General features: G+C 57.1%; 2 protein-coding genes across 2 annotated transcripts in view; both read right to left on the reverse strand.

Annotated features, from left to right (window-relative positions):
* Positions 1–295: 295 nt before the first annotated feature.
* On the reverse strand, positions 296–14,114 carry IFRD1 (interferon related developmental regulator 1). Its single transcript, XM_028525632.2, has 12 exons — positions 13,626–14,114; positions 9,300–9,404; positions 9,064–9,148; positions 8,138–8,262; positions 7,462–7,619; positions 6,639–6,689; positions 6,371–6,549; positions 6,172–6,280; positions 4,452–4,586; positions 2,311–2,439; positions 1,821–1,916; positions 296–1,035 (listed from the first exon to the last, which is right to left on the reverse strand). Exons 1-12 carry the CDS (start codon positions 13,714–13,716, stop codon positions 946–948), a joined length of 1,353 nt encoding a protein of 450 aa, XP_028381433.1. The 5' UTR covers positions 13,717–14,114; the 3' UTR covers positions 296–945.
* Positions 14,115–52,908: 38,794 nt separating this feature from the next.
* Positions 52,909–66,894, reverse strand: part of ZNF277 (zinc finger protein 277) — a 66,747-nt gene continuing 52,761 nt past the window's right edge. The window contains exons 8-12 of the mRNA XM_028525958.2: positions 58,031–58,098; positions 56,941–57,037; positions 55,611–55,653; positions 54,593–54,767; positions 52,909–53,224 (exon numbers count right to left, since the gene is read on the reverse strand). Of these exons, the coding sequence (XP_028381759.2) occupies positions 52,909–53,224; positions 54,593–54,767; positions 55,611–55,653; positions 56,941–57,037; positions 58,031–58,098 (699 nt within the window). The remainder of the gene's footprint in view (positions 53,225–54,592; positions 54,768–55,610; positions 55,654–56,940; positions 57,038–58,030; positions 58,099–66,894) is intronic.

The raw sequence follows: 66,894 nt of genomic DNA on the forward strand, positions 1-66,894 counted from the left end.
AAGGGTTTTTGGTAAATTAAAATTTCGTGTTGTCCTGCATTCATAGCCACCCCGGTCCATAGGCTGGACGCTCACAGCTGATGTTTCAAAAGCTGAAGAACCACCTCGTGGGGCAACCAAGCAGCAAGTGTCTTAAAAGTCCGCATCCGGAACCCCAAGGACACACTGCTGCACCTTTTCCATCTGTTTCCACCTTCCCAAACACACAGTTTTGCCCCCCCCCCCCCCCTCCCTCCCATTCTGGCCCTGAACTTCAAACCCGTGAATGCGTCTTCTGTTAGAAAAGAAACAGCTGTAGTGTGAAAAGATCTTTATTCCAAATAAAGAGCACAGGTCTTACAACAGACGGGACTCGTGTCACGACCCTCAGAGGTCAGGGCTCGCGACCCCCCTGGCTCGCACGGGACTCGCACGGGACTCCCGCGGGCGGGCGGGCGGGCTGAGTGGCCTGGGGGTGTGGCTGTAAGGTCTTGTGGCAGAATTCCCTTTGTTGATCCGAGTGACGAAACTAAAATCGTTAGGTTCTACGCAGAGTTAAAAACATAGCAGCTTCCCCAGAAGAAATAGCTCCCAAAATCGTATCCACCTCCTTTGTCTAAGACCCTAAGTTAAATACGTTGTAATAGCTGTATCATTAAATCAACATATCTGACAACAATAGTGTATTTCATCTTGGCTAGTAGTTTTCTCACCATGAAATACCGTATTTCTGCTCTTCATAAATAGAAAACATGACACTTTGTTCATGGTTTACTGATGCTTACAGACACCATTAGAGCTCATCATTTGCAATTCTATACATTAAATTATAAGTAACTATACAACCCCTGCTACAAAAGCTATCTGTGTTGACCCGAGATAAAAACCGTCTAGAGTTTAAGTACATTAGAAGTTACAAAAGAAAAGGAATCGCAAGTTAGAAAGTAGTCTTTGAATGCTGGAGATCTAGAAGAACTCTCCAACATCCGCTCTCTTGTCACGGCACTTGCTTCGCGCTTTGGTTCGAGCTTTGAAGGCTGCGGAGTTGTACAGATGCTGCAAGGAGGGGAAGGGAGACACGGCCGTGACTCACGGGGGCTCAAGACGGTCTTACCAAAATTTTTTAAAAGATAAATAAAAACCACAGAGCAGAGAAATGAACTAACTCAACCCCAGAAACACTTTACATGCTTGTAACACACACATACAGAGGGAACAAGGGGGAATTAACACATGTACGTGTTAATGGAAATTAGTGTTTGTTTATATTAAAGAAAATTCCAGTGGGGAAAAAGGTACATCAGCACTGACTTTGATCTAGGAAAAGTCAGATCATAAACTGATGCAAAAAAAAAATCTCTAACTTTGTTGTCAAAAACAAACAAACAAAAAGCCCTTGCTGGTATGGCTCAGTGGATTGAGTGCTGGCCTGAGAACCAAAGGGTCACCGGTTTGATTCTCAGTCGGGGCATAAGCCTGGGTTGCAGGCCAGGTCCCTGGTTGGGGGCAGGCAAGAGGCAACCATACACTGATGTTTCTCTCCCTCTCCTCCCTCTCCTCCCCTCTCTCTATTAAATAAATAAAATTAAAAACAAAAACATGAGGTTCTACGTTAATACCAAGTAAACAAAAGTGAACATAATTCCTGTTAGGATCACAGGACACGAGCAGAAAGCCTGCATCCAACCCCCCGCCCCCAATGCAGTACAGCGCCCGCACTTTCAGTGCGCGGCTCCGGGTCCGAGTCGTGAAGAACTGACGCCCCAGGCACAGCCGACCCCGCTCGGGGTGTGCTCTGCAGCGGGGCCCTTAGGTCTGCTGAAACAAATGGTAAAACCCACCCTTTCGAAACGAGAGATCTTCATCGTTTTAAGCGCTGCCGCATCGAGCATCACCGGCGGTCCGAGTTCAAACACGTTGCGAAGGAATTCGTTTGACTTTGGGGAAAGAAAAAGGCGGTGAGGCTCGGCATTAAACACCAGCGTCCCCCCCCTGCCCCGCCCCCACGCAGAAACCCGATGACAGGAGTTATGAGGGGCGTGTGAGCATGAATTCGGGTCACCGTTTCCCGTGTCTCATCGGGGGACCGCTGCGCGCCAGCGCCCGGAACCCGAGGGAGCTGGCGCCCGTCTCCCCACACGAAGACACATGCGGACCGAGGGGCTGGCTTCAGGTGCACTTCATTTCACCCTCGGAAGTAAACCTGCCGTCCTGCACCCTGCCGACAGCACCCTGTCCACCCCACTGACGTCACAGCCCGTCCCTGAGCTACATCCGCAGCCCCGCCCCCCCCCCCCCCCCCCGCCGCGGCGGCGGGCGGCGGGCACTCACCTGCAGGTGGTACTGCAGCCCCGAGCCCAGGACCTCCTTGAACGTGTCGTAGGTGTGCTTCTTCACCCAGCAGTCGATGTACATGCGCTCGGGGCCGAACTTAACGGTTTCCGTTGGGAAATCCCGCTCCTAGCCAGCAGAAAGACCGAAGTTGTGCGAGGAAAGAAGAGGCTAAGGAGACGAGACATGAGCGCAGTTTCTAGAAGGACGCGCGCACGCACGCCGAGGTAAGTGAACAAGGCGGTCTGCCCGACACCGAGCCGCGGAGAGGCGCAGCCTGCGCGGCGCCCCGTCCAGGTGGAGGGTTCCTCCGGCTGCCGCAGACTCGGGGGCAGAGCCCAGTCGGATGCACATTAAGGGTGAAACCACACTGTCTCGGGTTTTTGAATCTCGACAGCACTCTACAAACTGAAAGTACAAGTCAGGAGTCTGCACGGGCCTAGAATTGGGGGGGCAAGGAGGGAGGAGGTCTCAGGACAGGTCGGAGGGACGCCCCAGCAGCCAGGGGCAGGACTGATGGTCTAGGAAGGGAGGGAAGGTCAGGGGTCAGCAGACAGACCCACTGGAGGGGCTGGGCCGAGCGCAGGCTAACTGAGAAAGGGAGAGGTGATGCCGGCCGGAGCTTCAGGTGCCAGACGCGGACTGGCTGCACCAGGGGACGACGTCTGCAGTGTGACCGCAGGAGGGGCCCAGGGGCCATGGGAAGGGCCACCGGACATGCACACAGCACGGGGTTCCCCGTAAGGACGGGGAAGTCGGCAGAACGGGCCAGACCCTGGGCCGCCCGCTCTTGGAGGAGTCTCGGACATGGAGGGGGAGTCAGGCAGAGCAGAGCCCATTGCCACAGGGACGGCGGCCAAAACAGGTGGTGGCACTCGTGGGGCAGAACCCCCTCCCCCTGCTCCCAGCACACACGGCACACGGTGGAGCAGAAAGGACACGCACTGGAGACTCCATGGATGTGCCTCTCGGGGGGCCAGGCTGTCCCTTGCCCCACAACAAGGGTGGTCTACCCTGCACCTCACCGGTGGTCAGACGGGCCAGGACGGCCTGCGAGGTGCCCTCGGTCCTGGGCCTGCCACGGCGGCGCAGAGACCCACCAACCAACCAGCAGGATGAGCTCATTCCAGGGACACCGAGACACAGGTGAAGAACTAACTCTCCACTCTCGGAACCCATGTGCACCCTCAGCACTCGGCTCCGAAACTAGCCCTGATTCAGGGCTAATCACTGCCCTGTAACTAACCACCGGGGCCCCCAGGCCTCCCTGTGCTTTCCAACGCTCCTTCCTCCGTTGGTGGCTTCTCCCACAGAACTGTCCCTGGCCTCGAAACAAACCAGTCCAGGCACCCACTCTCCCCCTTCAGCCACAGAGCAAGACCCTGCCCCTCCCCCCTTGCCTTGCCCCCACTTGGGCCAGGCTCCTCCCCCCACCCCGTCACTCTGGGCGGGGGCTGAACATCTGGGTTTTCACTCCTGTCCTCAACTCACTAGCACATCAGGTTGGATGACTCTTTAGTGAGGTACTTATTAAAAAGAACCGCCCTTTATATCCAAGAAACACCTTTACCTGAACACACACACACACACACACACACGTCAAAGCCTCCGGTCCCCGGGGTAGCGCTACCTTTATCCCCCAGCGCACGGAAGCCGCGCACTGCAACCCCCGGCGGTTTCCAAATCACAGTGTTTGCCAGGCCGGCCGAAGCAGGCCGGGGGCCCACAGAAGGGGTTCCAGCGTCAGGTAACAAACGTGAGCAATCTTAAAAAGCTGGATGTTGGCATTTCAGTGTTTAGCACCTTGAGGGCACCGGTGCAGGCAACAGTCTACTCCTCACAGAAGGCACCGCACTAGGCACGTGCGTGCTGAGCACTCCTGCCGGAAGGGCGGCCCGGCACCCCGGTGAGGTGCACTTCGACCACTAGGAAGGCTTTTGACTTGTTAACCCTAATAGGAGAGAACCTTTACACATCAGAGTTAACATGTCCTCTGTTGGAAAAATACAAGCCCTCGTTTCTGTTGTTAAAAGGCCGCTCGGTGTTGAAAGGAGAAAATTATTTGGGTCAGAGGTGAAGTTCAGCCAACGAAAGGCCACGCCGTGCAGTCCAGCCCGGCCCGGCCCGGCCGAGAGGCTCACCTCCACCGCCCGCAGCACGTCCCTGAACACAGAGCGCTGCCTCCTCTTGTCCACCTTGGCCCGGTGTTTGTTCCCGTCCGTGGCCAGAGCCCGGAGCATCCGCGTCAGGGAGTCCATGTCGTCATAGAGGACGTCCTGGAGGGGGAAGGCGGCGGGGCTCAGTGTGGTGCCTGGTGCGGGTGTCTCCCCCACCCCCGCCCCGGCCGCTCCTGGCTGTTCCTGGAGCCAACGAGGGCAGCGCGCCTGGGGAGGCCCGGTGGCCGGCAGGGAGCAGCACCAGCCGGCACGTCACGCGGCCAGGTGCCCGGGGTGCAAGGCCACGTTGGCCACAGGCTCTGGGAGACTCCACACTGCGCGCTCGCCGCCATGAGGGCCCCCGTGCGAACCTCCTGTGCGCTCATCAGCCCTGGTTTCGTTTCCGAATGCCCCTCACTCGCTCCTTCCACAAAGCCCACTTCCTTAACCAAAATAGCAAGCGAGACACTCTGTTCTAGTTTAAAAGCCAGTTCATCTTTGTGACGAGGACTTAGGTCCAATGTAACACTCTTGGGGACGCCTGGGGTCTGGGCCTTGAGGGCAGGGAGCCGTTAACCAGCTCAATACCAGGAAGCCAACCGCCACACGGAGTCCAGCTCCTCTCACCAGGAGAACCACTAGTTGCTGGCGGTGCTAATGACCTGCTTTTCTTTCCTACCTGCTGTCCTTCAAAACCAGGTGGGGGGAAAAGACACTTCCCGGATACAAACTTTAACAGCCTAAACATTTTTTAATCCTCACCCAAGGATATGTTTGTTGACTTTTTAGGGAGGGGGAGAGAGAGAAAGCAAGCGATAGGTATCAGCTGCCTCCGGTACACGCCCTGACCAGGGATCAAACCCACCACCTTTTGGTGTGCGGGATGACACTCCAACGGAGACACCCATCCAGGGCAAGCCCAAACATTTTTTAACACAGACCTAGGGCGGAAAGTGAAGGACAAAAGCAACCCAGAATGTGTGCTAAAATCCCAGTTGAAATTATTCACTGTTAAATCATTTCATTGCAGAAATTTCGTTCTGGAAACACAGTCCTTCTCCTTAAATTAAAAAGCATCTAGTAAAGAACCCAAGGTTTCCAACAGAGGCCACCATCGGGTGACGAAATGTCCCGTCGGCCTGAGACTCGGGGTTCCTACAACACAGGACCCTCAGCGCCAGGCCTGGAACATGGCTGCGGGGGCAGCCCGAGAGCCAGGGGGCCCTGCACACTGGGGTGGGGGGCTGTGCAGCCCAGGCCGCCTCCTGGGCCGTGCGCTTCCCGGAGCTGCTCCAACGCAAACCCAGTGACTAAACACCTCGGACCCCAAACCCGAGCTGACTCCAGGCACCGCCCCTCGTCTCACGTGTACCACGGGGCACTCGGACGGGGCACTCGGAGAGGCCCCACGTCCAAAGTCCCCACAGACGAGCCAGAGGCAGGGCCCACCTTATGCAGCAGAGCGCCCTGAACTCTGGTTCTGGGGACACTGACCGCTCCATGAAGCGGACCTCAGTCCTCGCTGCTCTCCCGACCCCGGCCGGCTGGTGACAACAGACGACAGCGGTGCTATCACCCCGCCTGTCCAGAAGCAGGCCACGGACCACCGGGCTCCCAGCTGGCGGGCTCCGGCGATCCCGCCCCGTCCTTCTCGGCGGCGAGGGCGGTGACCCAAGGGCAGCCCCCGGGGTCATCGGACACTTACGCTCTCCACCCCGCGGGCCAGCTCCAACAGCAGCGCGAGCGACTCCCCGGCGGCGATGCGCAGGTTCACGTCCTCCGAGGACAGCAGGCCGGGCAGCTTGTGGAAATGCCTGGGGAGCAGCAGTCAGCTGTTACCGCGCGGCCACACACAGCGACACCGCGAATGCGCTCGTGAAACGGGAAACTCAAAGAATACACACATCTCGAGCTTTTTCTTCACCTCGCTGATGGGGCAGATGGTCAGCAGCAGCGTCCAGGCGAGAAGCGAGCTGACGTGCAGCCCCGCGCCCGGGCCGCTGCGCACCAGGGGGGCGTCCTTCTCCGGGAGGCAGGACTTGCCGAAGACGCTCTCCAAGCACTCCAGGGCGGCGTACAGCTCCTGGTGCGCGAGAGGGGGGTGAGGGGCCCCGCCGACGGAAACGGGAGGGACGCGAGGGCGGCAGCGGCGGTCACGGGCGGGCTACTCACCGTGATGTCGTCCGTGGCGATGAAGCAGCACACGCCGAGGCACGTGGCGCACTACACGGAGAAGAGAGGGAGCGCGCACGTGAGTGCCCGTCCCTCCGCCCCACTCCCCGCCTTCCTGCGGCTGCCGTTCTACTTGAGAACACAGTAGGACTGCGCCTGCGCCGGGGCCGCCCTCGCGAGGTCCTGACGGGAGGGCGAGAGCCCGGATCCGGAGGCAAGCAGCGTGGGGTCTGGGCCCCAGCCCCAGTCCCGGCCCCCAGCCCCGGTCCCGGCCCCCAGGCCAGAGCGGGTCACCCTAGCCCCTGCCCCTGCCCCCGCCTCCTCCGCCAGCCCCGCCCACCCCGCGGGCCGTTTCAAACTCCAGCTCAGAGATGAAGATGGGGTTCAGACGTTCGATGTCAAGAAAAACACTGTTTCTGTTAAAAACCTTTAAAGGTTTGCTATAGGTTTGCTATAGATTTTTAAGCCTTTAAAATCATTTCTTTTAATAGAGTCCATTAAGGAAACCTGTACCAAAAAAAAAAAAGTCAGCTTCCAAAAACAAGCAACCAGGAGCAGAAATAGCTCCTAAAATGTAAATAATCGCCCTCAAACCTCTCACCTACAGCAGCACCCCATCATCCAGCCTTTACCCCGCTCTGACCCGCACGTCCCAGCAGACAGGATTTGGGGTGGGCGGGCTCTCATTGCTCCTCGCGTCCCATCCCCCCCCCCCCCCCCCCCCCCCCCGCCCAGCCTGCCCCCAACTCAGAAACCTCCCGGGGCCCCACCCCAGCCCGCCCCAGAACTCGGAACCCCCGGAACTCGGAACCCGCGGACGCACCGTCTGCCGGGCCTGCGCACTGGCGGTCCCGTCGCAGATTATCTTCTTCAGGACCGGCCCGAGCGTCTTCAGAACCTCCTCACTCTCAATCCCGGGGCCAAGCTGGACACAGAGCGCCGACGCCAGGGCCGCCGCCGCCCGCTGCTCGTCGCTCTTCCCTGGAACAGAGGCGGGCGCAGCCTGAAGCCCCTGCGGTAGACCAGCGCGCGAAGGCCGCGGACCCCCAGTCTGCTCCGCTTCCAAGCAGGTCCCAGCACTTCCGAAACCCGCAATGCGCACGCGGCGCCCGCTCCAGGCTGTGACAGGAGCCACGACCCAGCGCGACCGAAGACCGTGCTCGAATCCCAGACCCACAGCTCCTCGGCCGAGCAACCTCCACCCAGTGACGCCGAAGCAGACCGCCTGCCTCCCCGGCAAAAGCGGAGACGGACACCCGGCTCGGGGCAGGGCCGGACCAGAGCAGAAACTAAGGCGCTCCTGGCCGTGGCCTTCCACATCGTGCTCACACTCACAGACGCGCGTGCACCCCCAACCCCCCGCCCCCAGCATTTCAGGTGCGCACAGCCGAAGGTGGGGCGAACTCCACCTCCAGGGAGCCCCCAGGAGGAGCTGTGCAGAGCAGGCAGCACACGCCCTCTGGGTTCTGCGCCCGGGGCTCGGACACAGGGGAAGTTACCTTTCCGCAGGCAGCGCTCGATGCTGTCCGTGAGAGTCATTCTCCGCTCCAGAATGAACTCGTAAAGCATTTTCGAAGCCAGTGCGTTTTTGAGACCGTCCAGAGCGGCCTGCCTTGTCTTCGCACTGTTGGAAACAAAACGTGAGCGGAAGAAGACCCAGCTGGAGTGTACCATCAATGACTTTGAAAAACTTAGCTTATTTCCAGGAGCCCCGGTGGCCTAACAGATAAGGCGCTGGCCGGCCTCCGGAAAACTGAGCTTATTCCCCCCTCAACTTTTTTATGTGTATAGATTTGTAAATCTAATTGTCATCAAGCTCTGAACATTTTTCGGTAATATAATTTTCATCTACAATTCACCTCATTACACATAAGATTTTAAGCTGCTTCACATCCCAGCATTTTTCTGTTCAGAGTTTAATAACTGCAACTTTGAACTACACAGTATCTTACAGTTTCAACGTGCAAGACGTGCTCTCCTGTATCACACACACGCCTTCTCTCTTTAAAGCAAATGCACACCTGCTTTTAACGCCACAAAAGCCTAGACAGAGCCCTTGTTTTCGTCCTCTGAGCTTCTCAATTCCATTTGTTTTAAGTCAGCACTAGAGCTACTGGGAAGTGAAACAACTTGGTATTTTTTCACAGTCCGTAACACCACCAGTGACGGAGAGGCTTAAAGCGAAGCTCAGCCGTCCTTTCTAGCTGCAGACTGACTTTCACTTCACCAAACCCGCCTCTGCTGTGCAATCAAACCCAGTTCTGTGCTGCTAGGCTGGAAGGATGAGTAACCTGAGCCCACTGATCTACACTCTACGGCACCTTCCTACCCACAAGAAACATTTCCCCGCTCAAAGCAAACAGATCCAGCTTTTAAAACGCCTCGTATCACACAGACGACGCAGAGCGTCTCCAGGGCCGCCCACCTCTTATCCAGGGTCAAGTCGATGAGGCCCTTCAGCTTGTACTCCAAGTCCTCTTGACTTCCTTCCTCCTCCAGGACTTCCGGTCCTGGGCAAGGACAGAAACCCACCCACGGCGGCGGTCAGTTCGTGACACGCGGGGCACGCAGCCAACAGTCCTGTGCTCCTGGGCTACAGGAGTCCCTCCCCCCGCAGCAGCCTCTGACCGGAAGCCGCAGACCGAAACGTGAAAGTCCTACCGTCCTCGGCAAAGCTGGAAGGGTCGCTGTAGCCGCTGCAGTGGCTCATGGTCTCGATGGACGCGTCCTCGTCGCTGAACGGCTGCACGTTCCGGTGCTGGCCACCTGTCGGGGAGGCGGAGGCAGAGGTCAGTGGTGTGGCTGCCACGGACGCGGATGCTTAGCTGGCAGGATTTAGCATCAACTCCAGGGAAGCCCAGCCACAAAGCCCCAAAACCTATTTAAGAAATCAGGTACTAGCCCTGGCTGGCGTAGCTCAGTGGATTGAGCGCCGGCTGTGAACCAAAGTATCGCAGGTTCGATTCCCAGGGCACATGCCTGGGTTGCAGACCATGACCCCCAGCAACTGCACATTGATGATTCTCTCTCTCTCTCTTTCTCTCTCCCTTCCCTCTCTAAAAATAAATAAATAAAATCTTAAAAAAAGGTTTATTTTATTTTAATCATTGTTCAATTACAGTTTTCTTTTTATTCCCAATCCAGCTCCCCCCCCCCCCCCCCCCCACTTCCCTCCCATTACCACCCTCCCTTAGTTTACGACCATGTGTCCTTTAAGTTTGTTCCCGTGAACCCTTCCCACTGTCCCCTAAAATTCCTTCTACTCTCTTCTGTGGGCACTGTCAGCCTGACCTCTATTTCAGTGTCTTTGGTTATATTTTGCTTGTTTCTTTGTTTTGTTGTTTAGGATTCCGTTAAAGGTGAAGAGAAGGTGTTTTTTAAAACAAAAACAAAACAAAAAACAAAAAAAAACCAGAAGTTTTGGTATTTGGCAGCAAAGGAAGGTTCTAATGTATGCAATGATTTAAAAATTATCAGCGCTGTTACTGAAAAATGAGATCTCCGTTTTATAACTAGAATCTGTCAACTTCATTAACTGAACTAATAAATCCATATTCCAAGCCACTCTCATTTCTCATCTCTGTTTTTCTGTAGGGATTTCATCAATAACAGGATTGCCCAGACACAAATTACACATTGAGTAATGAGTTAAATTTCTAAGTCCCAAGGTCCATCCAAAAGTGACCCGGAGTCACCTGGTTTACCTCTGAGCCCAAGTTTCCTTATCAGTAAAATCAAAGATTGACCAATGTGGCTCCGTTAGTTAGAACATCGTCCTGTAACCAAAGTGTTACAGGTTCGATTCCCGGTCAGGGCACATGCTTAGATTGTGGGTTCAATCCCCAGTCTGGGTGCATACAGGAGGCAATTAATAGGTGCTTTTCTCTCACATCGATAGTTCTCGCATTCTAAAAGCAATGAAAAAAAAAACTGTCCCTGGGGGAAGATAAAAAAACAAAAATCGAAGACTGTCAAATATCATCATGCCCCTATACTCAAGAAATGTGTGGCATTTACTGCAGTAAGTTGTTTTTTTTTTTTTTTTTTAATCCTGTAAGTTTAAGTCTATTGCTTTTGGTTATTTTAAAATGGGAGTGGTCCTTTTTAAGAAATCAAAACAGAAAAGCGATATTTATATCAACTCAGGAAGCAAGCAGCCCTCAAGCGTGCTCGTGGTCTACATGGAATGCACTGTGCCGCCGAAGCAGGAAAGCATAAAAACCAAGCCAGGAGGCCGAGATCCCCAAGCCTCTTCATCGGGGTGCTCAGGACAAGAATGAACAAACAAACAAAGATCCACGACATCACACTCTGCTTCCGGGTCTGTCCGTGTTTGTTCCCATGGTTTGAAGTCATGGCAACAGCCGTCATCTGACTGACTTTGACTTTTACCATGCTGACATTCACCCACCAGTCAATTTACAGTTTTTGTTCTTCATATTCAGCCTATTTCTGAGCTGTCAAGAAGAATATTCCTATGCAGGGTTTTTTTTTGGCTCCCTTCTTTACGTTTCAATGATTTCCCAAGACTTAAAGGGAAAAGAGATGAAAAAAAAAAAAAGAAATCCAGAGACAGAACCCTGTCTGAATGCCTAATGTCTCAGTGGCCCTCACCCCCCAAGTGACTCCAAGTGCCACTGATGACACGGCACTCCACCCACAAAGTCCTTATTTCTTAGAGGACTTTCCTACTAACAAGGCTATGCTGTTCCTAAAAACACTGTTTTCAAATTAAGCACTATTACAAGTATGCATACCTGCATACGAGATCAATTTTATTAGCTTCCTAGAGCCCTATACTAACTCAGAAAATAATTTAAATGGAAAAGTCGTTGGAGTAACAGAAGTGGTTATCTTTTTGTTGTTCATGTAAAGATCTCATCTGAATCCTATTTCTTCTAAATGTCATTTTTTTAATAAAATATTTTATTTATTTTTTTGGGGGGGGGGGGAGAGAGAGAGAGAAACATCAATGTGTGGTTGCTGGGGATCATGGCCTACAACCCTGGAATGTACCCTGGCTGGGAATCGAACCTGTGACACTTTGGTTCCCAGCCCGCACTCAATCCACTGAGCTATGCCAGCCAGGGCTAGATGTCATTTTTAAAAGACCAGTAAGGTGAGTGGCTTTTAATATAAGTGTTGGACAATTTACCATCTCTTCGACTCAACTATTTAATTTAATTTATTCATCTAGAGTAAGTAGTAAGTATACTGGCATGGAACCAAATCAGAGTTAGCAAGTTCCAGTGTAAACTTCCAAAGATACTCAAAGCAGTACAGTTTTATAAACTAGTCAATGAATTATTTTCCAATTTCTTATATGTGCTAAAATACAGTGGTTAGATATACCATTTCTGCTGAAAACAATAGACAAGGCAGCAGCTGTCAGACTGGTAGAATCAGGAATAGGGGAAAAATTAAAAGGCGGGCTCCGGGTGCTCCCCGAGGTTATTGGGCTAAGTGTGGCAAGGAAGGGGGACCAACAGGGAGCTTCAGCAGGGAATACAGGCTGTTTGTGATTCAAGAGGGCCATTAGCAACAACGTTATAATATTCAGATCGCTTTAGCTTGCTATTTCTTCATTTCATCAACAAAAAAATTAGCTAAAGGTAAAGAGGGATCCTCAATTCACACAGAGTAACCAGATGCCAAGACAAACTATGTATTTCACATTTTGATAGTCAAGATTGAGCTTCAGGAACATCAAGAGCATCCAACCAACATAAAGAACGAGAGAAAGAAAAGGGAAAAAATGAGTTTATTCCTATTATCAATCACTTAATGCTTAGTGCATGGCCACAAGTTTTCCTGCTGCTAGAAATCCTATAGCAAAGCTTGTAAAATGTCGGTTTCCAATCACCTGCAACAAGAAAACCAGCGTGTGCTTTCTGATGAACGACACGACGGTGCATCGCTCAGAGGATCGGAGTGGCAACTGTGCTGACAAATGCCTAATGACTTTTTCCGATGTGATGAGAGCCTGAGGATATTCCAATACTTAACTTCAAAATCTCAGAACTATTACCAAAGGAAATGAGTTTAGTGTAGTGTCTCGTAGGGCTTTCGGCTTGAAGTCCTTTCGTGTTAACTGTGTCATTAGTAGCAGAGAATGACGAATTCGGTTAAGCACCTACCCATCCTGGAAATGCTTCAACTTCGCAGCGAGGACACAAAACTTCCTAACCTCTGGCTAATTGCAACCTGAGCTCCCCACCACCTCCTATCCTGGGCTCTGAGCAGAGAACCTAGAGCACAAAGGAGAACGTGGTTTCCGCCCAGGGGACGGGGAGGTCGCCTCCACGGGTCGCCGCGGAGCCGGGGTTCGGGATTTCACAGGTGCCAGTTAGGGGTGGGCGCAAAGCTTGGGCTGGAACGGTGGCCCCCACACTCCACCGCCTCCGCCCGGCCAGGGCGCCACGCGGGGCGCGCAGGAGGGGAGCGGAAGCGAATGCCACATGGGCGTCTCTGCGTCACCCCGCCACCGCGCGAGGCCCGGGCCGCGTGACCGAACAGCGCGTCCAAACCCGGCAAACGTCTGGCATTCCCGAGAACTCCGTGTTTGCGGAAGGGGCGGGGGGGGGGGTGCGGTGAGAAGCGACCGGTGACAGCCCGGACGCACTCCGAGTTCGGTCCCGTCCTCGGCCAGGGAGAGCTCCAGAGTGGACCCCGGTCTCCGAGGACAGCTCCCCTCCCGCCCAGGAGCGCGTTACTCCGGCCCCAACCGGCTTTCCGGCCCAAGGACCCATTCGCCCCCTCCCCGCCCCCACCGCCAAAGCCCAAGAGTTCGGTTCGCCAGCCAGATCGAAATCGCGCGAGGTGCGGCTACCAGGGCACGCTGGGAATTGTAGTTCGCTAGCCCGGCCGAGCGACCTCCCGACGCACACGTTGGGAGAGAAAGAACTACAACTCCCACCATGCCCCAGGGGGAAAGACTCGCCGGACCGGCCGGCGACCGGGATACCGGCGCCGGGGATACCTCCTTACCTGCCGTGGCCGCCGTCGCTGCTGCTGCCCCTGAGCCGCCGCCAGCACTGCCGCCGCGGTGGACAGCGTTCCGCTTCTTGTTCTTCGGCATCGTGGGACGCCCGGTGCCGCCCAGACTCGGAGCTTAGCGAGGATCAGCCGATGGAGCTGCACTTTCTACTCGTGCGTCTATGCGGCGGGCGGCTCAGAGGCGAGGCTTCGGATAACAACAGGGGCGAGAAGCGGCGTGGATGAGAGTGGGCGCTGGTGGCTGCAGAAATCCCCGTGAAGAGCTGTGATCGGAAACGATGCATGTTTCTCTCTAGCGCTGGAGCTAAGGCGGGGCGGACGAGGCCACGGCGCCTTAAGTAGCAAGACCGCCGACGGGTGTCACCAGATGTGGGCGGGACTCGAACTCCACCAGCCAATCCCCGCGCCTCTCCCCACTGGAGTCTCCCTCGCGCGGCCCAAGGGCTCGGACTACGGATCCCACGCCGCAGTTCTCCCGGCCGCGCTCCGGGAGCGGGGCTTCGTTGCCGCACTGGACTCTAGGAACTGTAGTCCTCCCGGGAGGAGTCCTCTCCCGGCCCCTCCCGGCCCTCCCGACGGGCTTGTCCGCGCCCTAGCTCCCTGCTCGTGACCCCGCCCCTGCTTCCGGGCCGGCGGGCTCGGAGTGGCCGTGCAGGTTGTTAGGGGCGATGAGCCGTCGGGCGGGTATGCCTGATGACGACAGCCGGCTTCCACGCGGAAGCTGTGTCCTCGGCTGGCCCTTCCTTCTCCAGCAGCTCGCGAGGTCCCCGCCTTTTACCTTTCCCCTACCGCCCGGAGGCCTCTGCCCGGGGTACGGCCGTACCTCGCCTCGGGGACTTTTCCGCGATTGTAGTTCCTGAGCTGGGTTAGCTAACACCAGTATCTGCGATTGAATTGTGGTTCAGGGCTTTGTGCCCTGCACCTCCCCAAAAAGATATGCTGGACCTGCTTAGTCCAGCAGTTCGTGTATTTCTCGTCTTCTAGGCTATGAAGATCTGTCCAGTGTCACAGGTTCTACCTGCCAGTGGGGACGTGGGGATATGGATTAGTTTCTGGGAACTTACCAGCTGCTAAAAGGAACAAGAGCTATAAATACCAGTAATCTCGGTGTTTTGTTTTGTCCCCCCCCCCCGGTGTTCCTAGATCTCTGCCTTCCTCGTTGACTCTGTCATGTACTCAATGTTTAAGACCTGTTGTTACATCCGTGTTACTAAGCTCACGACAAACCAAACTCACTGACTCACCTCCGAGCAGGTGACTCATCCCCCACTCCACCTGTCTCCCTATTTTCAGTTGCCTGCACGTTTGCCCCCCTGGAGCTTCCAGTGCCCCTCAGCCCTCTCCCCATCTTCCCTCTGTGTTCACAGAGCTGTTCTCGCACGTGTCCAAAAGCAAACCTTCCAGTGTATGCGTGGTTCCCCTCTCTGTGAGCACCGCCCCCGTGCCCCAGACAATCAGCCTTATAATGAAACTGCTGCAGTGCAAGTCCTGGTCTCCAACCCCACATGGGCCCGGTCCACGCCCGGGACATTTTAAGGGATCTCCCAGTGATGTCACCGACTTCGTGCAGGATGATGTTGCCAGGTTTATTTCACTGACTCACAGCTTTAATAGTGGCTCAACAACCTGCCGTGGTTCTCTGTAGCAATGTATTGGACGCCCATCCTCAGCGTGGCCTGGACGCCCTCTCCAGCCCGTCTGTCCCTGCCTCCTGGAACACGACCTGTCCTTCAGCCACAAGGCACGTTCTCCATTTCCCTGCACAGCCCTGCCCTCCTCCCCGCATGTTATCACTCCCATTGTCCCAGGTTCCTGCAAGGTCCTTCCTCCCATCTTCACCTTGCAAAACGCTGCCCATCTCTCAGCACCCAGCTCGTACGCCACCTCCTTCACCAAGTCTCCAGCCAGAATTGTTTCTTCCTCCCCACAAGCCCTCAAACCCTTGGTAACACCAAAGGGTGCCTACTCAGTCCACAGAGGCCACCTGAGCTGTTCAAAGACGCTGTTCCAGGGCAACGCTTCTGGTTGCTTTCACGTGGTTTAACCCTGAAGCAGCAAGGAAGCTGCACAGGGCGAGTAAACCAGACAAGGATGCAGGTCTGAGGCAGGGCTCCCACTGGGTCCCTTGACCTCTCCCTTCCGGTGACCACGGACCCGAGTCCCGTGGCCTTGGCTAACACTGAGTGAGTTGACCTGGGGCCGGATCAGTACAGGACTACACCTGTTACCACCCGGGCTCCCCATGCTCCAGGAACAGTTCAGGCACTAATGCCGCGGCTCCGGGACCACAGCACCCAGGCTACCTGTGTGGGGCCAGGCCCCGAAATGTGCGCTTTGCCTGCTCTGGGGCGCAGTCCTTTCGTCCACACCCCTCTCGGCCACCTCTCTGGGGCTGGCCCAGCCAGGGCCTGCCGCGCCACCTACACTCGGGTGTCACACTTATTTGTAAACACATCTGTCATCTAATGAAATTGTCAAGTCCCTACGAACCTAGAGAACCTTGTTGTCATCGTCTCTGTCCCTCCGGGCACATAAAGACGTATTACCTTTGTAATTATAGGTGGTATATGTCAACCGGATGTTTAAGAAATACCTGTTGACGAGATCTTTCTGGGTCATGAAAAGGGGGCAACACGACACACACGGAGTGTTACTACTCTCCGTGCCACGAACTCGGAGAGGTGCTTTTGATCACATCATCTTAGCTGTGCTTTTGTGTCTGCAGCTTCACTCCAGAGCAGCACAAACACAGAAGGATTTAGCCTCTAAGACAAGGGGCCCTTACCGCAACATACTGGTTTTGCGACGGCATACTGGAACGGATCAGGAGACTCCCAACGCCGCGTCGCCAAATAACTAGAGGTACCAGGGGGAAAGGTGAGCAGGCAGCAAGGCTTCCTCCTGGCCAGGCCTGGCCCTTTTAGGCAGGACGGAGCACCTTGCTCGGGCACTCCGCCTGCCTCACGCTGGTCAGACTTGTCCCATGGGGACCATGGTCCCCAAGGGCGTCTAGAAGATGGGCATTTTCAGCTGGGCTCGCGGACCGCCAACCCTGAGGTTCTGCTGATGAGAGCGAAGGGCAGGTCGTGGACAGAAGGCAGGCAACGAGCCCCGTGCAGCGAGAGGCACAGTTCTCCCGAGTTCCAATAAGTGTCACGTGTTTGCTACCAACCCCACGGCAAGCGACGCCTCTGACGTCCCGAGAAGATGACTCCCCCTCCTGCGAACGTGGCCTGCTCAGGTTAACACCCCGCCTAACAGGTGACACCACCACGGCACGTACTTTCGGATGTGGCGAAGATGAGTTTCACGTGAACCTGAGTTCGTGGACACGCACGAGAAGAGCTCGCGCCTCTCCTGGGGGTGGGCGTGTGGAGGGCTGCGGAGCGAGGAGTAGGAGCACAAGTAAGACTCGCTATTCGAACCGCCCTTGAAGGCAGAGCCTGAAAGGGTTTCTTCCAGTGACTTCAGTCCTGGCCTCCCGGGGGTTGTCCCAGGTCCTCCGTCGGAGACCCGCTGCTCACCACCCAACAGCACAGCCCCGCCCCACGGCCACCAGCAGCCCCTGGAAGGGACTGGCACTGCCTCCCCCTCCATCTCTCCCCCCACGCACCTCCGGCCCGGCAGTCTCCCTTGCCAACTCAGAACACCAAGTTCATTCCCCCTTTGAGACTCAGTAACAGCTCCTCCGTCTCCCTGCGGGGCTCATCTCCGGAGCCTCCCACTCCACCCTTCAGATCTCAGCTTAAATGACACCTCCCCGAGGAGGTCTCCCCCACACTCGTGGCAGGGTCCCCCCCGCACCCCACCCACCACCACCAGCACGCCTGCGCTGCTCTCCGACAGCTCACCGCGCTAGCTGGTGTTTTTGCAGCTCAATTATTATTGCCTCCCGGTTAGAATTATTAGAGGAGATTTTGTTTTATTCACTGCTGTAGCCTCAGTCCCGGAACACTGGCAGATATATACAGTCACGTCTCCTGAATGAATGAATGAATGGGTAAATAATTCCAAGTCACTCGTCTGCCTGGTAGACCCTTCTCTGCACCCCTCCTTTAAGTCACAGGCCCTCGGCCCCTCTGGTTTTGATATGTCTCCCGTGTTCCTGCAGCACCTCCCCTAAAATGGCATCAATCGTGCGCATTGGAATTCTTGATTGCTTGTCCGCTTCCCCGTCAGACACCAAGGGGTCCAAGTCCAAGTTTATCCTCTCTGAGTCAGACACCAGGGCTCCACCGGCACAGGTAAGGCCTGCGTGCAGGTTAGAAAGCTTGATGAGCGGTCGTGGGCTGGGGATCCCCCACCCCTGTCTTCAGCAGGGAACCTCCTCCACACCTGTCCAGGGGGGCCTGGCAGACAATTCCGTGAGGGACTTCAGTTCCACGAGGGAGCGAGTTCCCTCTGTATCCGATGAGCAGTTTCCTTACAGGCTGGAAAGCAGCTTCGGCGGGGAGAACAAGACTGAATCACCGTAACTGCACTCTTGTCACCGGCACTGCTCCAGGTGACTGTGTGTGTGTTGTAACCTCTGTGTTGAGGTCTGACGGGTGCAGGAGAAGCCCAGCATGTTTACGCACAACACTGATGAGTCTGGAGAGGAGTATACACCCTGAAGCCATCACCACATACACCCCATAAATGCATCCGCCCCCTCCCAGCGTCCTCCCACCTCCCTGTGTGTGTGTGTGTGTGAGAGAGAGAGAGAGAGCACTTGATTTGAGGTTCCTGCCACACCCCTCAGGTGTTTCTTACATCACCACACGGAGAACAGATTGCTCGGGCCGCTCTGGGGAGGAAGCGGTGGGCCGGAGTGGTTCTGCAACTTCCCCAAGGTCGTCCCTGTCGGGGAACAGCCCGTGACTGAACCACAGGCCCATCTGATTCCCGGGCTGTCCCTGGCTGACCTTGGCCACACGGAACACCACTGCTTGTTCCCAGGAGTCACGGGTTGCCTTTTCCAGAGTCCCTTGACCTCCAGATTGTTGGCTGCCTGATGGTTGCTAGGCAGACTCAGATTTCTCTGCTATTTCTGAGGCTGTCGCGGAATTGTGTCATCAACTCGCAACGTTACTGAACCAAACAGTTTTTATGTTTCAGGTTACTTTGCTTTCATAACACGTTGTTTGCAAGTTTTGTTTTGTTGCCAGGAACGGCAGCGATGCGATATGCTACACTTCAGACCCCCGTTGGTTTGTTCTTTCCAATGAAGGCGTCGGTGGCAAGTTTAGTTAGAACTCCTTAGGCGTGAAAATATGTCCGGTTCATCCTTTTCTTTTTGTTGCATGGGAGACGTGTCTTTGTGGTGTCCGGTCTTGAAACCGCGTACACTTTCTCTAAGGAAATTCCTGACACATCAAAGGCAGAGTAACGCTCGGTTGCCTTTTCAAAGAGGCTGTTGCTTGTCCCCCAGAGTCGTGGTGTCGCCCGCACCGTGGGCCGAGGCTGTGGTGGGCAAGGACTGCCGGCCGTAAACACCCCAGCGTGCGGGGCCGGACAATGAGGTTTGTGAAGCATCTCATGGCAACAGCACACACGTGAATGATCTTTTCCTGCAGAGTGAGATCATCATTGGCCCTTTGCATCTGGCTCATCCCACACCATCAGAGTCAACTCGTTCTTCCCCGACCCGCTGCCCGCCTCCGACAGCCACCCTTTTCCCCAGCTTTCTCCAGGTGGGGGGGCCATCCTCTGGCCAAACAGCCAGAGAAGCTCAGCGCTGAGGAGGACCTAGGAGGTGGTGTGCCCCACACTGCCGTCTCATGCCCAGGAAACCCTTGGACGACGTGACTCCAACGTCAGAGCCAGGTCTCGGACGCACGACACTTGCAAGGGTCCTCGTTTCTCTCCGTGCGCTGGTTTCGATGAAGACAAGGACAGAATCCAGCACAAAGTGTACCCCATAACTGTGAGCCTTTAGCCCCTGGCAAGCAGCCATGTCTCTGTGTCGTCTCAGACTCTAGCACCCACACTGCTTCCTCGGGTAGGGTGTCCCGTGCCGGACACTCCCGTGTTCCCCCAACAAGCGTGCATCAGGCCGTGTGCCCCTGACCATGTGCAGAAAGCTGCATGAGGTCGGTAGCTGGCCCCAGGAAGTCCCCAGGCTAGCGAGCGAGGTCAGCACCAGGCGGCCCGTGGCTGTCCTGTCCTCTCAGCCCTCTTGGAGATGATACTCGAGTCCCCCAGAGGTGTGACCAGTCCACAGGCTCCTCAAAGAGGTCAGTCCTCTCCTCTGGAGCAAGTCCCCTTGCCCTTGTGAACCCCCATTCCCTTATCTGTCCCTGGGGGGGAATAACCCCTGCCCTATTATGCCACCGGGCTGCCATCAAAATAAAATGAGACCGTTACGTGAAAGGCCTGAGCAGCCCGTAAGGTGCTGCTAATGCTACGACACACCCTGTGTGAAGCCAGAGAAAGAAAGGGTGGCATGTTAGACACTGGTCAGCAAGGAGAGCTCTTTCGGCCGGAGCCGACGGACGGGGAGAGGGGCCGCGGCAAGGCCCCCATGAGGCTGCCCTGCAAGACCCAGTCTGGACGGCGTCTCCAAGCCGTCAGCGTGGCCCCCAGAGATCTCACTGGTGGCCCCATGTTTGGTTGGAAGGTGACCAGGGTTGACCTCCCCCTTCCTAGCTGGGCAGCCTGCACAGAATTCTTCATCTAAGCCAGAGTTTACTCGTCTGTAACTCAGACCCCCTCGGTGAGAACCGAGGGACGTCCAGAGTCTGAACCCTTCTTCTGAAGAGAGGAGACGTCGTGTCGATGAAGCAGAAGTGGCCGCCATCCGCCCACCGCGGACACGAACAAACCAGGAAGCCAGTGGGTGGGTGGAGCCAACAGACTGACACGGGGCTGTGGGGAGTGGAGACTCGGGCTGGGGCTGCCCCGCCCTGGGGGGCTTCTGCTTCCGGGGGGAGGGCTTCCTAAGACCCCACTGAGGTCGTGCCCCGAGGTTCCAAGAGACACCCCGACTTTAAAAAATTCAACCCTAGCCCTGGCTGGAGTAGCTCAGTGGATTGAGCACAGGCTGCAAACCAAAGTGTCGCAGGTTCGATTCCCAGTCAGGGTACATGCCTGGGTTGCAGGCCATGACCCCCAGCAACTGCACATTGATGCTTCTCTCTCTCTCTCTTTCTCCCTCCCTTCCCTCTTTAAAGATAAATAAATAAAATCTTAAAAAAAAAAACAAAAAGAACCTCAGCCCTTTCTCAGTGCTTACGTCCAGCTAGTCTGTCTCTGTTCTTACATTCCTCGCTGGCACTGCCCTGCTCTCCCGAGTCCGGCAGCTCTTGGAGGCCCAGCCAACCGTCCAGGCAGCGGCCGATGGGGAGGCACAGCCTGTCCTTGACGGGACAGGACAGGCAGGAGGTGGGGAGTGGCAGCAAGCCCTCTGGCACTGTGGTGGCGTGTCAGCAGCAAGCCCTCTGGCACTGTGGTGGTGTGTCAGCTTTTTTCTAAACAATGGAGAGCGAGTGAGCTGCTGAGCTTCATTCACCGTCAGTGGTGCTTCCTGTGAACCGCCGCAGCCGGGGGAACTCTGAGGAGACACTTTAAAAACCTGAGCCATGCTGCCCTGGCTGGCGTAGCTCAGGGGATTGAGCGCAGGCTGCGAACCAAAGTGTCGCAGGTTCGATTCCCAGTCAGGGCACATGCCTGGGTTGCAGGCCACGGCCCCTAGCAACTGCACATTGATGTTTCTCTCTCTCTCTCTCTCTCTCTCTCTCTCTCCCCCCCTCCCTTCCCTCTCTAAAATAAATAAATAAAATTAAAAAAAAAAACACAAAAACCTGAGCCATGCTGAACAGACCATACCTATAAGGGTTAGCACAGTGAACTGTTTACATTAAAGAGCTTTAAAATCATAATTTTTATTAAAAGAGAGAGAGAGACAACTGGCCATGGAGCACATGGCCGAAGGACTAAAAACTCACTGAGACAACATTTAGCAAATTTGCTTCTCACTCCATGCGAGACAGGCTCTTGTGCTTAATTTGTGGCAGCTGCCACGGAATGCCTGCCCCCGAGCCATCTGACTCTCCCGCTTCTCCTGCTTCCTCGGTCCTGGAGCTCCGGTCCCGCCCAGACTTCCAGCTTCCAGCCTCCTCCTCCTTTGCACGGGCTGGCTCACGGTCCTGTCACAGGGCGACTCCCCTCATCAACGGTTGTCCGGGCCCCAGGGACACAGCACAGCCCTGGCCCGCGAGCTGTGAGAGCTGATGGTTCCCCAGGAGCACTTCTCCTTCCCGAGAGAAACACAAGGGAAGAGACGCTCTTCTGCTTCCTCTGGATGTGGCCCTGCGGGCAGACAGAGCCACCACACCAGGAATGGCAAGAGGATGCAAGAACCCGGGTGAGCCGGACCGGTGCACTGACCGGAGGTCCACGACGGGACTCAGCTGGTTGGCGAAGCCCCTGAACTTACACGCGAAACTGTCGTGCCTTTGATGGTGGAAGTGGCCTGATTCCATACCACCTTACAGTTGTCTCTGTGTAATAATGTGGCATCGACAAAAACGTTCATAGACAGATTCTACACTGATGTCAGTAATTAATCACTGAGCTAATTGCAGATGTAATTTAGAATTTAATGAAGTGCCTACAGTATTTAAGGTCGGTGGTAGACTGTATAAAAAACGAGTCCTACTAAGCACACCTCCCCCAGGCTGCCGCGCTACTGGGGGGCCCAGGGCCCCTCGGGCCCACGGAGGGTAGTTTCTGGCTCCGGCAAAGTTTTAAAAGGCACCCGCCTGCCCCTGCTCTCAGGAGGAAGACCGCCCTCAGTGGGCGGGGGGGGGGGGGGTGGTTTGGCGCGGGATGTGTGCCCTGAGCAGGGGCCAGCTACACTCTTACGGAACAAAATAAGTAACTGTATTCACCTGAGTCCTAAGACTCGCATTGTTACACAACTTACGGTCTCTGGAACGGAAGGGTTTCTCACAGGGCTATCCCCAGTCACTCAATAAATTTTATACCTTGGATAAGCAAAAAAAAAAAAAAAAAAGGAAGTGACACATTCCTAACTTGTATTTGTCATTACGGTTTTGCTCAGAGCAGCTGATCATTTCCCGCTGGAAAGGCGACCCCTGTGGGTCGGTCAGCGGGGTGCTCCACCTTGCCCTTGGTTCCCAAAGGCCTTCGGCTGACATCTCCCCTCGTCCACCCCGATGCGCCTGGTGTTTCCTCCCATGTGGCCTTGTCCAACTCTGCGGGGCACAGCCATCGTGTTTTGTGATCCTCGCTGCTGACCTGTGGGCAGTGTGGTGCTGGGGAGGCAGCCTGGGCTCTGAGCCCAGCGCCCCCCTGCATGCGCCCCATCAGGGCCGGCCCGTCCACGCGCTGTGAGATCTCGAGTGAGTCACGTAACCTGCACCAGTGAGCGAAGCAGTGCAGGGCCGGCACATGGCGGGGTCTTTCTAGCTGTCACTGTGCTTGGAGGCAGCCTGCGCTTTGGAATCAGACTGCCATGGAGTGGGTCCCTGACGACAGCCACTTCTCCGAGCCGCAGCCTCTGTGCACCACAGAGGTCAGGGAAGTGCGTCCCATCCATGGCTGTGTCCTCGACAGCCGGCCCAGAGTCTGGCAGTTTGGGGTCGGCCGAGGAGTGCGCACAGATGGGGGTCAGTTCCTTGCAGCACTGCGGGAAGACTGACCAAGGATGCAGGGGAGAGGGGTCCCCCTTATGGGGCCTGGCACAGCACAGGCCGCAGGCCCTGGTGTTTGGTGGTGAGAGCTGACGACTGTAGAAAACAGGCCGTCCGAAACGCCGAGGCGGCCCTGCCCGTGGATTTAGCCAGTCAGGAGACTCGGGTACCGGGCTGGCCTGGCGATGAATTCCTCCTCGACAAGACCGGGCTTGTCCCACCCACACAACACTGTTCCAGGGAGCAAGAGTCCCTTGTGTGTGTGTGGTCCGATGTATTGAGCATTTGGGGGCGGAGGGCACCAACGTGGGGAAATATCTGTGAACAAAGGCCCCCATGTCGGGGACGGACTGGGGAAGCGCCTGCCCCCCAAGGGTCTGAGAGCCCCGACGACCGAGTTGCCGGGTGCAGGGCAGTTAGGAGACTGCAGTGCCCAGACAGGACACTTAGGGGCAGCCGCTTCCCTGGCTTCAGGTCCAGTCCTGCCTTGGTGAGCGGGACCCTTCCGCTGCTGGCCAGTTCGAGGGAGGGAGGGAGGGAGGCCGCCCTTGTGGCCGTGGTCAGAACACACCCAGCTCAGAGACGCAGGTCAGGAGGTCAGGAGGTCAGGGCCGGGGAGTTCCCTGCCGCCCAGGACTCCACCTCCCACGGCATCGGGGAGGACGCCACAGACCTGAGGACGGGCGGTGGGCGGGCAGCCGGAGCTGGGAGTCCAGCGATACCGGCTCACACCTCAGCTGCAGCCCGGCGGCCAAGGGGCCTCCCCCAACCCCCCCACCCCCACCCCAGGAGCCTGTCCTCCTGGCTCTCCTGCCGCCCGGCTCCGAGGGCCGTGCATCGGCTCGGGGAGGCAGGGCCGCCAGGCTGAGTTCTCAGTTTGGACTTCGTTGTCACTCGACAGAGGAGCATTGGAACCGTGGGGGAGTGGAACCCACCCCACTGTCCTCCTGACGCTGTTTCTGTACGCGCTGACTCTGACTAGTGTGTGTGTAGCTGCTGGCTGAACAGCGTGTCTGTGCAGGAGCCCCAGGAGCTCACTTCAGAGGAGACGGGCAGCAGGGAGAGACCCTGTTTCGGACACCCAGCCCCTCAGGAGCCCGGGCCGCTCCCAGAACCCCGAGCTGCAAACCGGCGATGCATCTTTGACATCGTCCTCGCTCAGTTTGTACAAATCACCTTGCGTCTTCCCTCCTGCTCGGGCGCCGCAAACGGCAGGGGCGCGGCGGACAGTGAGGGGTGAGTGTGTGCGGACGGGAGGTGGGGAATTGGCTGGGGAGTCAGCCCGAGCCAAGGCCTCATCGGCGTTCGCTCCACTCAGGACCTCCCCAGCCTCCCCCGGGCAACGGGGCGAGGGCCCGTGGGACAGGGAGGGAGTTTGTCTTTGGCTGGGCTCTCTCCGTCCCGGTGCTTCTGCCGAGAGTCCCCGGGGCACGGCGGCTCACACCCATCCCGGAGTCCCCCCAGCACCACAAAGGGCGGGGCGCTGGGGCGAACAGGGGAGGACTGTGCCGTCCGACGGGGTCTTTTTCCGCCAGCAGGAACTGGCCCCCAGTCCTGCCCCTGCCCCGGGTGGGGTCTGTTCCGTGTGGCCTGGGGCTATAGAACGACAGGCCGCTCGGAGCTGGACAGAGGGCGGAGCGTCGTGGCCCCAGAGGCGGTCTTCAGGTACCAGACATCCCACACACCAGCCACCACCACCTGGCCCTGTCTGAGACCAGCCGGGGGCTTCACGCAGAAGAGCCACAGAGGGTATAGGAGCAAAGCCAAAGACCGGTTGCAAGTGACACCGTGTAACAGCCCCCGCGCCCGCAGCAGCCCTGTCTGGCGGCCCGGGAGGACCGGGAGGCCGCACGTGTGTGCACGACTTCCCTATGCTTTGACAGACAGGTCCCAGCCAGCCTTCTGCAACGGTGCGCCCGGGCTGGGGGAGGATTCCAGAGAGAGGGGGCGTGCGAGGCAACCCCACGGTAGAAGCTCACGTTGCCGAAAGGCTGTGTGACAGGGTGACAGTAGCTCTTGAGGGGGCGTGGCGAGGGGTCAGCGGTTCTTTTCGGGAAGATTTCTCGGGCGGTGAGAAGAAGAATGAACCGAAGGGGGTGGGCGGGGCAGGGTCGGGTTTTTCGGCAGCAACAGGAGGAGGGTGTGGGTCCCCCCTGGGAGAAACAGCCCAGGTTGGAGGATGCAGGTCACCAGGGTCATCCCGGGGCTCGGACGCCCGTGTGGGGGAGGGGCCGAGGGTTAAGCTGTGTGGTGACCTGCCCCACAGCTGCTCCTCCTGAGCGCCCGGCCAGGCACCCAAGGCGTCGCCCTGGTCCTTCCTCCTACTCCTCTTCAGTCCCCAGGGCGTGCCCACTTTGTCCCCTGCGTAGGTCTCAGATTTCTGTTCTTCTCCATGCAGAATGCTGATGCCTCCATCCTTCCCTTCCTACCACCCTCTTGGCCCACGGTCTGCTTCCCACTTTCCCCGGCATGTGACCCGACCACCTTGCAAATTAGGTCTGAGCTCAGTGAACTCTTCCTGACCCTGCCGGGAGGCAGAGGGTGCAGGGCCAGGGCTCGGACACTCACGCAAACGGGCTTGAGTCAGAGTCTCCCCGGATCCCTGAGGCACGTCTCCGAGCCTCAGTGTCCCCACCTGCCCATGGAAACCAATACCTACCTTGTGGCCTGCTTCTGAGAACTCCCGTGGGCGTCCGAGCAAAGGTCTTCTCGAACACGCTCAGCACCTGGCCATCGCCTGTGAAGGTTCCTGATGTGACGAGGTGATGCTACGTGACCAGGTGACCTCAGACGAAGTGGAGGTGAGATGACACATCCCTCCTGGGACAGCTTGTCCCACTACACAGACCTGGGATGGACCAGGGGCCAGAAGGAGGGCAGCCCCTTCGGACAGCCCTCGCCTCGCTGGGTGGGGCCTCTGGGGTGGCCCAGATGATGATAACACTGACGGAAGTGCTGAGTCATGCTGTCCCGGGGCGGGCGGGGCCTGGAACCCTCCCTGGCAGGCTCCGGGTCCACCCCGCTCTCCTGACCCACTCTCCGTCTCAGCCCTTTTCCCGCCCACTGGTCGGTCCGTCTGGTATTTCCCTCCTCTGGGCACCGGCCTCCTGACCTCGGTCCTTGAGCCGCAGCTCTGGCTCACACACCTGGGCCTTCCCACCTGCACAGCAGGGCGTGCCCGGAGCAGGGAAGGCGCGAGCTTTGTCCCCAGCGTGAGGCTCAGGGTCCTCTCTTCGGAGTTCAGCGAGAGCCAGGGGGGAAGGACGCCTCGCTGGGCACGGAAGTGGGTGAAAGGGGAGCAAAGGAAACACTCTCAGAAGCGTTTTCCAGAAGATCCGTGGAGCTCAACTCCGAGCCGTTTTCTTTGCTCCCGGCCTGGTCGGGGCCATCTGCGGGCACGGCCAGCGGGGTAAAACCCGTGCCCTCCGCGTGCCGTTACAAACCCTCCCCAGAGCACCAGCACGGGGTCAGTTCGGGCCCTGCTCTGTGCTGACCAAGGGCTGGCTCTGATCCCAGCGACGTGCTGAGTTTTTGAGCTGGTCGGGAGACACTACAGAAGAACCCGCACGGGCAACGCATTTCAGCATCGTGGCTCACCGGGGGGCCTGAGCCGGCAAGAAGACGGAAGTCCCGAGTGCCTACACCGCTGCCAACCCCCTGCTCTCTGCCAGCCCCCACTTCCTGCTGCCCTGGTTGCAAAACGCCCGTGGTCAGAGGCCTCCTCTGTCCCCACTGCTCCTCTTGCAACCCCGACCACAGTCCCTGCGAGGGACAGGCGCTGGCAGGGCTCCACGGCAGCCGCCGTCTCTGCCACTTCCTTCCGCTGGGCTCCAAGCTCTGATAATGCCCCTCGCCGCCAGGTGCTGCCAGCACCCCTGTGCCCCGGCGGTGGCAGGCACAGCTCGGCGGTGGCTCACTCCTCCGCCCTGGCCTGGGCGCTGCAGTGTGCTTCCTGCCTTGCTGCTGCGCCCCCGACCCTCCAGAAGGCCCCCTGGAGAGGACACCACCTCCATGGAGGGAGGGGGGTGCTCTCTGTAGGAGAGTGCACCCCCACTCTGCTCCTGAGGGTTCATGGAGGGCGCTCTGTGGAGCCGTGCCCTCCCCTCGACACAGTTCTTCGTGCATCGCTCTAAGGGACGTGCCACCTGCTCGGCAGGTGCCAGAGGTGCTGGCTCCCACTTCGGTGCCAAGGTCGAGTCCCCCAGGTGTATTCTCGCTCCTTAGTCTCTGCTCGTTCGCAGGCCGTTCTTCCTCAGGCCCGGGGGCTGCGTGCTCCTGTCAGGTCTCCCAGCCGTCAACGAAACGACTGCTCTCACTCAGCTGGAGTTTTGCCGTGAGCCGTCCAGGAGCCCAGGGCAGGACCAGGGAAGGAGCACTGGCCATTTCTAACTATGACAGGTTGTCCAAATGGCTCGTTTTCAAAAGATCTTCTGGTTCTAACAGGTGCTGTGCCATTGTTCTGCAAGATAGGACACGTGTGCGAATGCTTACGTCACCAAGATGAAACGCCCAACAATCCCGCCACCTCACTGCAACGACTGGACTATCCACATCTTCGCATGTTTCCTTCCGGTGTTTTCTCCCACACTTTTCTGTAGGAAGAGTCACCGCAGTTGTATCAATGGCAAACGACGGGCCCCGTGCTGCAGGGGTGTCGTACCCGTATCAGCTGGCACTCCCAACAACTCGGAAAGATAGGTGTCGCTGAAGCGGTGGAAACCGCGTCCCGGGAAGGAGCGTTAGTAACCAGCCCCAGCGAAGACCGACACCCGCACGCCTCGCTCTCAGGGCAAAGCGGCGGACGGCAAGCTGAAGCCTGAGGTCAGTGGGTTTCCCGGAGAAATGAAACGACGGGGGAGGCACGGGGGCGGGGGGTGGACACTGTTCCCAGCGGGAGTCAGGTCTGCTGGGTTCGTGGTTACATCCGGCCGCTGAAAGAGAGTTCTTCGCTGTGCACAGGTGCTCCTTCTTTTTTAAATCCTCACCCAAGGGTGTGTTTATTGATGTTGAGAGAGAGAGAGAGAGAGAGAGGAAGGGGTGAGGGGGAGAGAAAAGGGGGGGCATTGATGTGAGAGAGAAACACGGATGGGCTGCCTCCCACACACCCCCCAGCTGAGGAGCAAACCTGCAACCGAGGTCTGTGCCCGACCCAGACCTGAACCTGCAGCCCTGGGTGTGCGGGATGGTGCTCCAGCCCACCGAGCCACAGCAGCCAGGGCTGTGCCCAGCTGTCCCGAAAGAGATTTGTTCCTCCGTTCCTCCACGAGTCCAAAATACCGCTGCTTGCCTTTCACGCGGGCTAGAAAGAAACGGAGGGTGGGCGCTCAGGAACAGCCACAGGCAGCGCAGGGGAGGGGAGTCCGCCTCTGAGGAGAGGGGCGAGCGAATCTCGGGCCGCTTGGGCGCAGCGAACTGGGCAGGAACCGGGCGGCGTCCTGGCAGCTGCGCTGGCCGGCGGCAGATACGGACCCGCAGCAGGGGCCAGGGCGACTGGCCAGAGGTGAATGAATGACAGTGAGGACAGACTAGCGGCTGCAGTTCTGCCAGCACAGCCGGGAGCAGGTGCACGTGTACAGTAAGCGGTCCCCGAGCTCCCCCGGTGCTAGCTAGCTCCGGGGCGTGGGGACAAAAGGATACAGACGAGGCTCCTTGCCCACGGGAGCTGCGGTCACTGGGCAGCCGTGCACCACCGGCTAGAGTGTGCCGGACCCAGGGGAGTCTGACCTGTGTCCTGCGGGCCTCATGCAGCGCAGGACGGCTGTGGATGTGGCCTGACACAAAACTGTCAGTCTGCTTTAAATAGCACGAGATTTTTTTGTGATTTCATGTGCGGCCCAAGACAACGCTTCTTATTCCAGTGTGGCCCAGAGACGCCCAAGGGTTGGACACCCCGGCCCCACTGTCCGGAAGCCTCAGCACATGAAACAAACCTGGCAGCTGCCCTGCGGGGCCGACCGCTCCATGGGAAAGGCGGGCAGGAGACAGAGGCCAATGAGCCAGCCGCACCAACCGCAGGCTGCCCGCCCGAAGTTTGGGACGAGGAGCAGGCTTTCCGGGGGAAGCGGGGGAGGGGGGGGGGGGGGGGGGGGGCCCGAGGGAGGTCATGGGAAGAGGCATGGGGTGGTCCCTCAATCCACTGCTACTCATTTGACATTCAGCATTTGGGTCTGCTTTTCCTTTTCCATGTTATTTTGATATTACTTTTTACGTTTGCAAGACATTTACATTGTTCGGCATCTTTAGAGAAGGACCACCCGCCTCTCCAGCCCCCCACCCCTCCTTCTCGCCCTGAGAAAAAGAAGTCATTTGTATACCTCTTGGTAGTTTAAAAAAGTGTACCGCGTTTTCACTCACCCTTCCAAGGCTTTTGTTTCTGGCAACAATGAGCCAACGGTCTTCTCTCTCCTCCCTCCTGACACACAAGACTGTACCCGCACACACATCTTCTATCTTTCTCTCCATCTACCCAATCGCTGGTTCTCGGTCTCATTTTCAGAGTGTTCCTTTTTTAAAAAACAGCTGCTCTGTTTGTTTTCTTTTTTTTATTACGTTGTATTGATTATGTTGTTACAGTCGTCCCCAGTTTCCCCCTTTGCTCCACTCCACCTGGCACCCCCACTCCCTCAGGCCATGCCCATCTGTTTGATTTTATGTCCCAAGCCCTTGTGGATGAGTATTTGGATTGTTTATACTAGTTGGTTGTTACAAAGACCGCAGTAAAAACATTGCGCAGTGTTTTGGATTTCTAGGGATCCCTAAAGGTAGAGCCGCTAAGCAGCAGGGGTCTGTAGGCCCATGTCACCTCGTTGGCTGATCTCAGAGGACGCCCCCCACCCCCGAGGCTGCCCCCTCCGCCCTGCACATCCACACCCTCCCCCCACAACAGAGGACCGTCCCGGCCTTCTCGAGTTTTTTTGCCAATCAGACGGGTGAGCCGTGGCATTTTCAAATACTTTTTAACTCACTCTTTTTTTTTTAAGATTTTATTTATTTATTTTTAGAGAGGGAAGGGAGGGAGATAGAGAGAGAGAGAAACATCAATGTGCGGTTGCTGGGGGTCATGGCCTGAAACCCAGGAGTGTGCCCTGACTGGGAATCAAACCTGCGGCACTTTGGTTCGCAGCCCGCGCTCAATCCACTGAGCTGCGCCAGCCAGGGCTTAACTCACTCCTAATACAAGCAATATCGAGTCCCTTCTCGGATGTGTAAGGGCCATTTTAATTTTAAAAACACTTTTTCTTCTTTGTGTGGCCTGTTCGTACCTTTTGTGCACTGTTGGCTGGCTCCTCTTTCTTACGTACTTTAGAACCAACCCCACGGACTCCGGAAGGAAGCCCATTTTTAACGTGACCACAGGAAATGCCGAGTCGCTTGGTCCCCCGCAGGCGCACTGGGCGCTCCTATCTGCCCGCTCCTATCTGCTCGCACGTTTCTGTGTGGTCATTTGCTGGGACCACGACAGGATGCCGCGCGGCGTGGCAGGAGCGAAGCCCGTGGTCACGCTGACCGGCCTTCCTTCCTGACCGGCCTTCCTTCCTGACTGGCCACCACAAACCACAGCGGCACCGCCCTGCCCCCTGGAGCCCCGCTGGCCGGCCCTCAGGCTCCGGCCGCCCCCGCAGAGGGCCAGCCAGACCCTTTCCCTCTGAGGCTCGTGCCTTCAGAGTAACCAGGAGACGACCACACCGCTGTCAGTGCCGATGTAACAGGGAAAGTGGAAAGCCAGCCAGCCGCTCCAGAGCCGACCCCAGGCCTCGGAGAACGGCATGGGAAGAGAGGGGAGCGCTGTGGGGGACCCTATTAGCAGTCAGGGACCCCAATAACGCCCACCTGGAGGCCACAGCCAGCAGGGGAATGGGGACACTGGGCTGAGACCGTGGGCTGGTTCATGCTCCTCCACCGGGCCCACCCGGGAAGGGCTGACCTCACCTGGGTGTGTGCTCCTTCCTGGACACTGCAGGGGGGCCGGGGGCCCCTCGTCACCCCGTGAAGGTCTGGGGGAGGTGTGAGGGCGTCGTGTCCGGGCCTGAGGCCTGGTCTGCACCCCGCCGGTGAGGTGCGGGGCCTGCAGAGCTGACCGCCTGCCGGGAAACTGAGGCAAGCGCCAAGCAGGTAACGACCCACACAGAGCCTCCCTCGCATGTGCACAGCGATGGGCCCGCGGAACGGCTCAGCGTGCGGCCCGGCGCGCACAACAACAGGTGCCAACAGCGGAGGCGCCTGAGGACGGGCAGAGCTCAGAGCCGGTGCCTTGGGTCCCGGGATCCTGAGGCGCAGCCGGGACCCCAGCAAGATGTTCGTCAGCGGCCTGAGCCCTGTGTGCGGGGGCAGACGCTTTCCTCTGCCTCCAGGTTCTCCCTGCTGGTCTCCATGGAATCCAGCGAGACAGGTGGACGAGAGGAAATGACCAGATGTAGTTACAGACGCACGGGTGGGGCCCCGCATGCACGAGAGAGTCAGAGAGAGAGAGAGAGAGATTGAGAGAGAGAGAGAGAGAGCAACAGAGAGAGGGAGAGAGAGAGAGAGAGAGATAAGAGATGAGAGAGAGAGAGAGTTGAGAGAGAGAGAGGAGAGAGAGAGAGAGAGCAAGAGAGAGAGAGAGCGAGAGAGAGAGAGAGGTTGAGAGAGAGAGAGAGAGAGCAAGAGGGTCAGAGAGAGAGAAAGAGAGAGAGAGAGAGAGAGAGACATTTAAAATGCGGCCGGGTGCTGCCCTGAGCCAAGGACCGGGTAAGAAGGCCCCTGGTGCCTCGGAGGGGAGGGGTCACTCCCAGGATGATAAGGAGGGCAGATGCTCGGTGATTAGATGTTGGCCTTGCCCTAGAGAGAGGTGACAGAGCGTTATTTCTGTTCCTGGTGATAACGCTTATGGGCAAAGTCTCTCATTCAGATTCCTTCCTGGGGAGAGGTCAGGGTTTCTCACGACTCGGGTCTCGATGGCCTCCCGCCGAGAGTCACTTTCAGGCCCAAGTGGCACATCCTGGGGCGCCTGTCCCGAGCCCCTTCAGTTGTTAAGGAGGCTTTTGCCAAGTGGCCCCCGGAATGAGCAGGACAGAGGAGGCCCGGCGGTGACCGGGAGGTGCCCGGCGGGCATGTTGCTCAGGAAGGTCCCGGCGCAGCCAGCAGAGGGCAAGGGAACACGGAGACCGTGCCGCGGCCGACGGCCCAGGAGCGTGAGAGGCCGCAGGGCTGCAACACGGACCGTGAGGACCGTCGCCAGTGCGGCTCTTTCGACAGACCGTGTTCACAACCGCGCGTCTGCAGCCGAGGCTGGTGGCTGGGACGTCGCAACAAACTCCTGCTTCTTTACACAAAGTTGGGGTTTCTTCCAATGGTGCGTGTGTTCCTTTACAGACCCTACGTGCTTGGTGGAAGTGCGGGTGTGCGTGGGGAACGCGTAACCTAACACCTTAACAAACGCTTGTGTATGAAGACCTCACAGAAATGAAGTCCCTGAAACTGCAATGAGCCTATATAGCGGGAATCACGTTTCTAAATCTCAGAAATAGATTCTTTTAGGGGATGCCGTTATGGGAGATATAACAGGCACAGGCATTGGACAAACAAACTAACAAATGTCAATATGTCCTTTGACCTGTGCTCAGCCTGCTGGGCAAGGGAGCTGGGAGGTGGCGGGTGGGTGGGGGCAGGGTGGAGGGAGGGAATTGCCCTTCCCGGTCCACAGAGGCAGGACCGGGCTCAGGCTGCAGCCCCAGCCCTTCAGCCCCTGCTGCCCTGCTGCTCGCCCCACCCCCCCCATGTAACTGCAATAAGTGTGCCTACCATTCAGATGAACCCTCACGCCCCCAGACAGAGCTACTGGGGGAAGGTTGCTGCAGGTGTTTAAAGTGAGCTGTTCACGCACTGGATTTGGGGCGTGGTGCGGTCTAAAACCCACTGCGCTGGAAGTCTGGAAACCGGGGTTCTGGGTAAGCCATGGTCCTCTCTGGGGCGTGGATTGTCCATCCACACAATAAAGGCGATCTCCTGGGTCCCTACCAGCCCACGGGCCCCTAGACTCTGTCCCTCATCCCCATCTTGTGGTTTTCCATCTCGGTTAACACGGGGGCTCACGACAGGATGGGGCGCTGGTCTCCGCGTGAGAAAACACGGCCGCCCCTCAGCATCTGCGGGGGTGGGGGGTTGGTTCTGGGGCCCCCGCAGACGCCAGAGTCCGAGGACGCTCATGCCCTTTATACAACTGTATGCAGCTGTATTTACATGCCACCTACACACATTCTCCGTGTGCTCCACATCACCTCCAGGCTGCTTGCAACACCGGATGCACGGGGCATGCAGTTGTGAACGGTGTTGCACCACCCTGCTTACGGAATAATGACGGGAAAGAAGCCTGGACGGGCTCAGAACCGAACTACACAGGGCGTGTCGGCAACAGCGTGACTGCAGAAAACATGTTTGACCTGGAACCTGGGGGTGCAGGTCGCCGGCTGTCTATGTAATCATGTAAGAAAGCACGCCTGAAGACGCGGAGGAAGTCCATCTCCTGCAGCAGAATGTTACGCCCGGAAGCAGGGCGGAAACACGGGCGGCCGTGACTCAGCCCCGAGCCTTACTGACCCGTAAGCCCCCCTACAGCTCTCGGGCCACTGGGCAATCACAGCAGCAGCCCGGGGAATGAGTGGAAGCCAGGAGGGCCAGTTCCGATGCTGCCTACGGGGCGGGGGGGGGGGGGGGGGGGGGGCGGCGGCGTGAAGAAAGGTTCCCTCCTGCCCAGGCCTGAGGCCGTCTGCAGTGCTGCAATGCACTCGGCTAGAAGTAACAGGATGTTCAAGCACAGAAGCGGAAACCCACGAGGAGCAAGAGGTTCAGAGCCTGGCTCTTCCCCCGGCGGCCAGCAGCTCGGCCATTCCCTCCACAGCATTCGCACCTGGTGGTTATAAGGTGTCTGCTAGGTTCCAGGCGACCCGGCCTCCCAGCCCAGCCGCATCAGCTGGGACGGATGAGGCAAAGGGAAGGTTTCTCCTGCAGCTTGGGCTCCTATCGAGGCCGGGGGGGGGGGGGGGTAAGCATTCCCCCCAGCGGGCCTGCTCTTGCATTTCATTGGTCAGAACTAGGTCACGTTTGTGTCTCACAGTTCCACAGGCTGGGACGCTGAAGAACAAGGTATCAGCTAGATGCAAAGATCCTCAACCAAACAGCAGCAACCCAAACTCAACAGCATAGTAAAAGGACCCCACACTGTGATCGGGCGGCATTTATCCCCGGGATGCAAGGACGGGTCAGCCTGCCCAGATCAATGCGATACGCCATAGCAACATGGAGGATAAACATCGTATGACGATCTCAAAAGATCCAGAAAGAGCATTTCTTTTATAAGGGCATTAGTCCCCTTCATGAAGGCTGCACCCCCGTGACCTAATTACCCTCCCCCTCAAGGCCCCGCACTAAATACCATCACCCAGGGGACTAGGGCTTCCACACAGGGGTTTGGTGGCGGAGGAGGGGTAGGGTCCCGTACAAGCATCCAGCACATGCCAAAGGAGTTTTAATATATTTTGTTTTTGGTTTTATTGCTGAGCTCATTGTGTGTCTCTTGCTCTTCTGTTGAAAGAAGTCTCCGCGTTGAATAAGCAGCTGGATCAGTCCCAGGGAGGAGATGGGAGACATTTGCTGGAGAAGACTTTTTTTCTTGGCAGACACACCCAGTGCATCCCGTGTGTTTTGCGGCCTCCCAACAGAGGGCAGCACTGGACGGCTCCCTCCCTGGCCCTGGGGCCAGACTGCTCCCAAGCAGTCCCATCCGTCTCTTCTTCCCGAAACGGATCACGCAGTTCATTCCGGGCTTCTGCCTGTTCAGGAATGTACAGCCAGAACCTTAGGCCGAGGGAGGTTAATGGCACGCCGACCCGATGTCATCGTGACTGTGCATTCGGTCCCTGGGTGTTTTTCTGCAAACAGTGCCTCCCGCTTTGCTGGAGAGATGTGCCCTGTGAGTGAAGGGCATTCTGTGACCCCTCGGACCTTCAGTCTCCGAGCAGCTCCGGGTGCTCTGCCCCAGAGGCCGTTCCTCTGTGTGTCTTTCCCCCTTTGGGGGTGCTCAGCAGCTCGGTGCCCTGAGACGAGTGGTCTGCAAATCCGGCTAACCTCTTTTTATTTAACTTCCAGTGGAGATTTTTACCTCCTGATGGAAAACTTCCTGATGAATCAGGATGGTTGTCTGCAAAGCTGCTTATCTCCCAGGACACAGCTGCTGCTGTGCCTCCTGCTCAGCCCCGCGGAGCCGGGCCTGAAGGTCACCTTCTCCGGCGGAGAGCCAGAAAACACGCAGCGAGGGCGTGGCCCGACCCTGGAGGTCGTCTGGTGAGAGGAAGAGCGGCTCTGGGGGAAGGCAGAGTTCGGGAGCGCCGCCCGGACCCAGGAGAGCAGCGCGGCCACAGCCTTTGCAGGGCCCTTGCTAGGGTACGTGTCAATAAATAGAAATGCAGAATCGTCTGCCATAGGGACGTGTTTTTGTCTCCCGGGTGAGAGACCTCTGAAGGCGTGATGCACGAGTGGCAAGACACAGAAAGTGTGAGGCACTTGTCACTATTTCTAGTCTTTCGGCAGTGAGACAAAGGCACACACACACACACACACACACACACACTCGTATCAGAGTCTGCGGAGTGTCCTCCCACCGCCCAGCTTCCTCTTCCGTCCCAGCGGACACTTCCCGACTTCAACAAGAGTTCATATATATCCCAGATTTTAAAAAACCTGTTCCACGAGTCTGAAATTTCAAAACAGAGAAACAAACACCCCTCGTGACCACTCTCCTCGCAATCACATTACGCGAGTTCTTGGGCACGCAGCCCCCTGCCCTGGAGACCCGCCAGCCCCCCGCCAGACCCCTCGGTCCACACAGACAGATCCCCTGGTCCCCGGGGACCAGGTTTTCCTGGGGAAGGGCCACCGTCATGGCCTCCCAGGCCCCGTGTCAGCGTCTGCAGGATGAACGTGACGATCACCCTCTTTGCAGAAGTTTAGCGTGCACGCAGGAGTCACACAAGTGTCCGGAGCGCAGCTCGGTGAAGCATCCCTCTGGAGGGGACCGGTCCAGAGAGAACGTAACTGGGGCGCTGTCAGCCTGCAGGGAGGGTTTTGGGGAGGGGAGGCCAGCGCAGGGGCCCGACCTGTGTCCCCCAGAGCTCGAGGAGCGCAGAGGCCGGAAGGGTGTGCGGTGGGGAGCAGGTGGGGCTGCCAGAGCAGGAGGAGGAGGGGGCGAGGAAAGCGGGCAGCACTCCCACTCACAGGGGCCACGCGGACGTCCCAGGGGCCCCCAGGGACGCCTGTTGGGGCGAAGAGAACCCAGTGAGGAGTCTGCGATAGGGCCGAACCGGCAGGCGCAAGAAACCTGGCAGCGAGTAGAGTCCTTGAGCCAGAAAGTAGTGAGGTGGCAGGCCCTCGAATGGGGTGGGTGGGGGCAGGGGGCGGTACTCAGAAAGTCACCAGGAGAGAGAGGGCCCAGGGTGTGCGCCGTCCCCATATCAGAGGGCCTCTGCCACCCGGGGCGGAGTGCAGCGGCACAGGTGTGGGGCAGGGCGCGCCCACCAGCCGTCCCCCTCCACGGCCACACCCTGGAGGGGCCGGTGGGGAAAGGGCAGGCTCTCCATCCCCCTGCTCCGGGGACACAGGCCCGGGCTCAGCGCAGAAGGTGGGCACAGGGCACGAGGGATCCTTGGACTTCATCAGGATGGGGTTTTAAACCTGAAATCAATACCTTTCCAATAAGTAAACAGACCAAAACGGTGGCGCTTGCCTAAGATGTCCACAGAGCCCAAAGAAAGTGCCACATGCTGTGTTTGGGGGCGCCCTTCCCATGAGCTGGTTACTGACATCAGCCTGTGGCCAGTGGACGAGAAAGGCCCCCGGGGTCTCCTAGCAAATCGAAACAGGCCAACTAGATTCCCTCTGTACACAAGGTACTTTCGAGCCCCTCCCCTCCTCGCGTTCCCTGTCGGCATCACCAAGTCAGACTCCCAAAGGGGTAAGTGGGTCCCTGGTTCCAGGGGCCCCTGGCCTTTGGGGTGCTGGGGGGGGGACAGGAGCCGGGCGGACTCCAGGTGGAGAGAAAGAACCTCTGCTCTTCTCACCCGGCCCCTCCCCACTCCAGGGCGGTGCTCCTGTGACCTGTGGGACGCGGTTTAGAAACGGACAAAAACAAGACCAAAACTGGTTGGTCGAGTGACATCCTAAACCCCACCGGCATCTAAGAACTCTCGCCTCCCTCCCCTCGTGCTGGCCTTTCACTGCATCTGTGGCTCATTTCAAGAGCAGCGTGAGAGACAGGCCCCTCTTACGCTGTTTATGAGAGTCATTTTACACGCCACCTGGGGGAGCTCCGTGTGGCCGTGGCTGCGAACGGAACAGCCACCCCACTCCAGTCCTGGTCCTCTGGGGCCGGGATGACCACCGCCATCGTCACAGGATCCCTCTGCGCTTTTACTTCAAAATTTGTAGCCATGATGAGCTTAGACCACAGGTGGCCAACCCAAGGCCCGCGGACTGAATCCAGCCTCCACCTTGTTGTATCCGGCCCAGCACCTTGTTTCTACCCGGTGGCAGCACCGAGCTCTCACTGAACTGTTGAGGAGTAGCTACACTTACACAGTCCTGAAGTTACACTCGGCCCTTTGAAGGCAACCGCGAGGCTGATGCGGCCCCTGGTGAAGATGAGTGTGACACCCCTGGTTTAGACGGGTTCATTCAACACTCTCCTAACCGGCACGTTTTGCGGGGGAGCCAGGTAAGTGGAAGAGGAATCAACCCACGGAGTGGAGCAAAGACACGCGGATCAAGAGACAATAATTATGCGTATAAGTAACATTTATCGAGTGCTTGGTATGTGCCAGGCGCCATTCTGGTGTGTGGTTCCCAGGCATCACCTCACTTAGTCATCACCGGAGTCTAACTGGATAAGAAGTACCCTTATCCGTCTTCGCTGCAGACGAGGCACCGAGAGGTTAGTTAGTGACTCTTCAGAGCCAAACGGCTTGTGAGGACCGCCTCCTGGATGCCGCCGAGCCTGGCCTGTTACTTTGTATTCATTCACACAACAGCATCACAATTCCCTGCTCCCCACAAGAGCACACAGCGTTTGCTCTGATGTAGGAGGCACTTCTAATATTTCCCCAAACACCTGCTCCTCCTGCCCAGCAGGTAGCCTTTTGAAAGCGGCTCAACAGAGCCAGGTGGGTCTGAGTTCATGAAGTTGTTGAGCATGAGTCCGAGGTTTCCAGCTAACATTTCAGTGCGTGCACTGTTCTGTTTGACGTCTTGAAGCGACAGCGGAAACTGTGTCTGAAGAGTGGGGGCTGCAAGGAGGCCGTGCTGGGACTCCTGGCCCCAGGGGCCCCTCGGAGAGGTCTCCGTGGTGGCAGCGGTGCCTCACACAGCAGCAGGTGTGTCACACCGGCAGAGCTGTGACTCAGTAGTGTAGATGGCTGACTCAGGAAGGAGTTCTGCACACCCTTCCTCCGTGCTCCGGGGGAAAACAATTCTTTTGGCTGCTTTGTGGACCACAGTGTTTTCCTGGGTCAGCCAACAAGCCCCACGTGGCCACCGACCACAGGGCGAGGCAAAATCTGTAACCATTCGGCACTACGATATGCTCAACTGCTGTCACCAAGGAGGGTCGAGCTCACCAGGAACCAGAGGCACACACATCCATGGCCCAGCGCTTGTTGCCGTTTTATAATCTCAGAGAAAAGTGTCCCAGAGAGATGCCCTTGATTGCCGGCGCCAGGTTCAAGCTCAACAACTGTCTGCCCACGCACCTGGGTAGAGTTACACGATGACTCACTCATCCTCCCTCTGAACAGGGCTGCGGTAGCCCTCGGCCCTCTGGCGAAGGGAGCACCTTTGGACTAATAGCCCCGGACTCCCTGGGACCTACGGATTATGTCAGACTGATACATAGGAGTCCTGCTGTGTGAATAATAACGTCTGGGCTGGAGGCATGGGAAAAAGGAGAGAAAACAACATGGGCGGGGCAGTCCCGAGGTAGTACTACCACTTGTCTCTCGCCGTTTCATTTGCTTCTCACGAAACATTGTGGGTGCTAGGTGCCATTTTTGTCACACACCCATTTTTTCCTGCTGCGTCCCTTGCTGTGTGTCCAGGGCAGGGTGTGTAGACTCTAGAATTCAAGGACAATTTGCCACGAAATAATCAATGATCCCTTAAACCGCAAAATGCCTGCATGAAAGGTAAATAGATCCATCATAATGAGAGAAGTTATACTACCCTACCGGCTTCCCAACATAGCCTTGGCGGGGCTTAGGAATTGTTTCTATTCCACATTGCTTAAGCTTTTTTTTTTTTATTTCTCGATTGCTTTACTCTGGTTTAATGAGCCAAATTCTTTGAGCCAACGACTGCCTTCCCCGCCAGCCCCATAAACAAAATTGACGGTGCCGGTTACAGGAGAAGGCAGCCCGGTGGCGCGGCGGTGACTGCCTGCGGTGGAGTTCTCATCTCCCGCAGAGATTCACGGCCCCGTTCACCGCCGCATCACGCGCCTGCTGGAAAAAGCAGCAGCGGACAGTTTATTCCTGCCCAGAAATGGATGCGCAGGCAGAGGCAACGTGTGCACATCCGCATCTGCCTGAAGCCGGGTGTAAAATGTTCCCATGAATCAAAGGTGCTCTGGGATCTTAAATCACAGAAAGCCAGAACCAGCTGCAAGAAGCCAGCTTCGGCGGCGAGGCTGCGCTCTGCCGAAGTGTGTGACTACAGGTTCTTTCGGCCCTCGTGTCGGAAGAGCCGTACCCCAGCTGATCGGTGGGAGCCCGCTGAGCTGTGCTAAGCACGTGCTGGGTCCTTCACGTCATCTGAGGATTTTCACTGTGCTTTGGCGTCAGGAGACATAGAAGGCTATCATGGAAGGCTATCATAACATAGCTATGGCCACCAAGGGGTCATCAAAATCACTTGAGAAAGAGGGAATAGCTGAACAAAAGAGAAAACAGGTTCCGAAATCACATGTTTGGAAAAGACCAGGAGTCTTGTCTCAGTTTCCACTCTCCTTGAGGTTAGGACTCCTGATTGTAAGCCAGGCACACGGCCATCTGAAATGCAGGTATTTCTCAGAGGCTTAGCAGTCCATAGATACAGTCATATGTCTCAAGTTCTGGCCAATGAGATGAAAGCATGAGAATCACATGCCACATCTGGGGAATGTCCTGTTGGCTGGAATGCAGACAAGATAGCTGGAACCCAAGCAGCCACCCTGAACCATGAGGTCCAACTCATGTGTGCTGGGCATGGTGCAGCAACAAGGTAGAGGAGCTTTGACCCCTGACACAGTGAGTGCCATCTGTACCAGCTGTTTCCAGACTTCATGCACACGACAGAAAAATAAACTGCTATCTTATATATGCCACTGCCATTTTGGATTTGCATCACTCAGAGCAGAATGAATCTTGCAGGAATCAAATCAGGAATACTGGTATCTCATTTTAATAAAATTATGCATTTTATTGCATAATTTTATTCTGCAATAAATACGTGTGTGTATTTGCACCCTACTTGATAGGGTGCATTTGCACACATGTGTGTGTTTAGCTGTTGGGTGCAGCCACCTAGCGCCTGACCTCCCACTTCAATACCGCTCTGATTTCCTTTCAGGGGCTGTGAGTTGCCCCTGTCTCATAGCAAAGTAAAGGAGGAATCCTTACTGGTGCATAATTTGACCATCATCACGTTCCAAAGATGCGTTCCCCAAGACTCTGGATTGGCAGGAGCCTTGTTCCTGGGAGTGTGGCTGTCACGTGACTGCTGAGGGGGACACGCCAGCATCCTGGCATCTGTCTGAGGATGCAGGGGTGCGGGCCTGTCCCACACGGCTGGCTTGAGGACAAATCAGTGTGGCCTCTTTGGAGGGGGGTGTAGGAGTCAGCTTTGGGAGACTTCAGCCCCACGATGTCAGCCCTGAGAATTCATCCCGAGGAAACAATTAGCGACACACAAAACGAACGCACAAAGGTGAGCACCATAGTGCTATTGATCGAGACAGTCCCCGAAGGCTTCGAATCCTCACGTCTTCTTCTTCGTTCTGGTGGATATTTTCCGAATCTCCAACGGTTCCTTTAGGTGATTTAAGCAATTCAAAATAAATGCCACTTCTCACAAACTCTGCTTAGTGAAGGGGGTACAGGCATCTTCCTTGACGCCTTCCTTGTTCTCCCGGGGGTCCCTGCTCAGGCACACCTGGGCCGGGGCGGAGGGGACAGACAAGAGGGGGAGCTCGTCCTGCCAGATCTGGCCCCGGAGTGACTTGTTGGCTCTTCTAGCTGTTCAAGAAACTGATTACACGTCTTCTGCACATTTAATAGATAGTTCTGAGATTATCCAGGAAGGAAAACATTTTTTGTCTTCCCAAATTAGGCTGTGGAAATTCACTTTTAAGCAGCCTCGGAGGGGTTAAGCACGTCTGGGCCTCTTCCTTGGAGCACACCAGGGCAACATCCCTGCGTCGGCCTCCAGGGGGCGCTGCTGGGCTCCTCCCACAGCTAAGGAGAGAAACCTCAAATGCAGGCAGCGACTCCTGGCAAAATCTCAGCAGAGGGCTCCTCCGTAGCGAGCTAATCAAATAATAACCACCTTGTGGTAATGGGTACATACACTAGCAATGCAACTTTCCAGAAACTGCTTATTAAACCTCAGGCCATTACGGCACTTCCCTGCCCAAATGAGCAGTTTCACTAACAGGCTTTAATTGATAAGGGCGAACATTAGCCTCATGCACGGAGAAAATTGTGCGTGGGTGCATATATGCATATATCCCTATGGGACTTGGCGTTGTTTGTCACCCATACCAAACTGCTTAGGCAGGCAGCCAAAATGCTTGCTTTTGGCCCCAATAAATAACAATAACAGACCATTTAAAAAGAGCCCATGACATTCAGTCATAATTAGTTATAGCTAAGTATGAGATCATTATGTTATGTATTTCATGCAGTACTCAGTTCCCTGTTTTATTTTATTTTTTAAAATTAGGTTGCTTTTTTTAAGATTTTATTTATTTATGTTTAGAGAGGGAAGGGAGGGAGAGAGAGAGAGAGAGAAACATCAACGTGTGGTTGCTGGGGGCCGGGGCCTGCAACCCAGGCATGTGCCCTGACTGGGAATCGAACCTGCGATGCTTTGGTTCGCAGCCCGAGCTCAATCCACTGAGCTATGCCAGCCAGGGCCAGTTCCCTGTTTTAATTACAATTTTGGTTATCGTTCCTACAGTAATAAAGGCAATATATCACACGTAGAGAGTGAATTACACCAACAGGCATAGCAGCGTTAAGAAGCGGTGAACCCTCAGTGTGCCCCCCCCCAAAGAAACCGGGCACAGACCGCAGTCTAGGAGCACAGTCTAGAGAGTACGGCGTACTTGAATGGACTCACGATAGCAGACAAAGCAACCAGATATTTCCCTGCTTGATGCTCAAGTAGTGATATATTGTCAGCCAGCAAACAACTTTGCAACTGAGAGAGAGACAGAGAGCGAGAGAGAGAGAGAATGAGGGAGAGAGGGAGAGAATGAGGGAGAGAGGGGAGGGAGAGAGGAGGAGAACAGAGGGAATCTAAAAGACGATCTCCCGGGTATCGGGTCCTGGAATGTCCCGATCTTCAGAGCCTCCTCCTTCCTGGCTCCGCCTCCCGGCTCACGTTTGCGTGCATGGACAGCAACTGCTCGATGCGATCCTCTTACTCATTTTCATCAGTAGCTGTAACCATTAAACTTTGTTCTCTTCGCCGCAGGCACAAAGTGAATGCTGTCCGGGAGATGTTAGCCAGCACCACCTCACAGGGTGGTGTGTCAGGGGCGTGGCCTGTTCTTGACGGACACACAGCCACAGGGCTGTGGGCCGGACGGAGTGCGGCAGGTCTTCCTCTGACCGGTGGTGGTGCCGGGGGTGTTTTGCGATCTGTGAGGCCCGCGATCCGTACAGATGGGAAGCGAGTGAGGAATCTGCTGAGTGCGCCTGGGCGGACAGACACACGCAGAGCGCAGGTTTCCCAGAAACCCAACGTGGTTTTTCTTTTCCATGGAGACAGGGGCAGGACCCCCGCTCTGAGTCCTGTCCAGTCGTCCAGATGCAGGGGCCGGTCAGCCCTGGAAGGCGCCTCTTCTCAGTTGGAGAAGCAGACCTGTGATAACAATGCCTCAGAGACCACATTGCTGCGAAACAGCTTAGCCAATCCGAAGACCCCACGATCCTAAACAATGCAATCAATCTACTCCTAACACAGTTAACGTGCACACTGAGCGAGGTGCTGCAGACTCACCTGTGCCTGAAAGAGACCGCGCTCCCTGCTAGAGTAAGCACCAAGGATGGGGCACAGGGGGCCCAGGGGCTCAGGAAAGGTTCCGCTGGTCAGAGTTCAGGGAGAGGAGGGAGGCCGGTCTCTCCCAGAGGAGGAGGGGAGGAGGAGCATCCGCCCAGGCCCTGGACGGGGAACAGGCTGGCACAGCCGGGAGGGCAGAGGGGGTAGCACAGAGACAGCCGGGAGAACAAGGCAACACGGCCCAGTCCAGTGGGGTCGACAGGACCTCGGGAGGCCCTGGGTGGAACCAGGAGTCGTTGGAGCATTTTGAGGAGTGCAAAGGATTGCCTGTGGCTGGTCGCCCATCAGGGTCACGGTTGCCCTGATGGTGCCCCAAGTGAGAGGCGCAGGTGAAGCCTGGGAGAAGAGAGAGGAAAGGGACAAGTGACGGCGGGTGGGACCAAGAGCTGCAGAGGGTCCCCGAGGTGAGGAGACTGATGAGGAGGAAAGGACGTGGGTGACGTGGGTCTGTACTTCCTGCCTTCAAAGGCGAGGTCACCATCCCCAGAATGGAGGTGGCGTGGATGCGGGTTGAGGGCCAAGCCTGCCACCGACCGTCACAGCCCTGGGGCGACCCACAGCCCCGGAAATCCTGATTTCCCTCATAAAGGAAAAGTTCAAGTGTGACCCAAAGGGATGGCTGACAGCTAGCAGAGAAACACCGCCCTACATTGTCACGCCACATTCTCACGTCTTGTAATTTTCCCAGGAGCAAAACGATACATGTGGAAGGTGATGCAATGACGCTTGTTTGAAATAGCAACAGATTGGAAACAACCGGTGGTTGTATTGACAGGGGGCTAGTTAAAGAGGAGCCACGTGGAGGGGTGCTGTGCAGCTCTTTGTGAAGGCTGAGAGGCTCCCCCACATACTGTTGATGACATGGAAACATTTCCAAAATGTATGAAACGAACAGAGCAAAGAGAAGTTTAGTGTGACAGACACAGCGAGCAGCATCTCTGTAGAGAGGAAGAAACACGGAGGTAGGTAGACAAGAAGCCAGACTCGTGTATGGTTTTATTTATGGATGAGATAATAAGAAATTAATAAAATGCCATTACCTGGGGAAGTGTTTGCAGGCTGAGCTTGGAACACAGTGGGTGGGGCTCGGGTGGCAAGTAGACTTTTCAATATTTGCCTTTTTCTAAATTAAAAAAAAGTGTCCTGCATTATTTTTTTTTAAGCTGAGGAATGAGGCAGGCTTTCCAGAAGCACTTTGGAACCTGGGTCAGTGTGCGAGACAGAGGTCCTCATTCTGTAAGTCTGAACACGTGACCGCCATACATCAAACCCACAAACCGTTAAATAAAGCACCTTCATTTCTCCCACCCTGACAAATATACTTTCTTTTTTTTTAAGACTTTATTTATTTATTTTTAGAGAGGGAAGGGAGGGAGAAAGAGGGAGAGAGAGAGAGAGAAACATCAATGTGCAGTTGCTGGGGGCCGTGGCCTGCAACCCAGGCATGTACCCTGACTGGGAATCGAACCTGTGACACTTTGGTTTGCAGCCCGCGCTCAATCCACTGAGCTACGCCAGCCAGGGCTCAAATATACTTTCTTAATGACAAAACAGATAACTGTTAAATTTGAAAGCTGGCAGCATATCAAGCCCAGCAGAACTAAAGTATTACTGCCTGGCCCATTTGGTGGTTCGGCGGTGTTTGGAAGAGAAATGAAATAAGGATTTGCGTAACGCACCGTGCGTCCTAAATGTCTCCCACACGTTTCTTCTCCTTGCCTCCATTTCAATAAAAACACTGCAGTTATAATCAGGATGGTCGCATAATTTGAGTTCTATGGACAGCAATATCAAACTAGACCATCTTTCTTGAGTAATTAAGGGTTTTAGGGTTTTTTGGCTTTAATTAGTTTCAATACGAGGAGACAGCTCCGCCGAGGCAGAAACAACTGGAATTCTCGGTGACTTTTTAAAGCAGAGCAGAGATGGGGGCAATACTGTGTGTAGGCTGTAACGGAAAAATAAAGTTAGAAAAACATACGGATTGAAAAGCAACCACGAAGTTTAGATATGTTCCAACATTGTAATGGGGTCTTGTGGCAGAAGTTAATACAAACTATTTCCTATAAGTCAATAGCGTCCAATTGCCCTTTCCTTCTTCTCTCAAAGCAGCATCTACATTTATGCGGTATTGCTTAAATCCTCCTCGTTTCAGAATTCTCAGCGCTGAGCGATGACAACGAAATCTAGAAACTGCACACCTGCTACTACAAAGGACTCACACTCCCGGAGCTGGCCCGGGTTTTCCTGAGGTATGAGTTAAAGTTTAAATTTCCTTCAAATTGGAAGACTATATAAGTCAACACAAAGTAAACGGTGAAAAAAAACAGTACGTGTAATACTTAAAAACCAAGTTGTTTGTTAGTATAGAGACTGAAACGTGGTAAAAAGGCACGCAGAACCACGCCCACCACCCCAGGTGAGGGTGTGGCCAACGCACTGTGGCCGGCAGCCGGCCGCCCTTCTGTCCGAGTGTCTTGGAACAGAACCGAACCGAGTGGAGGAGGAGCCGCAGACAGCTCCCCCAGCCGCCAGCAGAGCCCGGGAAAACCCGAAACAGCCGTGTGATGGAGGCAGATGCACAGGGCTAGGCAACAAAACTTTCTCTAAAGAGAGTTACCAGGGGGGAAAAATCCGAAGTCTCACGAGAGAAAGTAATTAATTCAATTATTTCCATGAACTGGATCTACCTGCTACCATGTTTCTAGAGCACTCATGTGACTATGGCCTTGACAGTGTGGCCATCTGTTTATAATACAGCAACAAGGAACTGATACAAAATGATAGTATCCCAAGAGCACGTTATTATAATCTTTATGCAGAGTAAGAATCTGATATTCTGATTATCCACTAAAGGGATATATCTTAAAAGTAGCTGGAAAAGGGAAAATGGTTATTGGGGAGCAAGAGGAAGACGGAAAACTGAAGGAGGTCTCTGTGTGGAAAGAGGACTGGGTGGGGGGACCACTGAGTGGGTTGACTTCTGTTCATTCATAAGCCCTATGCTCACCTCTCATGGCACGTAAATCACATCGTGTTGCAATGGCCTCTTATGTGATTGCCTCGCCACTATACTGTGTGTGTGTGTTGTTTTTTTTTTACTGTATTTCAATGAATTGTATAGAGTCTACCACAGAGTAGGTACTGGTGAATGTTAACTGGATAGGTGAATGCATGGATGGGTGGTGGGTGGTGGGTGGATGGATGGATGGATGGATGGATGAGTGGATGGGTGGATGGATGAGTAGGTGAGTGGATGAGTGGATGTGTGGATGAGTAGATAGATAAATGGTTGAGCAGATGGATGGGTGGGTGGGTGGATGGCTGGGTGGATGGCTGGCGGGGTGGATCAGCTCACACACTGGCAGTGGTAGGGAGCTGTGCATTCCTTGGCTACACTAAATAGAAAAGTTTCCTCTTACCCGTGGGAACCTTGACTGCCAAGGCCACAGCCAGAGATATCCCTTCAACACTGCTAACCTTTCCGCAACAGTTTGCTCAAATTCCGGGTGTTCACCTAAAAGAAATCCCAAACATCGTAAGAGGAACCTTAGAAGCCCCAACCCAATAATTGATAGAAGCTGTACCACCTTCTCGTAACTGGCAGTGCCTCTCAGGGACAGCTCAATGCCAAGCAAAGTTTTTTGGGGGGTGAAATCTTTTTATTATTTTAACAGCTTCATTGAAAAATAATTCACATTCCATATGATTTACTTGTTTAAAGCAAACAATTCAATGGTTCTTAGTATATTCACAGAATTTTACAAGCAAAAATTTTAGGATGTTTTTTCATTGCCCCAAACCCATGAGCAGCCTCTTCCCATTTTATCCCGTTTCCCTAGCAGCTGGAAACCACAAATCGACTTTCTGTTTCTATAGGCTCCCTACTGCAGGTGTTTCGTGGTGGTGTTTTGTCACTGATTTTTCAATTACCACAATGAGTTCAAGGCTCACCCATGTTGCAACATTTCTTTTTATTGCTGAACAATATTCTACTGCACGAACACATCACGTTTTCTTGAACCACCCATCAATTCATCGACATTCGGCTTGTTCCATTTCTTGGCTACCATGGATGATGCTGCCATAAGCATTCACGTACAAGTGTTTGTGGAGTTGGCCCTTCGTATCTGTGGGTGTTGCATCCTGGAGTTCATCCAGCCTCAGATTAGAAACAGCGTTTTTCACATTTCTGACCGTCCATGGAAAAGACTGTTTCCAAGCCAAGGTTGGTTGAGTCTGCAGATGTTGAAGGGCAGGCTGTAGGGTCAAAAGTTGTAAGTGGATTTTAAACTGCGCCCCTAACCCTGAGTGGCTCACAGGTCAACGGTAAAAGCTGTGGCTTCCGCCTGGGCATTTTGGGCTGCTGTGTCCAGGGACCAGCAGGGGGAAGAGAGATGACCATCTTGGCCATGCTGCCCCTGAGCGCCAGGAAGGTGCAGGCCGACTGTCACGCCGTGGGGACAGGGGAAAATGTGGCTGCAGTCCACGCGGGCATTCCTGGCATCTGGCATCCCAGCCTAGGACGGGCGTGGTGGCCGGCTCCTGAGGCCCGGAGGGGTAAAGGTCTGGAGGCATCAGGGCACCGCGAAGTCCGCCGAGGGCGACAGGTTCTCAGAAGGGCCAGTGAAAACGGAGTTAATGAAGGCGGGTTTGTCCATTCACCTCCCTCTCCCCAGTTTCCCTCAGCTGAGAGGCCAGGGGGCAGCGGCGTTGCAAGTGCCCTCGGAACCCGGCTGTGTCAGCACGCCCTGCAGACGGGTTAGGCCTCCGCTCCCCAGTCCGCGAAGGCCCCGCCCCTGCAGCCAGGCCCCGCCCCTGTGGCCTGGCCCCGCCCCCTCCCCGCGGAGAGGCGGGACTCCCGCCAGAGCCGCGCCCATTGGCTGAGGCTTGCAGGCCGCTCCCCTTTCATTCCGCTCCCTTCCCTCCCCAGGTGTGCCTGGCTCACTCAGCAGTCCCGGTATCCACAGGTGCGCGCGTTCCGTGCTTTCAGCTACGCCAGGTCACCCACGGCTGGGAAACACCACAATTTCCCAACCACGGACGTGGTCTGCTCCTGACCTCCAAGCACCCGCAGGGTCACGGCTCCGAGATCCCGAGTCACCCCAGGCGGATGCGCCTCTTCCCGGCGCAAGGCCGCACCACGACGCCTCGGTCCCTCACCTGGCTTCTCGCTTGTCCCCGGCAAGCGGTCGTCTCACGCCATCAGTGCAGGAAGGGTGCGTTCAGTGCAACAAGGCATCCAGAGCCCACACTCACGCAACTTCCATTGCATGTGTCGTTATCGTTGTTCTCGGTTATTATTGGGTTTTGCTACTTTCCTACGGGGCATAATTTATAGATTAAACTCTAGCACCAGTATTGCCGTGTGTGTGTGTCGGAAAAACATAGTATCAAGGGGGCTAAGGTGCTGTCTGTGGTTTCGGGCGCCCACCGGGGACCCCCGGGGAGAAGGGGGACAATTGTGCACCTTCTGTGACTCGAACTCCGCGGTCGTTCTGCTCCCGTGGAGCCCAACCGGAAACGAGGGTGGCGTCACCCGCAGCCGTGATTGTTACGAGTCCCTCGTTTTCTCCCTCTGCCTTCCGCTTTCTCCCTAAACTGCACCGGCTCCAGGGTTCCCGGTCCAGGGCTTCCCCGAGGCAGTCCTTTCTCCTCAGGCCACGCCCACGTGGCAGAGACCCACGCGGCTCCAAGACAGCAGGGCCCACGTTCACTGCCAGGCCCCGGGGCCGAGGAACTCTGGGCGCACGCGCCTTGCATTTTTGCCCCAATCACGCATTTCCTACAGTGTCAGTTGGTGCCAACAGTCTGATAACATAACCCTCCGCCCCAAGATTATTTGCGCTTTTAAAAAGTGATTCACCCGCAGAGCGACTCTGTAATGGAGATTTGGGGCAAAGTTATGGAAGAACACGGTTAGCGCCTTCCCTGTGTCCTTCCAAACGCCCTGCTCCTTTCCCTGCATGCAGCCCCATAGGCTCGCTCAGATACCAAAGAGTATTAAAACAACAAAAGTAACAAATGGCGGCGTCCTTTTTACAGACAGGCTCGCCACTGGGCTGGGCCGCTTGCATTCCTCGGAAGCCCACGCCAGCTTCTTTTGGAGAAATAGCTGCGGCTTGGAACGCCTGAGTGGCTCCCCGGGGCTCGTGCTGCTTGGAAGTGCAGGACCAAAGGGCCTCGCAGCGATGCCGACCTCCAGTGCCCAGCCCCTGGAAGGGAGGAGAGCCAGCCCGCTGGCGCGCGGCCGGCTGCCAGTAGCAACCGCGTCAGGGCGCACAGTCATCAGGCAGCTTGCTGCTGAGGACGCTGGAAAGGCGTCCATCCCCGTACAGGGTCTGCGAGAATATTTCACCCTGCAGAGATGACCTTTGAGCCGGGGACGTTCTCGGACCAAGAGAGGAGTTTACAGAATTTTTCATTCTTGGAGCAAGACAGAAATTCCCAGGTTTTTCGGGTACATTTTCTTAGTGTAATGAAACCACTGACAGGTATGCGTGCTCTTAGGAAAAAGGCCCTACGTTTGGGGGTGGGAGGTGCCACACAGGGTGAGGGACACCAGTCTCACTCTGGGATTTAGGTGCAGATCTTAGGGAAGCGCAGAGGGAAGGAGGAAGCCAGGGCCTCAGGCTTCGGGGGAGACAGAGCTGTGTGTCGGAGCCGGACAGGACTGGGCTGAGGGACGGGAGGTCGTGTGGGTCAGATTCTGAGGGGTCTCGAATGTCAGGTCTTGGATGTTATCTCCGTCGGCAGCGATGCAGGTGTTGCTGGGGGTGCCCTTTGTGATAGTAAGACATCAATTTTTTTTCTTTCTCCTCTGCCTTCAACATTTTTTATTTTTATTTTTTTTACAATTTACCAGCCTATACTTTTGATCTGCTAATACTTTCCAGAATCACAACTGACAATGTTACTAGGTTTTTATTTACAGCTCGCCCTGTAGCCGAGTCCACGGACTGAGAGTATCTGCGAAATCTTTTCTTTTTTTTTTTTTGTCTCATTTTACCAGCCCAGAAAGACCTAGCTCCCCTGGGATCTTTGAACATTGAATTAATGCTCTGTTAATTAATTTTGTTACAGAACAGACCTGGGGGGAGGGGTGAATGATATACTATAACCGATTGGACCACCCCTTGTGCTCCAGGCCCCGCCATACTAGGTTCCCCTTGCCTGCTGCCAGGGAAAGGTGTCTCTCAATGCTAGAGACTGCTGAAAAGGAAAGGAATTGTTTATTTAAAAAGTTATACAGACTTAGAGTAATGATTTAATGTCTTCATTAAAATAATACTGAAGTCCTTTAGAATGCCCACAAACACACACAGTCCTTCCTTCTCCCCTTTGCCCAGTCCAGGGCACCGTATCTCAGGAGAAGTATGAGTCCAAGGCTCAGGTAGCCCCTTGGTTCCCGGCACCATCCGCTGTGTCGCCGCCAGGGTCTCCACCATGTGGCACCTTCTCGTGGCCCACCAGCAAGAGTCCTTTCACCCCTTTCCTTCCCAGCAAGGTCTCTCCTGCTTCCTAAGCCACATGGCAAAAGGGAGCACCCCAATGCCACGTGGGCCCCACTATGGATGGCTGCTGCACCCAGGTTTAAATCCCAGCACCAGCCTTCCCAGGCAGCCCCATTTCCGACTCCTCCCACAATCAGCTACACCTGCCAGCATCCCCGTATTTTTCCAGCCTTTCTTGGCTGCCATAGTAAGTCCGGGCACACATGGCCCTGTGGCGTGGAGCCAATCATCTCCAAGCTCTCATGCAGGTGCTGAAACCAGGGGGCGTTGCCTCCCAGTTACATCCCGGGTGGAAGTCACTCCCATCCCCCTGAATCAAAGCGTGGCCACAGCTACTTAACGTACCCATGAAACCCATAAAAGTTATAGATATGTTAAATGGCCATGCCTGGGGTGATTTGCAGAACTGTTGCTATGCAGAACAACTCTCAATGGCCCTGCTCCCTGTGTCCCATCCCCCAGTTCAGACCTGGGGGTGGTGAGGACATCCCATATTTTTAGTATTTCCTGGACACCCTGAGTTCTGGACCCCATTACCAATCCTCTTTTGGGGGAGGGGGGCCCTGGCTGCACCCTCTTACAACTTGAGTGCTTTCAGTTTGAATTAGTATTCTTGCAGTGTCACTCAATCTTGCAAATTGTTATCAGTAGGGATTAACCGTGCTTGAGCTTTTCAAAGTATCAGTTAGGAGGCCTCTGAGTTCAGCTGCAGCTCCTGGTTTAATCCTGCGGCTCCCCATTATCAGCAGCTCGAGGAAAGTGTGGGATTAAACTTCCGAGGTGTGGGCGGCTTTTTCTGCGGACTAAGCAAACAGCGGCCGCTGTTTGATGCCCTTGGCGGGAGAGGATTGGTGTTACTCCTGCAGATGTATTACCCAAACTTGTGAACAAACACCAGCATCACACCATTTCCTACAGGCCTTCCTCGAGTTTTGCAACTGCCCCCTCGAATACCTCCTACACCAAAAGAAACACTTTTCCCCAGTCTGGGGTCACACACCGTGGCCCCTCTGTAGTCTGGAACGGCATTTCAGTCTTCACCTCGTCGTGACCTTGATCTTAGAATGACCACCACGTATTTCGCAGACTGCCCCTAACTTGGTTTAGACTGCCATTCCCTCGTCACATGAGCATTGCACGTTTCTGGGAGGAATCACCAAAAGTGATGTATTACCTCCTCACTGTATCTCATCGGGAGGCATATAGTATTTGCCTTATAGCTGATCATACTGTAAAAAGACATTCTTGAGTAGGGAAAACTAAAAACCTGATAGTAAGAAACTGGGAATTTTGTTAGATGTCCTAATGTACGCAGGGTTATCTGTTAGTGATGCGCATGTATGTATACGTGTACCGAGGGACATGAAGTTATTTGGTGTCGCACACATTTCTGCAGGGAGCCTGCAAGTCCAGGCAGAAAGCCTGACGCTGGCACCGCCGGTCCCGACTGTGCTGCCACAGCGCCTGCTCCGTGCAGCACCAGGGACTCTAGCCAGAGCTCCTCCCTGTGTCACTGTCCCCAGCTTCCCAGAGCCGCATACAAAGTACACATCTGTCAAATCCTGTGACGTACTGGGTGAGAAAGCCTGCGGGGAAGAGACTGAACGTGCTGGTGGGAGTCTGGTTCGGAAACAACCGGAACATTCCCCCCCTTGGTGGTGATTCGCAGGCCCTACCACAGACCCCTTAATGTGCCACCAATGAAATGCCCGGTTACTAGGATTACATAAAACTTTTGAGCCAAAACACAAGAGGTCCTCACTTTTTGAAAAAACAAACCAAACTTTATTTTTTAAAGTATTTCTCCAAGGGCTGCTCCTTTGCTGGGGGGGGGGGGGGGCACACCTGCACGGCCCCCTCCTGCCCGTCTCCCGCGGGAAGCCCCGGGGGCCCGCCCGGTGGCGGCAGTGCCCTCCGGCCCCTCACGCCCTCCGGGAGCAGCAGCTGGTTCAGGACGCTGCTGCGCCTCAGGGCCTGCAGCCCGGACGTGTCCTCACCGATGACAGGCACGCTCCCCTCCTGCTCCTGGGCCTGCAGGTCACTGTCGCTGTCGGACAGTGTGCACAGCAGACTGTCGTTTTCGTAGGTGGGAAAGTAGTACCTGAGAACAACCACGGAGAGACCGCGTGAGCAAAGCACCGTCACCCGGAGACGCTCCGGCAGCCGAGGGGGCCCTGCGCTGGGCTTTCACCCGTCTCCCTGCTGACCCTCCGGCAGCCGTCGGCGGGGGCTGTGAGGGAGACGCTGCTGGTTGCTGCTGGTGTGACCTTCACCGGCTGACACTGGTCTTGCTGCTGTCCTTGCTAGTCACCTACCATAAGAAGAAACTGTCTTAAAAGGAGCCGGCTCCAGGTGCGGGCAGCTCTGGGGAGAGACTACCTCTCCTCACCCGCAGCTGAGAATGACATCTCTCTGTTTCTCTCTGTCTCTCTCTCTCGTTAGTTCCCACCGGCCCAGCTCCCCGCACCAGCCGGCGGAGCTCAGCTGCACTGCCTTCTTCCTCCCCACGCCTCTCGGTGGCTGGTGCAGGCCACTGCTCTCCATGTTCTGTCTCCCACCCCAACCATCGCTGGTCCCTTCATTCAGGCAGACCAGAAACACGCACGCCGCTCTCCAGAGACTTGTGGCGGGCTGCTCTGGTGCCCTGTCTGGACACTTTGTGGTTTGTGCTGGGTGCCTCCAAAGGTTTCAGCCCACGGAGGAGGAGGAATTACAGGAACAAGGCAGATCAAACCAGGGCTGATTCTGCCTCTCTCAGACCTGGGGTTTGTGGAAAAACTAAAGCCTTTTCCTTTCAAAGAGGAAAAACAGCAGCTTTTCAGCCAGAGTTTTGAGGGGCTGGATGTAACATTCCCAGAGAACACACGGACCTCCAAGTAGCCCTGGGGGCCGCCTAACTGAGGTTGCCCAGAGTGACATGAGAACCAGCCCCGAAGGCTGTACGGGCGAGGGTACCCATAGACCAGCTGTGTAACACTTAACGTGTCAACATGGGAAATACGTGCCAAAAGCCCTACTGGTCGCATCCTGACAGTTTACCTACATCGGTAAGCAGATAGGTGTGCAAAAATGTGCAGGCACGTGGCGATTCACTGTGTCACTACTTATTCGAGCAAAAAGCACCTAACACGCTAGAATACATTCAGGGACTGGGACATCTGACACCTATTGAAGATGACCCAGTGGATGTGTATTAGACATGGAAAGGTGAGTACAATGTTTTGATAGTGAAATAATCTCAAATCTGTATCTCTATATCTCTACATACATATCTCTAGATTACAAAGCCTGAAACTGGTTACATTTATAAGGCAGGGAATTACTTTAAACATAAGTTTTGAAGGTTTGCACTGTTCCCCATCAGCACGTGATTCTTTTTAACGCATGCTCACGTAACTGAAATCAAGGTGGGGAAACGGAGCAATGGGGCGCAGGGGCGCAGCGGTGCGCATGCGCGGGCAGCACTCACTCCGGCTGGTCCCACGTGGCCGCATCGGGAAGCAGGGCCGCGTGCCCCGCCGCCTCCATGTGCGCCCGCAGGGCGGCCCTGGAGGGGAACCTCGCGTGGCAGCCGTAGCAGCAGCCCTGGTGGACCTGCCTCCGAATGAAGTTGACTAGCTTCACTTGCTGATAGAAATTCAGTCCTGCAAAACGGAAGTGCACAGAATCAGCGGAAAACTGGTCAGGCCCGTTTCTGCACCCCTACAGTTTTTATCAAGAGCCACTCCCCTTTGCCTGCCGGCCTGAAGGCGCAGCCGGGCTCAGAGCGTGACGACAGACACGAGTGGTACCAGCTGGCGGCGGCCGGGGCTCCCCCGCCAGCACGGCTCCAACCACTTCCCACCCACGACTAGGTTCTGTCCCCACGAAGCCCGTCGCGGAGGTAGTAGCCGCGGAGCTAGTAGCGCCCCCCCCCCCCCGCCCTGCATCAGGACACCATCCAGGGTCACACGGGAGGCAGGAGGCGGCAGGAGCCGGATGGCTCCAGAGCACGCGCTGTGGGCGGCTGAGCTCGTCACGGGGCGACACAAACGCGTCTGTGAGAGCAGCGGAGCGCAGGGCACACGCCGCAGTCAGCACTGACGCGGGGACAGCGGGCTTTGGGTGGTCTCGGGCCCGTCAGCAAGTCCGTGCTTTGTGTAGTAATTGCCCCGAGTCTCCCACCATCCGGACGGCGAGACCGCCTCCGCAGGGGCTAACGCAGGCCTTCTATCCGCTCCGCTCACCCGAGGCCCCGCGGCTCGGGCGGGATGCGCACGCCCGTCTGCCTTTCTGGCGGACTATGGCCATTGACTTGCATGCTGTTTGAAGCACGTGTGTGTGTGTGTGTGTGTGTGTGTGTGTGTGTGTGTGTTGGGCAGGAAGAACCACATAAAACCGAAGCCCGCACTTGAAATCGAGCTCACGGCGGCCGTGAGCCCCAGGCACGCGGAACACGGCGCGCTTTCGGGGCGGCGGAGAGAAGCGCGGCACCCGCGCCAACTTACCAAGTTCTGACTTGATCTCCAGGAGATCGAACTCGTGCGTGTCCTGAAAGGAGGAATGGAGGTACCTGTGAGCGCACAGCCCAGCTCGGTCCCAGTTCACCGTCTCCTGCTTCAGAAGCCGCTGCAGCCTGGCCGCTCCCCCTACATCCATCCTCCCACTAGCATCTGAGTCCTGCCGGCCTGGAGCTGCCGTTCACCGCGCATGCCCGCCGCGGGCTGACCGCAGCGCGTCCTGTCTGCTGGGACATGCGTCCCTGCGGGCCTGTGTCTGGGCTGAGGGGCCGTGCTGCACAGCAGAGGCCACTTTTCAAACTCTGCGTCCACTTCAGGCTGCTGCCTGCTCTGCGCATGCTGCAGAGGCTCTCTCCGCCTGCTCCCTCCCCGTGACAGTCCCCTGGGCACCTCTCGGGCTCCCAGAGAACAGACCGTTGGACCCCAGAGGCCACTCTGTGGCCCCATGGGCAGGACCACCAGGAACTCACGGCCGCCGTCAGGGGGTATGACTGAGCAGAGGGAACCCCTACCCTGGGCGTGTACCGAGTCTCCCCCCAACTCAGACATGAGGATGCCGGGAACTAGATGTCCACCCTGGACACCACACACATGCCAGGGGCAGCCCGGCTCGGGGAGCCCGGGCCTCTGCTTCCACAGGGACGCCGGCCACGCCCACTGCACGTTGCAGGGGAGTGCAGTCTGATGGGCTCGGAGATGCGGTTACACAGCAGCGGGGCCCCACGGTGGCACTTGTCAGCCGTCTGGTTAGGTTTTCTGCTATCATCAGCCCTCCAGCCCTGAGCTGCAAGCGTGTCCAGAGCCAGCGGCTCCTCCCCTTTCCTCAGGGGCCGTAGGGAGTGACGGTGTCCTGTCTCACAGACACCAGCGTAACAGCAGGTCCCCAACCGCTCCCTTCTAGCTTCATTACAGCACCCCAGGGGCATCCAGAGGGGCGCGCCCCGGGAACCCTCTCAGATGTCTTCTCTCCAAGTCCATATCCCTGCATGCAGGAGTGAGACCACAGCCCCGCCCCCGGGCTGTGCAGAGAGCAGCCTGCCCTGGGCTCTCTTGAGTCAGAGCACAGAAGCGCCCCCCTGGCTGCAGGGCCCCCCTTTCCAGCTAGAGGGACCTCAGGAGCTTCTCAAAGGTGGGTGGCAGCAGAGTGGTCCTGCAACGCCCCCTCAGCGGCTCCCCCAGGCCCAGCCCACGGCCCTGGGCCTGCGGGGCTCCCAGGAATGGGGTGCACTGCAGGGACTGGAAGTACAATGGGACGAGGCTGCAATGACGATGGGCTTCCCCACCAGAACTGAACAAACTTCGAACAGAAGCATCTCACCTTCATGTGGACACACAGCTTCTCGATGGTTTCCGCCTGCTTCTCGCAGAACAGACAGACAGCCGAGACGGGGCGTTCCTCCCAGTCAGACCAGTCCCTGGGTCAGACAGAAAGCAGACATGGGGGCTCCTGTCAACACCCCCCCCCCGCCCCGGAGTGCCAACGCTTTGGCAGGGACTGCAGCGTCACAGTAGCACCCTGGGGTCAGCAGCAAGAGCGACCGGGTGCTGCCGTCTCCCTGCCCTTGCTGCTTCCGAGCAGCCTCTGCGCTGTGGAGTCGGCACCGTGTCTCTGAGCTGAGCGGGTCAGCCATGCAGAGGGGACAGGCAGGGGGTGGGGCGGGAGGCTGTCGGGGACGGCAGTGTGGGGTTCATGCTGTGTCCCCGAACTGACACTCAGTGTGTTCCACGAAGGCACACCGTGCCCCTCGAGTGGGAAAGGTGGTCATTGTGAACGGGACGAGTGTTAGACCTGACGGCAGACTGGCAGGTAGAGAACTCAGAAAGCACTGTCAGCCATGTCTCCCTCTCCTGGCATTTACTTTTGGAGAGCGCGACACCCACTTGTTCCTGAACAGGGAGACCCGAGTCCCGGGAGAGGAGGAGAGGAGGACGGGAAACAGGGAGCCCTTTCCGGGGCAGGGGAACCCTCCTCCAGCCTGCGGTCCCCAGCCAAGAGGCCGAGTGTGCTTCGGGTCAGCCCTCAGTGGGCTGAGCACGGGACACGGGTAACTTCAGCTCAGTCACCTTCCCTGCCCCCGTGACAGGCAGCGCGCAGAGGCCAAAGGTCGTGTCACTCCAAGGTCTCGGGACTAACGGGTCAGCGAGGCACCCTGGAGAGCACTTTTCTGAGTGACGTTACCTGCGAGCCCAGGTAATGGCTCACGGCCACGGCTGACCACGGCCACGGCTGACCACGCACCGGCCTGCAGGAGCGGCAGGCCCTGCGGTGTTACACGCAGGGCGGTGTGGCCCATAGAGCGGCTTTGCTCTCCTTCCTCCGGCTTCTCAGGATGCCCTCCGACCCCGAACTAAAGGCCCGGCTCCCCGCCCTCGAGCGCTCAGCGGTCGGTAGCGTCGGCGAGTCTTACTCGTCCTGATGGTCCAGCAGCTCCCGGTCGTCCTCCGACTGAACCTCCTCCCACGATTTTCCAAGTTCCTTCGTGGGACAAACAGAGGGGTCAGAGATGGGGGTCCGGCTGGGGCGGGGAGGAGAGGACAGACATAACAAGCCAGCAAGCCCGCACCCTGCAGGGGAAACCGACACCGGCGGACCCGTTGAAACTGCCGCGTGGGCACGAGGAAGGGCGCTTGCAGCCCGACCTGCCCCCGGTCTGCATGTCTGTCCGGGGAGGCAGCGGGGTCCTCTCAAAGTCCAGTCTCTCAAGCTTAAGTCAGTGCTTCTCAACCCTGGATGCCCGTGAGCATCTCCTGGGGATTTTTTTTTAGAAAAAACAAACCAGTATTTCTCGATAGATTGAGACACTCTCCCTGCTGGACTCTTGGGGAGCCCTGCAGCCCGTTTCCCAGGCAGTGGCCACAGGGACCCTTCCCTAGGACACGTTCCCCCCCCATCAGTGTGAGCCCACCCACGGTGTCTCACACGTGCTGGGCAAGGCCCTAGGACCTCCACCCGGCCTCCACGCCTCCTGCCTGCATCCCACCACCTCTGCTCAGGGTGCTTCAGCCACCTGGTCCTGCTGTGGTCCCTGGAACTCAGCGAGCTCACACCCATCCGCTCCCCGACCCTGGCGGCATTTCCCGCCCACAACACAGTCACGCACGTGCCCAAGAGGCCCAGCCTCAAAAATGCTCGCTCACGTGCCTGCAAGGCACAGCTCAGTGGCATCACCTGCCAGAGACACGCTGGCTCACGTGCCCATGAGGCCCGGCTCAGTGGCATCACCTGCCAGAGACACGCTCGCTCACGTGCCCACAAGGCCCGGCCCAGAGGCACCACCTGTCAGAGACACGCTCGCTCACGGGCCCACGGGGCCCGGCCCAGCGGCACCACCTGTCAGAGACACGCTCGCTCACGTGCCCACAAGGCCCGGCCCAGCGGCACCACCTGTCAGAGACACGCTGGCTCACGTGCCCATGAGGCCCGGCTCAGTGGCATCACCTGCCAGAGACACGCTCGCTCACGTGCCCACAAGGCCCGGCCCAGCGGCACCACCTGTCAGAGACACGCTCGCTCACGGGCCCACGGGGCCCGGCCCAGCGGCACCACCTGTCAGAGACACGCTCGCTCACGTGCCTGCGAGGCCCAGCTCAGTGGCATCACCTGCCAGAGACACGCTGGCTCACGTGCCCATGGGGCCCAGCCCAGTGGCATCACCCGCCAGAGACACGCTCGCTCACGTGCCCATAGGGCCCAGCCCAGGGCATCACCTGCCAGAGACACGCTGGCTCACCTGCCCAGGGGGCCCAGCCCAGTGGCATCACCCGCCAGAGACACACTCGCTCACGTGCCCATGGGGCCCAGCCCAGTGGCATCACCCGCCAGAGACACGCTCGCTCACATGTCCGTGAGGCCTGGCCGGGCTGGGCCTGCTGGAGCGTCGCAACGATGGGCCTGAAACCACAGCCCCCTTCGAGTCTCTCTCCATTGCTGTGACGTCTGCTTTTCCTTCCGAGCCCTGACCACCGCCGGCATAGTTTTGTTCTGTGTTCTCACATACCGCCTGTCCCCTCCCCTGCGGCGTCCCTGAGGACAGGGCCTCCGCTCCCTGGCACGTTCCGGAGCCCGGCACATGGTGGAAACAAAATAGTTCCCTTTAGAGAGCTCAGGGCTTGCGACTCCACACCTGGGGAACAGGCGCAGGAGCGGCGGTGAGGCTGCGGAGTGGTGGGGTGCTCTCCGGCTCGGGGGTGCTAGAGCACGGGACTGTGAAGCCGCTGCTGCCCACACCTCCCGTCTGTGAGAGGACAGCCAGCCCTCGAAGGACGTGACCTTGCAGGGGTGTCAAACCTGTGGCCTGAGTGGGCTGCATGAGGCCCACGATGGCTAAGAACTCGGCCCAACACAAAATTGTAAGTTTACTTAAGACATGAGATATTTTTGGTGATGACATGTCACAATGGCCCAACACCTCTTCTTCCAGTGGGGCCAGAGATGCTCAAAGGTCGGATGCCCCTCAGAGGCTATGCTAAGGGCCTCGCGTGGAGTTCCAAGTCCGTTAGCGTTCAAAAGCTGGTGTGCGCGGTTAAACATGGAAACGGCCCCGCCTAAGAAGGAAAGGGACCGGTCAGCTTGCCGAGCTCAGAGGAGAGCCCAAAGCAGCCTCTGTCCCTTGGCCCTATATCCGTCTGTCTGTCCGTCAGTCTGTGTGGTGACCATAAGAGTGCCTCTTGCAGGAGCCCTGGGCGCACCCCGCCCCTGCCCCCCAGGCACCGCGGCGGGTCTGCAGACCCTGTCTGAAGCGGAGGCGAGGGAGCTCGGGGCCCGCTGCTGCAGCGGAGGCCGGAGCACCGGCACCGCACCCCCTCGGCAGGTGTGCACGCGAGCGCACTCACGTGCCTGCCTCCCACCCCAGCCTACACGCTCGGAGAGCGGTGACTCAGATCGGCCACCTGGCCGCCAGCGTCTGGGACCTGGACGGCAGGCAGACGACCGCAGGACGCTGCTGCAGAGGAGCGGCCGGGAGGCCCGGAGGCCCAGACCCCGGCCACGCGGCGGGCCGCCGGGCCCCGCCTTCCGCCCGCGGTCGCGCATGCGCGCCAGCCTTTTCTCGTTTAAAAAACTCATTGCTTAAGCAAACTTTTAGAAGCAGTTCTTCTTCCAAGTAAAGATGGTCATTAATGGGGTAGGAGACGACACTGAAATGATGCCGAGCAACGCTGGGCCCCACTCCCCTCCGACCCCGGGCCGTCAGTATTCGGAAGTCTTTCGCCGGCCCCTGCGTGTGTGGTTATTACGCCTGTTCCCTGGGGCAGGGTCCCCGGCTGTGGTCGCCGCCGGTGCCTCCGGCGCGCACCCCTCCCGCCTAGGACGCTTACGATCTAGAGAGACTGTGTCAGCGTCTTCCGTCCCTTTCCAGGGGAAGTCCGCATCACCTCCAAAGTGCTCGCGCATCGCTAACACGCTGCAGGGTTTTCAGAAAACGGGTGCTGACTGTTGGCTAGTCACTTCGGGGGAAGCACACAGGGCCGGGAAGGGGCAGGCTGTGCGTCTCGGCAGCTCTTGCAGAGCAGGCGAGAGGTGGCCGCACGCTGGCCTCGGCTGGAGTTCCAGTTTGTGATAGAAGACTGGGGGGGGGGGGGGGTCAGGGCGGCAGACAGGTCATCAGGGACTCGTCCCCCGCACCCGACCGGAAACCCGACCTCCACAGCGAGGGGCGAGCTCTAGTGTCATCTCATCTGTGGGAGGTGGGAACTCCTGGAGGACACGGGGGCGCCGGGAGGTCAAGCAGGTGATGCGCTCCAGCCACGTGACCTGGGGAAGCCCACCCCCTGCTCTGAGCCCGTGTCCTCTGCGCTGTAACACGGGGACGATGACGAAACCTGTGCCGCAGGAGTGCGGTTCACGTGACAGTACGGATCCCGGCCAGTGCCTGACTCGGAGCGCGTGCGCAAAGGCTGCCGGCTTAAAAAAAAAAACCCTCCAACACTGTGACCCTCACGGGACTCGACTTTCATTTCCTGCGGTCACCGAGGCCTCGCGCTCTCCCGAAGCACGTCTCCAGGGCGGGATGCACCCACCAGAGGCAGGTGTCCACGGCAGCATCGTGCAGGACGCTCCCCGAGACAGCCGGCTGCGCAGACACGTTCGGTTTCGACAACCATGCTGCCTGCTGCCGGGGGAACGGAGCCGCGGACTTCTCTGAAAGTGCCGGCAGGGTGTGAGCGAGCCGTGCCTTTGGGGTCTCCTCTGAAAGGAGCCCTCCCTCCTTTCAGGGCTCTGGAGTGTCAGTCTGAAGGAGCCCAGGCGCACGCGCCACGAGACGCCGCCTGAGCTTTCTGGGGCAGCCGAGCCGGCTCCCGCCGACACCAAGGTCCACGCTGGCGGGGCCGGGACGCGCCGGGACTCCAGGAATGACTGATGGAGGGTCTGAGAGGACCGCGGAGGGGCTCGAGGGCGCCTTTGCCCTTGGCGAGTTGTAGACAATCCTCGGCCCTGCCCGCCGCGGCTGCCCCTGCCTCCGTCTTCAAACACACGCCCAACTTGCTTCAAGGGCGGTCTTAGTCCAACCCTGCACGGACTAGTCAGCCCAGGCAGAAACTGTACCCTGGAGCAGAGACTTCCGTGCAATTCAGGATACGCTCGTTTCTGCCCAGTAGGTAACACGGCTGATTAGAGTCAATCACGCCTTCTGTGGCCAGTGGGTTTGAATTCCAGTTCATTTACAACGAGAAGAAGGAAACAGTTTCCACTTGCTAAGAAAAGTGCCAGACAGAGAGCTCGGCGTCTGTCTTCCAATCCCACTGCACCGTGACTCACCCCTCTGTTCACACAAGTAGCGGCTTTCCTAATTGGTTATGCACCCCCCCGGAAACCTGCAGATGGGGCAAGGACGGGTCATGGTGTCCATCACAGACCCCCTCGTAGGTTTCCAACCGCCCCCTCGAAACACATGCCTCCAACTGGACGCCTCTCTCCCCGGCGGGACCGCCACCCACGGAGGCCAGTCTGTGGGCTTAGGCTTCTGAGCAAGGAGAGTGTTCAGTGCATCGAAGTCCTTAACCTCTGACCCTGTCCGACCGTCCACAGGCCAAACACACGCAGGTCCTCCTGCCTCGGGGAATGACCCACATGGCTTCATTTCACCAAAATTTCCACTAAAACGAACTGGCACAGGAGGATGGCACAGACGATTTTGGGGGAGTGGGGAAGGGGAGGATATTATAATCAGAAAAGAGGGGAGGAATGAAGAGACTGGTTTGCTTTTTTTTTTTGAAGAATTACCCGGTGTAGCACCTCCCACAGCCAGAGGCAGACGCATGGCGTCCCCTGGAGTATGGGAGGCGTCTCTGGCCTGGAGGTGACGCAGCGGGTGGGTACCTTTTCAGTCGCCATCACTGTGGGTTCTACAGACAGTTTTACTGTGAACAGCAGGCAAAGCAGGGCAAACCCAGAGCAGCTGCGTTTGCAAAGGAACTTTTCAAGGGCAGCAGTTGCGTGGAACGCCCCCCCCCCCCACCCCCCATACCTTCCAGCTTATGCAACCTGCGGGCTGCCGCGGCACAGCCTGTGGACAGGGTCCGGCCTGCGGGACGCGCCCCGCCCCACGTCCACGTCGAGGGGGAAGGCTCACCAGGTAGTTGATGACGTAGAAGCGGTCGTACTCCCGGTTCCTCGGGTTGACCCTGCGGTGCCGCCTCTTCCGCATGTGGTCGCGCAGGGCGTTCCTGTCCCGGAAGGTCCTCTCGCAGTACAGGCACTGCAGGCTGGGGCGGGGACACCGCGCTCAGTCGGCCCGGTCCAGACCGGACCGGGTCACAGCCACACAGACCCTTCCAGCGGGCCGGGGCAGCCTCGCCGGAGCCCCTCCCACCGTGTTTCCCCCGCTTTGTGGGATGCGCATGTACTTTCAAGTTGGTTCGAACTGTGGCCAAGACGGCCGTGTTATTTGGGCAGTTCACCGATCAAACTGCCTAGGCTAACGCCGCAGATGCAGGCCTGTTCGCACAGAACGGGCGCGATGGCGAGCACCGGCTGCGTCCGCCACGTATGACGAGGGGTCCGCGGCTCGGTGTCTCCCGGGAGCCGATTTGCAGGGCGAGACGCCCAGCTCTGGCACCTCCGGGCTGGGCAACTGGGTCGACTTACTCCTCTTGTCTGACCTCTAAACTGACGAGGACACCTAATCTTGGAGAATTTTAAAAACGTATACACACTATGCCTGTATAATTTATACATATCTGAAGAGAAACATGTGCATATGTGCACCATTTATATGCGCTATAAATACAATACCCAGCACACAGTAAGTGCTCAATAAATGGTAGTTAGCATCCTATCACTCTCATGCACCTTCTACTTGAATACTCCCACTGACGAGGAATTCATCACCTGGCCGGTCAGTGATGGCCAGTTTCCAACCAGTCACAAAGGAAATGCCCTTCTCAGGTTAAGTGTGACAGCTGACATCCTGTGACTTCTACCCAACGGTCGCTGGAGCTCCACTCTATGGAGTCACATAGAATTAACCTGCCTACTACATGAAATCTTGCAAATGATTCAAATCAGGTGTTTCCATTTTGAATTCTTTTCATCTCTACTAAATACCCTTTCAAAAATTTCTATGCCATTGAAACAGCTATGGCCTTTTACAGTAACCAATCTATGAGTGACAAGCTGACGGTGATTGGCATTCTGGCATTATTCTATAGACAAAGGGTCCTCCAGTAAAAGGGTGAAGGGATTTGTTTTAATGTCGTGTTGACACCAGAATATGAATTCAGAAGTTTTTATAATTAACCTACATCAATCGATGCATCTTTTTAATGTTCTTGCTCCACAGGCCATGGGTTGAGATACCACATTCTATTGTATTACATTTAAATAAAGAAAAAACAGGTTTCGAGAAAAAAGCAGTCTTGGACCCCTTCCCAGAAAGTAAAGTTGGCTGGATTTCTAAAAGGCATTTGATAACCTTGAGAATTCCCTTCCTCACTGCTACAGGCGGGCAGGTGGGGCTCCGGGACCCAGGGTCACAGGACGTTGCCTGGGGACAGGTGGATGCCTGGGGACAGGTGCAGCGTCCCGCACACCAGTGCGGAGGAACAGGGAAGGGCCAGAGAGTGCACGCGTGTGGCACTTTCTCTCCCCCGCCCAGCCAAGTGACGCCCCTCAGTGTGGCGGTGCACCGACTTCACTGACTGTGTGAAGTAACTAGAGACAGAACAGTGAAGAAGCCCTGAATCCTGCACCGAGGACGGAGGTTTCGGGGGAGTGCGCATGAGGAGGGGCCCCCGGGGGGGACGGAGCAGTGGCTGGCGCTCTGCCTCCAGGCTGCACGGCGAGCACCCTCGCCACACTGCACCGAATGTGCCTGCATGGCGTGTGCGTTGTCCCATGCACGGGGCGTTTTCGTCTAAAGAGCAGACCCACCGATACGCTCTGCCCAGAAGGAGGACCCACGTAGGAGACACGAAGTCCTCCCACGGGAACAGTGAAGAAGGCCCGGTTCTGCAGCTACTCCTGACCACTCGCCTGGGACAGTTCACAGGAGCCACACAGGTCCAGGCTGCGGCTCGTCGAGGACTTACTTGTCCAGCTTCTCCTGCAGGGTCCGCAGGAACTCGCCGCAGTGGACGATGTTGTCGGGCAGCCCGATGTTGAAGGCGTGCTCTCGGGACATGTGGTTCAGGAGGACGGACCTGGGGGGCGGGGGGAGCAGAGCGATGGCGTGAGGTGCGAACCGCCCGGGGGCAAGGGGCCAGCACCGGGGCCCGGGGAGCGCTGACCAGCACCGACGGGGAGGAGGACGCGGGGGATTCTGCCCCGAAACACGCGTGGGGCCGTGGGGGAGGGCCCCGACCTGTCAGCCTCACAGAGTGGCGCCAGTCGGTGAGCGGGGTTCCCGGTCCCCGTCACTGTCTGTCTGTCTGTCTGTCCGCCACCGGGCGGGGCCTCGCTCCGCAGGTGACTCGGGTTTCTGGGCTTGGACGGCCACAGACACTGTGCTTCACTAGTTTGCCGACCCATCCCGGGCGGAGGGACGACAGAGCCGCCCACGACAGCCGAGACCTGCTCCCTGCTCCCGCCCGGGACTGCGGCGACTCCGTGCCGGTTTGTTTCTTTTTAAACAAAAGCGAAACAGCAGGGGCGCGAGAGGTTCGGTGAGCGAGCTCGCACAGGACGGCGTGTCTGCGGCGGTGTGTGCCCGCAGTCTTGCCTGCGGCCGATCTGGAAAGTTTTACCGCGTTGGACACAAATCTGGTTTTGGCGTTAAAAACCTCACTTCCCCGCTCTGCGCAGAGCGCCTGCGGCCCGTCTCCGCCGTCAGGCGCGCCGAGGAGTGACTGCCGCGCCACGACAGGGGCCCCGCGCGGACCCCGCCCTCGGGGCACACACGCAGGGCAGGAGTTCGGACCGGTTTTCGCGGGGAAGACGGTCGCGTTTAAAGACACGCGCGGTGGCAAACCTGTTCCCGAGGAACTCCTCGCTGCAGAACATGCAGACGCCGCGGAAACTGTCGTCGCTCCGCTCCCGCTGCTGCTGCTCCAGGATCCCCCTCTGCGGAGGAGAAAGGGCGTCGGGACGGCCTCCGGCAGACGCGGGCAGCCCGAGCCCAGAGCCTGGTCTGCACGGGAGGGACCCGGGGTCAGCGCACACGGCGGGGGGCACTGTGCAGGGGCATCCGTCCCGGCAACACCCCCCCCCCGCGATGCTCCAGCGGACTCGGCGCAGGAAGCACGGAGCCGGCAGCGCCCCGCCCCCTTCCCCGAGGACACGCTTCTTCCGTCTCAGTCAGGCACCTGGGTCCTCGCTCTCGTGCCAGAACCAGAACCAGGGTGGGGTCTTGGCCGCGTTCCCCTCTGTAATTCTCAGTTTACTCTGTACTCGAGTTCCGATCACCGTTTCCCTTGCACTATCTTTCTCATTCCTTCTCCCCCCACCCCTTGCCAACCATGTCACTGACCCCCGCTTCGAACCGGCCACTAGGGGACCGCTGTGAGTGTGTCTCCAGAGGCCCCCGCCTCCAGCCCCCTCCACCAGGCCGTCCTCTCTCTGGCTGCCAGAGACACTCTTCCTGACCACTGTCCACACGCAGGGCCAGCTGCCTGGTCACTCTCCGACTGAGACCACTTTAAGTGTGCTTTGGCAACGCCCGGCTCTAGCGAGCGTGGCTCAGTCGCCTCTGCTTTCTCACCCTGGCAACTCAGATCTGCTCTTTAAGTCCCACCTCGATTCCCGGCGCTGCCGGGTGGCCGCTTCTACACGCGGGCAAACACGTGGGAGCTTCGGCTCCCTGCGCAGCCTCAGGTTCAAAGTCTGGCTCCTGCCTGG

The sequence above is a fragment of the Phyllostomus discolor genome, chromosome 10, assembly GCF_004126475.2.
Source record: "Phyllostomus discolor isolate MPI-MPIP mPhyDis1 chromosome 10, mPhyDis1.pri.v3, whole genome shotgun sequence".
NCBI lineage: Eukaryota > Metazoa > Chordata > Mammalia > Chiroptera > Phyllostomidae > Phyllostomus > Phyllostomus discolor.

Bases quoted from the DNA above. Each gene is read 5' to 3' on its own strand.
- IFRD1 (XM_028525632.2), bottom strand. From the start codon at position 13,716: ATGCCGAAGAACAAGAAGCGGAACGCTGTCCACCGCGGCGGCAGTGCT. The intron at 9,149-9,299 runs GTAGGACTTTCA...GTCCTTGCCCAG, and splicing joins TTCCAGCTTTGCCGAGGACG to GACCGGAAGTCCTGGAGGAG. The intron at 2,440-4,451 runs GTGAGCCTCTCG...TCTGCTGGCTAG, and splicing joins ACGTGCTGCGGGCGGTGGAG to GAGCGGGATTTCCCAACGGA.